The 72,089-nt window shown below is 39.3% G+C and overlaps 2 protein-coding genes across 2 annotated transcripts in view; both read left to right on the forward strand.

Moving 5' to 3' along the window:
• Window positions 1–3,065, forward strand: part of Tslp (thymic stromal lymphopoietin) — a 6,560-nt gene extending 3,495 nt beyond the window's left edge. Inside the window, exons 4-5 of the mRNA XM_085833727.1 lie at window positions 351–485; window positions 2,320–3,065. Of these exons, the coding sequence (XP_085689853.1) occupies window positions 351–485; window positions 2,320–2,427 (243 nt within the window). The 3' untranslated portion in view covers window positions 2,428–3,065. The remainder of the gene's footprint in view (window positions 1–350; window positions 486–2,319) is intronic.
• Window positions 3,066–19,583: 16,518 nt separating this feature from the next.
• Wdr36 (WD repeat domain 36) lies at window positions 19,584–56,331 on the forward strand. Its single transcript, XM_021150216.2, has 23 exons — window positions 19,584–19,871; window positions 21,745–21,772; window positions 23,335–23,435; window positions 24,189–24,306; window positions 26,046–26,178; window positions 28,442–28,496; window positions 29,682–29,814; window positions 29,992–30,167; window positions 30,446–30,566; window positions 31,147–31,212; window positions 31,894–31,980; window positions 33,282–33,430; window positions 41,089–41,203; window positions 41,604–41,769; window positions 41,979–42,087; window positions 43,972–44,051; window positions 48,188–48,295; window positions 49,980–50,077; window positions 50,470–50,615; window positions 51,849–51,968; window positions 52,105–52,186; window positions 53,791–53,978; window positions 54,963–56,331. Exons 1-23 carry the CDS (start codon window positions 19,701–19,703, stop codon window positions 55,110–55,112), a joined length of 2,700 nt encoding a protein of 899 aa, XP_021005875.1. The 5' UTR covers window positions 19,584–19,700; the 3' UTR covers window positions 55,113–56,331.
• The last annotated feature ends 15,758 nt before the right edge of the window (window positions 56,332–72,089 follow it).

Below are 72,089 nucleotides of genomic sequence, written 5' to 3' on the forward strand. Positions count from 1 at the left end.
ACCTGTGGGAAACCCAGAGGAACGAAGTTGAAACACCATGACCCTGGGTCCCAGGGCATCTGCTGTCAGCACGGTCTCTTCACAGCCACCTCAAAGGATGGGCGGAGCTAGCATGGGTGGAAGGAAGCCTTTCCAGTAGGCGCTCTCGGCTACTCTTGCCAGGCACCTCCCTCCTGTGGGTTGATTCCGTTTTCCTCTTCTCAACCGACTCTGGATTCTGATACCAGACACCATCCTGGTGTCTTTCCCTCCTATCCCCATCCCCTTCCCTGTCCCTTTCATTCAATTTTCAATATCTGGCGGGTTTTTTTTTTTTTTTTTTCTCCCTGAACTGCGCCGCTTGTGAGCAGCCAGCTTGTCTCCTGAAAATCGAGAACTATACTCTCAATCCTATCCCTGGCTGCCCTTCACTCCCCGAGAAAATATTTGCCTGGAGAACAAGAGCTGCCCTCATTGGCCACTGCCCAGGCTACCCTGAAACTGAGGTAAGCCCAAAGTATCAAATGCCTGCCTTTGCAATGAATGACTGGGGAGAAAGAAGCCCTGCGTAAAAGTGGGGCTTTAAGTGCGGTGTTGTTTTTGTTTTGTCTTGTTTTGTTTTTCTGATCTTAACGTTTCAGGAGCAAATGAGCCAAGTTGTGATTGTCAGTCGAGCTAACCTTGACAAAGACTCCCAAACACAATCTACCTCCGGAGTTCTATTTTTGTTGTTGTTGTTCTTTGGTCTGAGTTTTGATTGTAAATCTGAGTTGGTGTTTTCAGGTGTGATCAGTGAGCCTCCTATGTTAGCAGATTGTTCTCCTGGCTCCTGAAACATGACAGTTTAAAAGACTCAGTTTCAAGACACACAAACCAGACCTCCAAGATTCCTGGGTTTGGTGCCCCTTACAGGTTCGCTGTTCGTTGGCTGTGTAAACATCGCTTTTTAATAGTGTGCTTTTCCTTAACTTTCACATTCATTGCCCCCATTCCACTTCATTGCTTGTGTGGATGGAATTGCAGTCTCTTTTCATAAGGTATTTGTGTACGCAGTTAGACATGAATACGTGAAGAATTAAAAGTACTCACTCCAGAGTGCCTTACTTTAAACCCTAGTCCTATAATTTCTAGTTTCGGAGATTTAGACAAAGTGCTTAGCCTATGGTGCTTTGGTAAAAATAAGAACGACAGTGCAGCATCCTATGCAGGGCTATTGTGGGAATCAAATGAGTGATAGCGCTTGGAGCCGTGCCTAGCACACAATACTTCCTCAACATTTATTTCACTTGGCAAGCGAAGTAGAATATTTGTCTTCATTATGACATGCTTAAGAAAACAGACATATGTTTGTGTGTGCATGCATGTAAGTATATGTAGATACATGTGTAAAAGTGTTAACTTAGTGAACTTTGTCTAGTATTTCTGTGTAAATGTAGATAAGACTATCATGTTTTGGGGCTTCAAGACTGAACTCCTAGAGTTCAGTCAGCCTGGAAGTGAAAGTCACCCAGGCTGAGCTTACAGGAGAAAAGTAGTAGTAGGCAGCCATATGAGAAACTGGCCGGAGTTTGCCTTCTTTTCATAGAAACCCTAACAGATGTGCAGATAGACACAATATCAAAATAGCCAGGGCTCAGGAGACAAACATGATTAAACTTGTACACTTTGTGTGAAAAGGGGAGAACCTGGAGGAATTTATCTTAGCTCCTTCCCAGACCAAAGATGAAGTCGGAGGAGACTGGAAGATTATTGTTTACCTTGGGAAATTCTATCCCTGGGAGGTCCAGTCTCTCACAACTCTAGGGCAGTCCATTTGAAGAACTGTACCGGAATCCTCTTCAGAGTCGTAGGGTGGGTATGCGAGCCAGAAAACTTCAGTTTCAAAGAACAGACTGGGTTTGCTGAATGATATGTACTGAGGCCCAGAAGACAGCTTGTGCCTCTGGGTACTTATCTTGTCAAGGAGATTAGGAAACTGTAAGTTTATTCTCTCATTTAATTATGCAATAGACATCCAACGTTTCTGATGTAGAAAACGCTGCACTCAGTGTTGTGGGGAATACCCTTGATGCAATGGCAGTGAGAGCCAAGTAAATGACACCTACTTAGAAGTCCTTGCAGAGTTTCAGAAGGAACTATCTGACTCCATAAAGCAGAGGCTTTATGGAGGAGGTGCTGAGAGAGACAGGGCATTTCTCTGAAGAAGCACATGCAATCATACCGTGACCAAGTATCTGGGGAATTTTGGGGGGAAGGGATATGAATAGAAACATAGTGCCACTCAGCCAGCCTTTAAAGATAGAAAAAAACTAATGTTGACTATTTCCCCTTATTCCGCAGAGAAATGACGGTACTCAGGAAATGGCACAAGAAGTCCAAAACATCTGCCTGAATCAAACCTCACAAATTCTAAGATTGTGGTATTCCTTCATGCAATCTCCAGAATAAAATTAGCTTTCAGCTTCTGCTATGAAAATCTCTATCTTGGGTTTAGTGGACATAATACTAAGGGTGTGACACTTAGAAGAACACTGATGTTTATTCTTTAATTACAGAAGGGGTTCTTAACTTATGTTTTTGGCATATTGCTTTCTTCAGTATAGGTGCTTTAAATGGGAAATGAGCAATAGTCCGTGAATGGAAATATCTGTACTGTTAATGACCAGCTTCTGAGAAGTCTTTCTCACCTCCCCTGCACACACCTTACTCTAGGGCAAACCTAACTGTAGTAGGAAGAGAATTGAAAGTAGAAAAAAAAAATTAAAACCAATGACAGCATCTAAACCCTGTTTAAAAGGCAAGGATTTTTCTACCTGTAATGATTCTTTTAACATTCCTATGTTAAGATTTTACCAAAGAAGAAAACGACAGTTCAGGCAGTCACTGCCATGATGAGGTGGTCTGAAAGAAGCTTGTGGAATCTGGGAGAAACTGCTGAGATCATATTGTAAATCCAGCTGTAAAAGGGTTTAGACCCAGGACAGTAGGATTCACAAGCAGATCTCAAGAGCCTTGCACATCTACGAGATATATATTTAAAGTTGTAGATAATGAATTTCTTATTTATTTTGTGAGCACTTTTGGAAATATACATGCTACTTTGTAATGAATACATTTCTGAATAAAGTAATTCTCAAGTTTGTTTTATTTATTTATTTATTTTGGTTTTTCGAGTCAGGGTTTCTCTGTGTAGCCCTGGCTATTCTGGAGCTCACTCTGTAGACAAGGCTGGCCTCGAACTCAGAAATCTGCCTTCCTCTGCCTCCCGAGTGCTGGGATTAAAGGCGTGCGCCACCACATCCGGCTTTCAAGTTCGTTTCTTATGAATGGCGTTTTGAATTTGGTTAAGCAATTTTCATGCGTACTTTTCTAAGGGACATCACGGTTGTCTACATCTTTATTGCCACTCAAGCCGACATCCCATGGGCCACACTTCCTTTTATCTGGTATCAACCCTCCCTGCAGGAGAAAAGGTCTTCATAGGTAGTTGCCTCTTGGACAAATGACTGGAGTGCATTTTTTTCAAATATTTGCACCAGTCACTCCCTCCCACTGTGAATCTTTCTTCACCTCAGAATAGATAACACAGGTGAAAATGAACACTGGGTGTTAAATTCATTCCTGAACACCTCTGGTAAGACACCCTACCTCTTGTCCTCAGAATCTTCTGAGCATTGCTAGCAAAGGCGACCTTGGCTGCAGAGCTCAGGCCAAGTAAGAGTAGATGTAAACAGCTAACCTGCTCCCCCACCCTACACACACTCTAAGAAGAGATGTTCACTTGAATACTGTTTTGAAGGTTAGAACTAACCCATTAATGAAAAGAAAAGTCGAGTGTCCCCAGACCTGTCTTACTTGTTGGAAGCGACCCTGTTTGAATGTTAACTGCCTTGTCAGCCATAAGTGCTTACTTACAAAGTCTTGGCCTTAGTGGAAAAGTACTAGCTTAGTTGAGATTTCTGTGGGAAAAGTTGAAGCCTTTGTAGGAAAGTACTACCCCCAGTTAAGAACAAAAAGCTATAGATCTTGTGGACAGGTACCTAGCAACCCATTCTGTTCTGTTTCTCCTGCTGAACTTTTTACCTGGCCAGTATCCTGCTTTTGGGAACAGGTGCATCCCCCCAGAAACAAAGCGATTCTGCATCGTCCCCCTCAGCATATCCTGCTTCTATGGGTATAAAACTTGCCTGGGAAAAATAAAATTTGTCAGCTTGATCAGAATCTTTGATTTGCTGTTCGTTCTTTGTGTTTCTTGCCCCCCCCCTCTCCACAGGTGGTTCCTTAGACCCTGTTCAACTGTCACCAAAGAGCTACTTATGAGCACCAAGTAAATATTTACAAAGTGCCCACTGTGGGCCAAGTTTCCTGAGGTGAAGTTTGTGTTGAACCCATAGTTACAAAAGTAAGTAAGACAGAGCTCATATCCAGAGAAGCTCAGAGTGGAACTGAATAGGCAGTTGTCTGTAGTCCTTAACAAATTGGCCAGTGAGTGTTCCTTTGATTTGAGTAAAATCAAGACAGGCACACTTTCAAAATTCTTCCTCTAAATTCCTTACCCAGAGCTTTTAAGCACCACCCTAAGAAAACTCCACTGGGTCTAGAAAAGGCAGGAATCATCAATTCTCAGAATAGAAGTGTGGAGGCCTGATATTTTAAATGTATTAACTCTGTCTTACTACAAATTAATTCTCCCTTTTACTAAATCATGATAAAAGGTATTATAGCATTTTTCTTAATCCCTTTAGACCCAATTGCCCTAAAAGTGACTTCTACCCATTTGGTAGAGTTCATAGGACAGAGTACCAAAGGAAAGGAGTGCTCTGAGGAGGAGACCATTAGAAGATAACTCCTGTTGTTGAGGACAGCAATACCAAGCACATGCCTTAAGAAAACTGCACTGGAGAGATTGGGAAACATCTGGACAACAAGAGGGACTAGTGTCCATTGCTCACTGCAAGCCAGGGAAATGAGCTGTCCTCACCAGGCAGAATGGAAAATTCTGTAACCCATCAGGCTATAAGTAGGGTACTGTACTGACTAGTATAATGGCAACTTGACACAAACTAGAAACATCAGAGAGGAGGAAACCTCAGCTGAGAAAATGCCTTTATAATATTCAGGTATATGGCATTTTCTTAATTAGTGATCAATATGGGAAGGGCCAACCCATTATGGGTGGGGCCATCCCTGGGCTGGTTCTAAAAAAGCAGGCTGAGCAAGCCATGGGAAGCAAGCAGCAACCCATCATGGCCTCATATTAGCTCCTGCCTTCAGGTTCCTGCCCTACTTGAGTTTCTGTCCTTACTTTCTTTGATGATGAAGAGTGATGTGAAAATGTAAGCCAAATAAACCCTTTTGTCCTCAACTTGCTTTTTTGTCATGGTATTTCATCCCAACCATAGAAACTCCAAGACAGGTGCTTAAAAACATCTTACCTGTGCATGGAAGTATCGTTAGACCAAGGCTAATGGCTGCAACGATCTAACTTAATGAATTGAAAAAAATAATACTTAAAAGAATCGGTTCCTAAGTAACTTAGCTGTATTGCTATATTCCACAACAAACCACAAGGGTGTTTATGAAGTAAAGAATGTCTCACACACATGCGAATGTATCCACTCAAACACATATATATACATATACATATATACATATGTACATATATATACACATATATATACATATATATGTACACATGTATATACATGTATACACATATATACACATGTATATACATATATATACATTAATAATTAAAATAGATCTTTAAAGAATGAAAGAAAAAAGAAAACAAAAGGGAAGAGAGGGGGAAGGAGTAAGAGAGGATCTTGAGGACAGAAGATCTGTAAGAACTATTGTGTCCTGTTAGGGAAGGTGGCACACCTTTTATCTAGAGTCAGAAGGCAGGCAAATATTTATGAAGACAAACTTCATTTATAAAGTTTCAGGCCAGCCAAGCTATACAGTGAGAGCATGTCTCAAAAATAAGGAGGAAAATATGGTGCTGTAGTATAAAAAGTACCACTAACTCAAAACTAACATAGAAGGTAGAAGGTGAAACATTAAATTAATTATTACAATATTGAGAACAAGCAAAAGAAGCTTATCCTAAGTACTGCCATTTCCTTTTCAGACTCCTTTTAATTGTAGTGAGAAACTAAAATCAAAATCCCAGGCCCTAGGGGAGCTTGGAAATTCCTAACAGCTGAACAGTTTCTATTTTAAGGAAACAGTTGTCCAAGTCCAGATATCTCAGGGACAACTTCTCCATCTTGCTAGTAAGATCAAACTAAGTTCAGGTTTCCAGGCCCAGGAACCTACTCCTATCCTTATTGATAGAAACTCCCTTGTTCAACTTCTTATGTCAAAATATGATTGGACAATGCTATAGTATACCCTGCTCCCCCTCGCTTCACAGTTTTGATTCCATTCTTTAAATAGTGTCCCTTCAGAGTTGCAGCTCAGCTCCCAAGTCTGTTCTTTGGCCCTAACTAGTAGACGCTTAATTACAATAAATTTTTGTCATCTGCATGGTGTTTGAATTATGTTGGATTTAAGCAGACCCCACAACAATAACTCAAGATATTTAGGAAACAGAGAAGATACAAGCTTAGATTCTAGCTATGATAATTATGTGTAAAATAAATACACAGTGAATAGTTTTAACTGGAGGTGTGGCATTAAAATATTTGAACTAGACCAATACCCACCCAAATGCTACAGCCTGGATGCTCCCCAGGAGATCCAAATTGACCAAGGACACAAGTGAGAATTTCACCCAAATACCCATGCCAGCTGGAATATCCACACAGCCCAGCTGACATGGGACCTACACCCCCAACTCTCCACCCTCTATCCCACTCCTCTAAGCTCCACCTTCCTTCTGATCCAATTCCTCACCCAGACCAGGTCAGAGACCTAGCTGATACCTGCCCAAACTCTGCAGCCTGATCTTCCCAGGAGGTCAACAGTAACCAAGGGCACAGGAGGTCCACACTAACCAGAGACAACACTGCCTGCCTCCAAGGAGACCATCTCTAACCCAGGTAACAGAGCTCTACCTGCCTCCAAGGAGTCTGGTTCCAGTCAGAGACACCCAGGCCAGTTAACACCAGAGAGAACCAGATGGTCAGAGGCAAGTGCAAGATCATAAGCAACAGAACCCAATACAATTTGGCAACATGAGAACCCACATCTGCCACCACAGCAAACCCTGGCTACTAGAACACGCATGAAAAGCAAGATAATGACCTATAATCCCATCTCATGAAGATGATAGAGGCTTTAAGGGGAATATAAAGAACTCCCTTAAAGATATATGAGAAAACATAGACAAACAGGTAGAAGCCCTTAAAGAAGAAACAAATAAATCTGTTAAAGAAATACAGGAAAATATAATGAAGCAGGTGAAAGAATTAAACAAAACAGTCTAAGAAGTAAACATAGAAATAGAAACAATTTTAAAAAACATACACACACAAAGGGAAGCAACCCTGGAGATGGACAACTTAGGAAATAGATCAGGAGCTACAGATGCAACAATCACCAACAGAATACAAGAGATAGGAGAGAGAATCTCAAAAGTAGAAGAAACCATAGAAAATATTGACACATTAGTCAAAGAAAATACAAAGTGTAAAAAGCTCCTAACCCAAAACATTGAGAAAATTCAGGATACAATGAAAAGATCAAACATAAGAACAATAGGAATAGAAGCAGATGAAGAATCCCAGCTCAAAGGGTCAAAAGCCATCTTCAGCAAAACCATAGAAGAAAACCTCCCTAACCTAAAGAAAGAGATGGCCATAAATGTTGAAGAAGCCTACAGAACACCAAACAGACTGGACTGGAAAAGAAAATCCTCCAGTCACATAAATAAGCAAAACACTAAATGCACAGGACAAAGAAAGAATTATTAAAAGTTGCAAGGGAAAATGGCCAAGTAAAATATAAAGGCAGTCCTATAAGAATTACATCAGACTTCTCAACAAAGACTCTAGAAACCAGAAGATCATGGGCAGATGTCATCCAGACCCTAAGAGAACACACACAAATGCCACCCCAGGATACTATACCCAGGGAAAATCTCAATCATCATAGATGAAGAAACAAAGATATTTCCTGACAAAACCATATCTAAACAATATCTTTCTACTAATCTAGGCCTATAGAGGATACTAGAAGGAAATCTCCAATACAAGGAGGGTAACTACACCCAATAAAACTCAAGAAACTAAATAGTTCACAACAAACCCAAAAGAAGAAAATCATACACACATAATGCCACCTCCAGCAACAAAAATAACAGGAACTAACAATCATGTCTTTAATATCTCTCAACATCAATGGACTCAATTCCCCAATAAAAAGACACACGCTAATAGACTGGGTATGTAAACAGGTTCCAGCATTTAGATGTATATAAGAAACACACCTCAGTGGCAAAGACAGAGACTACTTCAGAGTAAAGGACTGGAAAAAGTTTTCCAAGAAATTGGTCCAAAGAAGCAAACTGGAATTTCCATTCTAATATCCAATAAAACAGACTTTCAACCTAAAGTTATGAAATGAGATGAGAAAGGACACTTCCTATTCATCAAAGGAAAAATTCACCAAGAGGAAGTCTCAATCCTAATCATCTATGCTCCAAATGCAACGGCACCCATGTTCATAAAAGAAACTTTACTAATGTTCAAAACACACACTGAAACTCACACAATAATAGAGGGAGACTTCAACACCCCACTCTCCCCAATGGACAGATCATTGAAGCAGAAACTAAATGGAGGCACAGTGAAACTAACAAAAGCTATGGACCAAATTATTTTATTATATATATAAAACATTTCACTCCCAAACAAGAAAGTATACTTTCTTCTCAGCACCTCATGAAACCTTCTGCAAAACTGAACATATAATCGGACATAAAACAAGCCTCAACAGATACAGGAAGATTAAATTATCCTGTGCATTCTATCAGATCATCACAGACTAAGGCTAGACTTCAATAACAACAAAAGCAGAAAGCCAACATACTCATGGAAACTGAACAACTCTCTGCTCAATGATTACTTGGTCAGGAGAAAAAGATGTGACGAAATCAATGACTTTATATAATTCAACGAAAATGAAGACACATCATATTCAAACTTATGGGACACAATGAAAGCAGTGCTAAGAGAAAAATCATAGCACTAAATACCTCCATAAAGAAATTGGAGAGATCATTACAAGCAACTTAAGAGCACACTGGAAAGCTCTAGAACAGAAAGAAACATACACGCTCAAGAGGAATAGATGACAGAAGTAGTCAAACTCAGGGCTGAAATCAACCAGTTAGAAACAAAGAGAACAATACAAAGAATCAACAAAAACTAAGAGCTGGTTTTTGAGAAAATTAACAAGACAGATAAACCCTAAGTAAACTAACTAAAGGGCACAGAGACAGTATCCAAATTAACAAAATCAGAAAAGAAAAGAGAGACATAACAATAGAACATGAGGAAATTTTTAAAATCATCAAAACCAACTACAAAAGCCTATACTCTACAAAACTGGAAATTTTAGAAGAAATAGATGATTTTCTAGACTGATACCATGTACCAAAGTTAAATCAAGAGCAGGTAAACTATCTAAACATTTCCATAAGCCTAAAAAAATAGAAGTAGTTATCAAAAATCTTCCAACCAAAATAAATAAATAAATAAATAAATAAATAAATAAATAAATAAAGAATGTCCAGGGCCAGATGGCTCAGGTGCAGAATTCTACCAGACCTTCAAAGAAGAGCTCATATCAATACTCCTCAAACTATTTCACAAAATATCAGAAGGAACACTGCCTAATGCCTTATAGGAAGCCACAATTACTCTGATACCCAAACCACACAAAGACCCACAAAGAAGGAGAACTTCAGACCAATTTTACTTATGAATATCACTGCAAACATACTCAAAATTCTCGTGAACCAAATCCAAGAACACATCAAAACGATCATCCATCATGATCAAGTAGACTTCATCCCAGGGATGCAGGGATGATTTAATATACAAAAATCCATCAATGTAATACACTATATAAACAAATTCAAGGGAACAAACCCACATGACCATCTCATTAGATGCTGAGAAAGCATGTGACAAAATGCAAAACCCCTTAATGTTAAAAGTCCTGGAGAGATCATGAATTCATAGCACACACCTAAACACAATAAAAGCAACATATAGCAAACCAACAGCCAACATCAAATTAAATGGAGAAAACTTGAAGCAATCCCACTAAAACCCAGACAAGACAAGGTTGCCCACTCTCTCCCTATCTATTCAATATAGTACTCAAAGTTCTAGCTAGAGGAACTAGACAACAAAAGGAGTTCAAGGAGAACTCCTGGAACAAACTGGAAAGGAAAAGGTCAAAGTATCACAATTTGCAGATGATATGATAGTATACTTAAGTGACCCCAGAAATTCCACCAGAGAACTACTACAGATGATAAACAACTTCAGCAAAGTGGTAGGATATAAAATTAACTCAAACAAATCAAATTCCTTTACATAAATGATAAACAGGCTGAGAAAGAAACTAGGGAAACAACACCCTTCACAAATAGCTACAAACAGTATAAAATATATTGGTGTAACTCTTATCAAGCAAGTGAAAGATCTGTATGACAAGAACTTCAATTATCTGAAAAAAGAAATATAGAAAGACCTCAGAAGATGGAGAGGTCTCCCATTTCAATGGATTGGTGGGATTAATAAAGTAAAAATAGCAATCTTACGGAAAGCAATCTACAGATTCAATGCAATCCCCATCAAAATCCCAATTCAATTCTTCACAGAGATAGAAAGAGCAACTCTCAATTTCATATGGAAAAACAAAATCCCAGGATAGTGAAAACAATTTTTAACAATAAAAGAACTTCTAGGGGAATCAATAGTGATAAAAACAATCAATCAAACAAACAAACAAAACCGGTATAGTATTGGTATAGAGACAGACAGGTTGATCAATGGAATAGAATTGAAAACCCAGAAGTAAACCCATACACCTATGAACACTTGATCTTTGACAAAAAAAAAAGCCAAAACCATATAGTGGAAAAAAGAAATCATCTTCAATAAACGGTGCTGGTCTAACTAAATGGTAGTCTGTATGTAGGAGAATGAAAATAGATCACCTTGCACAAAGCTCAACTCCAAGTGGATCAAGAACCTCAATATAAAATCAGATATGCTGAATCTAATAGAAGAGAAAGTGGGAAAGAGCCTCAAACTCATTGGCACAGGGGGGGAAATTTCCTGAACAGAACACCAATGGCTCAGGCTCTGAGATCAACAATTAATAAATGGGACCTCATAAAACTGAAAAGCTTCTGTAAGGCAAAGGACACTGTCAATAGGACAAATCCACAACCTACAGTTTGGGGAAAAATCTTCACTAAGCTTACATCTGGCAGACAGCTAATATCCAAAATATATAAAGAACTTAAGAAGTTAACTTCCAAATACCCTAATAACCCAATTTTAAAAAATAGGGCACAGAGCTAGACAGAGAATTCACAACAGAAGAATCGCCAGTGGCTGAGAAGCACTTAAAGAAATGTTCAAAGTCCTTAGTTATCAGAGAAATGCAAATCAAAATGGGCGAGAGATTCCACTTCATGCCGATCAGAATAGCTGAGATCAAAAACTCGAGTGACAGCAGATGCTAGTGAGAATGTGGAGAAAGAGGAACACTCCTCTATTGCTTGTGGGATTACAAACTGATACAGCCACTGTGGAAATCAATCTGGAGGTTCCTCAGAAAATTGGAAATAGTTCTACCTGAAGACCCGGCTATACCACTCTTGGGCATACACCCAAAAGCTGCCCCACCACACCACAAGGACACGTGTTCTACCATGTTCATAGCAGCCTTATTTGTAATAGCCAGAAGTTGGAAACAACCCAGATGTCCCTCAATCAAAGAATGAATACACAAAATATGGTTCATTTACACAATGAAATACTTTCAGCTATTAAAATGAGCACATCATGAATGTTGCAGGCAAATGGATGGAACTAGAAAATATCATCCTGAGTGAGGTAACTCAGACCCAAAAGGACATGCATGGTATGAACTCACTGATAAGTGGATATTAGCCAAAAGGTACAGAATACCTAGGATACAACCTACAGAGCATAAAAAGTGTAACAAGAAGAAATGTCCAAGTGGGGAGGTTTCAATCCCACGTAGAAGTGGGAAGGAAATAATCGGGGAAGGCAGAGGGAGGGAGAGACCTGGGAAGGAGAGGGGAGGGAAAGGGGAAAAGAAGAACAGGGTAAGATATGGGGGGTGTGGGGGAAGGTGACAGAAGAGCAACCCACAGGTTCAAGAGAATCAATGGAAATAAGCAGCCTCGGGGAGTGGGAGGTGGGTACTCTAGAAAGTACCAAAGACCTGGGGAGATGAGACAGTCCTAATATTCATTACCCAAAATACCCAACACTGGGGAAAGGGAACTCAAAGAGTTCACGTCCAGTCCATAGAGCCTCAAGTGGAAGGACAGGGTTACTAACCCACATTCAAAGTTCCTGACCCAGAATTGTCCCTGTCCAAAAGAACTATAAGGACAAAAATGGAAAAGAGACTGAAGAAAAGTCAGTCCAAAGACCAGCCCAACTTGGGATCCACCTCATGGAGAAGCTCCAAAGCCTGACAATAATATGCTATGATGTGCTTGCAGACAGGAGCCTAGCATGGCTGTCCTATCAGGGGCCCTACTAGCAGCTGACTGAGACAGAAGCAGATACTTACAAACAACCATTAGACTGAGGTCAGGGATCCATATGGTTGAATTAGGGGAAGGATTGAAGAAGCTGAAAGGGAGAGTGACCCCATAGGAAGACCAGCAGTCTCAATTAACCCAGACCCCAGGGAGCTCCCAGAGCATGAGCCACACACAGGCTGGTTTGAGGACCCTGGCATGCATACACACACACACACACACACACACACACACACACACACACACACGTTTATGTACACACACACACACACACATATATATATGTATGTGTATGTGTATGTGTATGTGTATGTGTATGTGTATGTGTATGTGTATGTGTATGTGTATATGTATATATAGTCAGAGGTCTACCTGGTCTGGCCTCATTGGGAGAAGATGCACTCGAGAGCCTTGAGGCCCGTGGGAAGGGAGAGTTCTGGGGAGGGGAGCACCCTCTCTGAGGCAGGAGGAGGAGGAATGGGATGAGGAACTGTGGGAGGGGGACTGAGGGGGGCAACAACTGGAATGTAAATAAATAAAATAATTAAATGAAAACAGAATTAAAGACATGTTAAGAAAACTATCTTAAATAAAATACATACGGAAAATAATTAAAAATAAAAACAAAAAGACCATCAGTGAGCAATGAAACCATTAGAAGTGCCTAATCTAGTGTAGTTGGAACGTCTCAATGAATTCAGGGAGAGGTACAGGAAAAATTGGAGCAGAAGGCATTGGTTCTACTTTCCAGCTAGATAAGTCTCTAGCTCTGCAATTCCAAGAAGTTCACTAGAGTCCAGGAACCCAAACCACCATGATGATCAATGCCATCAAATTGCTTAAACCCAGAAAATACTAATAGCAGCAACTAGAATTATAAATGTCTTCAGACTATCCTTCTTGAAACTTTTTCAAAGTCTTCAATTCTACTTCTTTGATCTTCCCCCTGCAGTCTGCTTTCTTCACCAGCCATCGAATGGTAGTATGTCATAAACACAAGTGAGCATTGAGTAACCATAACTACTGGCTTCTGTCTGTTATGTAGCACAGGTGGAGTAATCCCTGTGCTGATTCTGCCGTTTTTAAAATGTTTTGATCTTCAATTCTATTGCCTTTATTTTTACCTTAATTTTTAATTAAAATATAATTCCATTATTTTCTCCTTCATTTTCCTCCCTCAAACTCCTCTTATAGCCCTCCCCTGTCTCTCTTAAATTAATGGACTCTTGTGGGAAGCCGTTTCAGAGTGGCAGTTACAGAGTGGCAGTTGGCTACTGCTGGCCACCACACATACATAGGCAGTAAAGGTTCTTTTGCCAAGATGAGGTTTTGAGAATTAACCAAAGTTAACCAATCAGATGAGAGACAAGTTAACCAATCAGATGAGAGACAAGTTAACCAATCAGATGAGAGAGAACGCCTCTCCTAGGCCTATATAAGCAGCACCAGTTCTGGGCTTGGGGTCTCTTCACCTCTACAATCAAGCTCTCCCAATAAACCTGTGCAGAAGGATCCTGTTGCAGCGTTGTTCTTCCTGGCCAGTTGGGCACGCGCAAGAGACTCTTTTCTTTTATTGTTAATATTGAGTCTGACATATACACACATATACGCACATATATATATATATATATGCATAAATATGTAAATGCAACTTGCTTAGTTCATTTAGTGTTGCTTGTAGGTATGTTATTTCAAGACTGGCTTCTTGAAATAGTTTGTTGGGGATCATCTCTGGAGAATACTATTTCTCTTTCTCTCAGCCTGTAGCCTTTTTCTAGAGGTGCGACCGCATGGGGCTTCCCCTTCCATGTTATCTGTCCATTGGTGCTGCCTTTGTTCAAGTCTTCTTTAGGAATCCCTATTATTGAGGTATCTGCGGGTTGAAGCTTCACTGTCATTTCTAGGAGGCATAATATGAACTAAAGGCTAAGATTATTACTGATAAAACCAGTACTTAAATATCTGTGGCAAACTTGTGACATTTATCCTGACTTTATAGATGTAAGAAAACTATATCATGGATAAAACAGGCATTGCAATATAACTAATACATTAATATCTGGGTCTTGGATTTTCCATTACTTAGGATGGTAGATCTACCAATTTACACATTCCCTAACTAGGAGATGCGATAGTCATATTTTCAGTAAGTTTTATACTTATTCTTCATTATAGACCTGTTCTCCCCTTGATTAGTCAAGGACTTTGACGAGCATACACAAGTCTAGGTGTTCCCTAACTGTTTGCAGAATTGATTGGGTTATAACCACAGATAAATGAAGTTTCCTTGACATGAGTCTTTTTCCAAGTGAGCACATGACCATGTTTTCTTTTATGTTTTGTGGGAACTTTGAAAAAAAGGGGGGATAGAAAATGGAAATTTCCACTCTCTGTGTGCAAAGACATGCATTGATACTCATAGCTGATGTATATCTTAAGATTGGCATTGAGCTCAATTTGTAGACACATAGCTTTAGGGTGGAAAAATGGGAGCTTTTAAAGTATAATTGAACAAGTAGGTTAACCAGCCTTGAAGTAAGTAGTCTTGAGTTTTGATTTATCATTGTGTGAGCTAATTGGATGACTCACTTTGAATTATCTCTGTGTGAGTTTACTGCTTACTGTTGAAAGCTATGAATACCAAGTAGGGTCAAATTAAGCTTGAATAATTGTACATGGAGTTAGGACACTCTCTTGGTTCTTGTCTTCTTGAAAGCACTAAGTAAAGGGACATAGATGATTTAAGCAGAAGTTTGCAGTGTTACAACAGAGATCGAACAAAGGCTGAGATCATTTCTTTGAGATTGGTTAGTTCCCTGTGGTATTATGGCATGTCAGGAAGAACCCACACACTGCTTACATGTCCCCAGGCAGGGGAGTATTAGGTGCTGTTCTTGATCTTCCTAACTGGAATGGTATAAACCTCCTTTATCCACCGCTAACTTTTCTGTTAAGTACTGACCTTGACTATCTGTCCACAAGCCACTAAACTGCAAATAAAGATGGGGTCTAGCAAGAAGCTTCCATCTAGGAGGCTATTCTAGACCATACCACAGACAAGAAGGAAACCTTGAGCTATGGATATATGAGGTAACCAATAATTTGCAAGAAGCTGTATGAGAAGCAAGGATATGTAAAAGAACAATAGCACCTGCTGAGCTCTGATCTTCAAAAGCTTTTCAGGGAGATGGCCATGCTCTTATCACTGGCCCCGAGCCCTACCTTAATCTTATTTATTAACTTGGTTATCTTACACCTAGCTAGAAGACTTATTCTTTACATCTTTCTTGGTGTATCAGACTGTGCCATTGTAACCGTTAACCTTCCTTTCACCACTGCCTCTGTTCTCATTACAATACATGTGAGGAATGTGCATCTTTCACTATCAGCTCCTTCCTCTTACTACTTATAGAAAACTAGCTCCTGTATCACTTGTGTGTTGGAAATACAGACTTGACTTTTTAGGCAAATCTCTTACTTACACCCCAGTTAACAATTCCCCCATATAATGTTTCTTCATAGTGGTACCACTCAGCTAATGATAGATAGATGACAGATAGACATATCCTCCATCACCAGAGAAACAGTGGGACAGCCAGAAAGAAAAGGAACTGATATGTGATATCTGCTTTCTAATTATCTAATTATATATTCTCAGTTCACAGTAGTTCACTCATAAAGGAAGTAAATAAAAACGACCCAGAAACTTAACATTTCTACCGTGTTCAGTTAGTACACTCAAAAGAAGCAAGCATTTATAAATTGGGTTAGCCCAATGAACAGCAAGCGTCCCTAAAACGTTGTGGTCAGCAATAGCAACAAGTATTTATTCGATTATCCAGTTTCAGATTCAATTTTAGGAATGGCATGACCCTCAGTCCTGATTCAGATACCTTCAGTTAAGATACCAAACACTGGTGGTGCATGTCTTTAATGCCAGCACTTGGCAGGCAGATCTCTGTAAGTTCAAAGCCAGTCTACTCTACAGAGTGAGCTCCAGGACAGCTAGGGCTACTCAGAAAAACCCTATCTCAAGAAACAAACAAATATAACAAACAAAAGATATCACTCAAAGCTGCAGTCATTAGAAATCTTTTTTTTTTAAAGATTTATTTATTTATTATATGTAAGTACACTGTAGCTGTCTTCAGACACTCCAGAAGAGGGCGCCAGATCTCGTTACAGATGGTTGTGAGCCACCATGTGGTTGCTGGGATTTGAACTCCTGACCTTCGGAAGAGCAGTCGGGTGCTCTTACCCACTGAGCCATCTCACCAGCCCCTAGAAATCTTAACTGGGGTTGATGGACCAGCTTCTAAGGTGGCTAACTCACAAATCTAAGTGTTAGTAGACAAGAGGCCTTCAGTTCTTTGCTATGTCGAGTGCTCTGTAGGTCTGCCTAAAAATCTAATAACATGGCAATTGACTCCCCTAGGAACTAATGATTCAGAAAAGTTTTTGTGATCCAGCCATGTAACACAGTGTCAACCTTTTGAGATAGGGACTTGGGCAGCAATTTCCTCTGATTTGATACATTTCAGCCCAGGGAAAGGTTCTGTAAAAGTCAAAAAGTAAACAACTGGAAAGTCTCAGGAAGCTCCGGAAACTTATCAGATTGAGCAGATCCTCCCCACAATTATGGAAGCAGGAAAACCTCTCAAACCAGAAGAAACCTCCAAGGATGCTGCTTTATATAGCCTTTGAGGAGGGTGAGGCTAGAATTTTGGTGATGTAGATACTTTTGAATCTTCCTTGCTCCCTTAAGTAACTTCTTAGCCATATATTTTTTAACACCATTAAAAGCATTGGCTGTGAAAATTGGAATATACTAGAATCATTACTTTGGCTCATCATTGCTTCCTTGTATAAGATCAACAAATGTTTCTTTAAATTTCCTCAGGAAATGTTGCATGTGAGAGTATATGAGTGATAAATACCAGGAATCAGGGATGTTAAAGAATATCTTGGGATCTCGATGCCATGATAGACAAAAATTTTTAAAAAATAGTCTTTATTACTGAAGTGCTAAGAAAAAGTAATGTTTAACCTTTAAAGTGCTCATACTGGACTGGTGGCTGTACTTACAATCTCAACACTGAGGCAGGAGATTGAGGGAGCATATCCAAGACTCATGAGGACTCTGTCTCAAGAGGAAAACTCTTAGTTCAAACCTGACTTAGCCATACATTTTCCTGGATATTAGGAAGCCTTAATTCATTGATTCAAACTGAAATTTATCACCTCTCAGCAGGGTATTACTTCTATTATCCCAGACTCTACTTCTTTGTAGTTTGAGCTTGATTCTGCTGTCTTTATGGTATCTCTAAGGAACAATGGTTGCACCTAGTTTCCTTCCTCTCTGATCACATAGTCACAAAACTTACAGGCTCCTGAATAGCAAGTGATCAGGACAGAGTGAACTCTGGCTAACAATACAACTCCCAAGGAGTCCATAACATCCTTTTCAAATGACATAGCACAGCCGTTAACACATGTATCTGTTGCAACCATAATGCTAGATTTTTCATAGTCATTTTGATTTTTAAACTGTGTTTCATTAGTCAGTGGTCAGGAAATTTACCAGGCTCAGGAAGATTAGAAAGTTACAAGTTATGCCGTCCCAGCACTCGGGAGGCAGAGGCAGGCTGATTTCTGAGTTCGAGGCCAGCCTGGTCTACAAAGTGAGTTCCAGGACAGCCAGGGCTATACAGAGAAACCCTGTCTCAAAAAACAAAAACAAAAACAGGCACATATGTCAGAATGGAGGTGGTAGTTAGAAGATAGTTTTCTGGAGTGGGTTCTCTTGTTCCACCATGTGCAATCTGGGGATCAAATTCAGGCTTGCCCACAAGGGTCTCTACATGCTGAGACATCTGGCCCTGCATGGAAAATTTCAGTCTTATACCAAGGCACATATGTATAGATAATAGATGGGGGCAGGGGAGAAAGGGATAAATATAGAAAACTGGAGAGACCACACAGATAGACACTTCACACTATGTAGCCCTGTCTGGCTTAGGACACAGAAATTTGCCTGCCCCTGACTCCTGAATGCTACGATTAAAGGTGTGGACCACCACAAAGGTTGATATGATGAATTCTCACATAATTTTATAGCTTCAACAATTATCAATCTTATTTCAACTGAACATACTTCTCTTTCCTGTTACCCTTGAATAAATTTTTACACATCATATTGTTTTTCCAGGCCTCTCTGTTTAGTACAAGCTGGTGTAGAACCCACTCTACAGCCTAGGCTGTCCTCCTCCTCCTACCTGCTGGTGCTGAGATTACAGAACTGTATTACCGCAGCTGCTACATCATCCGTGTGTACATAGGTCAGTGTGTATGCTCAACCCATAAAGAATTTGACAACCATATTACTATTAGTTAAAATTAATTTCCATTATTTGTTTGCTTGCTTATAGGCAGGGTCTGTGTATGTAGCCTTGGCTGTCTTGGAACTATGTAGACCAGGTAGTTTGGAGATCTGCCTGCCTCTGCCTCCCGGGAGATTAAAGGCGTTCCTACCACGCCCTACACTAACTTCAGTTTCTTAACAAATATCCTGTGATCTCTTGGTTTTACTCCGTTTATAATTCTAGTTCTTGTCTCTTCCGCTTAAGTCATTAAAGTCCTTCCCACGCTGTTGCGTATTTTCCTTCACTTGCAGCTCGACTATGACCTCCCTGAAAATGGGTCACTTCAACCAAGAGGAAACCAACCTCACTGAGAAACCAGCCACGTGAGGAACCAAAGTTCCACTCGCCCGCAGGCTCCGATGGGAGCTCATTTTGTGTTACACCGAAGGCGGTCCGTTCCTGTACCATCGGCCCCGGATCCAGGAAGCACGCCTCGCTCTCCTGCTCCGGCACTGGCTCTTCCTGAGGCGTGCTGCGGCTCTCCTGGCGCGCACTCGCCACCGGGCCGTGAGCTGAGCGGAATCCCGTCTATGGCGGAGATGGAGAGCGCTGTGGAAGGCCGCACGGCCAGCGTGCTGTTCGCGGGGTTCCGGGCCTTGGGGCTGTTCAGCAACGAGGTTCCACACGTGGTGCGGTACAGCGCGCTCAAGCGCCGCTTCTTCGTGACGACTTGCGTGGGCAAGAGCTTCCACACATATGACGTGAGTGATTTCCTCCACCCGCTTCCCGGGAACCAGAGCTGCCCCGGTATAGTCCTACTTTCGCCTCCCACCTACCTAGGGTTTCCCTTTTTGCGCCCTGTCTTATGTAATCCTTCGCTGTCGCGCTCTCCTCACGGCATCCTTGTGCCCTTGCACTTAGTTCACCTGGGGGCGAGTTTCGGAGGAATCTTCTGGCCCAGGAGCAAACTACTGGAGAACGTGTCAGTTTGGGGGCAGTATATCTGTTTACATACCCCTAAGCATGTGAACAAATAAAGCAAGACCCTATCCCTCGGTCATAATTTTTTTTTTCCACAAGACGACGACTTAGACATTACTATTGTATAATTGGCCACAAAAAAATGGGTTGGAGATTCAGACTGAAACAGTAAAAGAAGTGAAGACGGTGAGATAAAGGTTGAGGGACCCCCTTCATATTTGATCGCTATCCAATTTGCCTACGTGTTTGAGTATTATAGCGCGGTTCTTAAATGAAACTGTAGACACTCAAAGGTTGATTGCATTATCTGATAGCAACCTTGAGTAAATTTAGAAGAATTACGTTTCGTGCCAAGGCCTTTCGTCTTAGAAATGGTGTGTAACTTGTAATAGCCTATTCATTCTTGCAGTCATTAAGAAGGACCGCTGGAGGCTGGGAGGCAGATGAATTAGATTGAGGTCAGGTGTGGCTGAAGAGCTGTTGGGTTTCTGAAAGCCTGGTGTGGTAACGTTGAGAAGAGTGGGTTATAATGCGCTTCTTCGCCCTGTAGAAGCAGGTCTTGATCTTGGAGATCTTGCTTGCAAACTTTGGGCTATGTTGAAGTTTCTAGCTGAAGTGTCACTTCTTTTTCTCAGTTAAAAGTTATTGAAATTGTCTTCAGTCAGGTGCTTTCTAGCTACTCTGTTACACAGAAACACTTTCCCACCCATCTGCTTTCCTATTCACCCTGTGATTAGAAAAGTGACACAGCCTTTTGCTTGTCTGTGTATTGAAGTTTAAAGAAAAATCAGTTAAGATCTCTTTTTGTTCTAACTTGTGGTGCGCTTTTATATTTACTCTTACACAACAGCATTACATGTTTGAAGACCCTGTGCTGGTCAAACCAATCGGTGCATTGTTCGAAACTGGAAATAGCTTAAGAGTGAAAACATGAACCTTTTGTGTACAAGTCACTGATATGCTCAGGACATTTGTAAGCTTGCTTGGTCTACCATATCTCTCTCCTGCTTTTACTGTGCCCTCAGACTTCCTACAGATTAGCTTATTATACAAGAACTTAAGACAGAGTTTTGGATAGGACATACTTTGGATAGCTAATATTTATTGGACATTTACTGTATAATTGGCTACATTCTGTTTTACATATGTCTATTCAGAATCTATTTGAATGACCCTATAATGTGCATATGCATTTTAGTCCCCAACCCCACTCCCCCAAGGATTGAATTCAAGGGTGTACAGTAGTTAAGTAAAATTCCAGATGTCACACAGCTGGATTATTACCCATATACTAAGATGCTTGAGTTATAGTGTGCAAACTAGTCACGCCCACTGTTTTTGTATGATCCAGGAATCACAAGTGGTTTTCATGCTTTTATAAAAGTTGGAGGAAGATCAAAATGTTTTATGATATGAAAACTATGTAAAGATTAAACCTTAATGCCCATACAATATTGGAGTCCACCCAGGGCCATTTATGACTTATGACTGATTCACAGGCATGCTGAATAGTAAAGAGTTGGGTCAGTGTCAGAAAGGATAGTGTAGCAAGTTTATGTAGGAGGTAATGACTTAATTTGGGGGTCTTAGGTATTGTAATTGTTTTTGTTAATGAAAATGTGTTTAATTCTTCTTTTTCTTTTGTAAAAACAGGTTCAGAAACTTAGTCTGGTTGCAGTAAGTAAGTGTACTTTCTTGTGAATTTGTCCATGTTTGCTCAATTGATAGTTTTTATTTTGTCATAAATAATAATGATAATGATAAGGGCAGGACAGGGTCATGTCACTCAGGTGTAGTCCATCAGAACTTATTTTTATGATCTACATGACGTTTTAAATGGCTGATTCTTTTTTTTTCTGTGCTGGGAATTAAACCCCTTGGGCCTTGCACACACTAAGTAGATATTATACAACTAAAATTCATCTTCATTGCTTATGACAAATTTAGTTGTTTGTTTATTTTTGCTTGTTTAATAATTTTCACTCAGTACTGTGGACTCAGGCACTTTGTCAGAAGTAACAATGAATGACATGTCCTGTATTGGAGCACTTAAAATTACCATTCCCTGTGTTGCTACGACTTATTCTGTGGTAATGTGCACTTAGAGGCAGATTGTCCCTTTATCCTTTAGAATGTCTCTTTTAGCACTTAATGTGATATTTGCCTAAATGAATTATTAACATGGTAATTTACATGTGCACAGGAGTGTGCCTGCACAAATAAAGAAAATTAAAGAACTGTAGTCACTGTATGATCAGGATAAGGGGAACAAATTATCCCCTGATCCAGGGAGACATCAGGGTGTGGGGCAACTGACCACTCCTTGGGCCAAAGAACCAAGGCAAAGAATCGTGTTGTTGGATCCTGGTGGGGATGGAAGACCTGGAGGATAAAGGAATTTAGTTGTAGAAGGACAGCTACTGTGTTTCTCAATTTAGTTTGTTGCTTGCAGTGAGAAGTATATTTACTTTTCTGAAAGATGTTTAATAGACTAAAGGGCTTGGAAGCTCAGAGAGACTGGCTTTACGTTCAAATACAGTCCTTGTGAGATGCAAGACTTAAGGAGTTCATTGTATATGTCTGAAAAACCCTGTGTGTTTTGTTTTAAGTAAATAAGCAGAAGAGAGTAAACTAAGTTGAGTAAGAAAGTGAATTGGTAGTTCTACAGAAAATACTGTTGTGGAGTGTAAATTCCAAATGGAACACTCAAGACGAAAAGTACTTAAGACTATCCTCTATGTAGTAAACTCTTTAGCCTTAAGAGAGGAGCGAGAAAGAAAGGGCAGTATGATCCTGTTCATGAAAGAGGACTTAGGAAATTGTATCAGTGATCGTGGCTAGAGGTAATAGGCATATTTACTTCGGGAAAGACTTGAGTAGAAACAGTCTTGTTAAGTAATTATTGTAGGGCGAGCATATAGAATACTGTATGGAGTTTCTCAGAGTCCGAGTTACAATTTACTTTTAAATTTTTCTTGTAGTAATAAACTTTATATTGTTTAAGATGTTCACAGTGATATCTACTAGATGTCCAAATGCCAATTTATATATTAAGTGCTGATTTTTTTCCCCAATTTCTCAAAAAGCTTTCTCTTTCTTTTAAATTCTATTATTTCTGTACAAGATACATATTTATGATATTGAAGTCAAAAGTTTTATACTGATTCTCATTTTTATTTAAATATATATTTTTAAATTATAGTTATGAAAGTATTTTAACCTTTCTTTTCTATTTTTCCCTAGGTAACTCTGTTCCACAGGATATCTGTTGCATGGCAGCCGATGGGAGGCTAGTCTTCGCTGCATATGGGAACGTTTTCTCTGCATTTGCCCGGAATAAAGAGGTTTGTATTATGAACTACTTAACTTTCTTTATTTTTCCTATTATGGCAGTTTCTAGAGGAAGATAAGATGGGTTTCATGTGAGAGAGACAGTGTGTTCACAGATGATGAAGAAAACTCAATAAAGTAACTGTGGTCCTTGTATGTTTAGGGTTTAAGGGAACAAATTAGAGTCAGGGGCCATCAGGGGCTATTAGCTGTGGGGAAACTGACTGCCTCTTGAGCCAAAGGACCAAGGTAGAAACTAGAGTTATTGCATCCTAGTGGTGACTAAAGCCCTGGAGGAGAAAGGAATTTAGCTGTGGAAGGACAGCTACTATAAAGAATTTCTTTGTCAAAGCAGAAAGATATAAGGCAAAAATAGTCTGCCCCTATTTTGCCCATATCTACTAGAAACCCCTAATGGAGGTGTCTGGAGGCCAGCCTTCTGAGCATACCGTGTTTAGGGTGCGCAGCATTGTTCTGGTAGCACTGGGGAGATTGGAGGAGGCCTATGTTTCTCACTGCAGCAAAAAACTCTAGCTCTCATTTCTGATGTCTTCCTACTGCATACTTCACTTCCCTATCATTGAGTGGCCTGAGCAAGCAGGTAAACAGGCCTGGTTCCTTACTATGTCATCATTTTAGTCTCAGGCAAGAGCTGGAGTACATTTCTAACATGAGTAGTGTAATTGTTAGTATGCTTTCTGGATAATTGGATAGCATTACATGATGGTCTAAGTAACATGGATCTCTTTTACACTTTGACATTGTAGATAGTACATACTTTTAAGGGCCATAAGGCAGAAATACATCTTTTGCAACCCTTTGGGGATCACGTTATCTCAGTGGATACTGACAGCGTTCTTATTATTTGGCACATTTATTCAGAAGGTAAGACTTTCTTTCTTTACCTTGAGATATTATATGTACTTATGCATGTAGCTAAAAATATTATGAGAACCCTAAGTTCTATACGAGAGTTTTCACATGTACACATTAACACACGGAGACTGTTGAGCATGTCTGGAGAAAGGTTCTGAGTAAGCATTTTACTTAGATTGTGAGCTACTTTCAGTGCATTAAATGTGCTTGTCTCGGCTAATACATCTCCATTGTCCTCTCCCAGCTGGGGATGTGTTAGGATGTGGTTTTCTCTGTGAAGTGTTTGGGATACACATTCACACTTGAGTCACTCTTAGGTAATATAATATCTTCATCTTTAAGTAAAGTAACTTGTGGTACTTTGAAGATCCTGTAATCTGAAAGAAAATATTCATCCTTTTTTAAAGGATGTGACTCACTGCCATTTACCTAATATTCCTTTGCAGGAGCACTGTGTGTACTCTTTGTAGTAGAGTGTGTGTAATTTTCAATGGTTAGGAGTTTATCTACCACCAGGATATCTCTAGCTTTCCTTAATAAGGTATGGTGGCTCCATCCTGAATTGGGTCTATGGAGTTACCTATTTGTGTTTTAAGTTACTGTTCCCTCTCTGTGATCCATGGAACAGTAAGTGTGTTTGTTTTTAGTAACTGTCTTTCTTTAGAGAGTCCCCTTAGAGGAGCACCCTGTCCTCATTGAATTAGTAATCCTTGGTTTTCTCTTGGTTCATGTAAGAGAAAGTATTTCCTATGAAGACAGGTTACAACAGCACAAGGTTCTTCATGGAGCTATTTTTAGTGACTCAGTAAACCTGCTGGTACAGAAAGGCAGGGACCTCTTAAAGTAGTACTCCAAAGTTTGGACACCAACCCGTCTTTCTCCTTTTCCATTTTGTCTTCTTTGATACTAAATTTTTGTGACGTTTACTGAAACATTGTTTTAATCATAAACTAAAATAAAAAACCAAAATAAAGAGGAATTTTGAGTGTAGTAAGCATACAGTTTCTAAGAGGCTTTTGATTGTACAGCAAATGACTGTGGCTGTGCCGCTCTCCCACTGCGCAGGCTTAGCTTGCCGCCTACTGTATGGGGATCCTCTGAGGAAGTGTGTGTTCCTTACTGTTGGGCTTGAGGAAGTTGTGCAGTGGCTGGTAGAGCTGCTCAGAAAGCAGATACTTTGACTCATTTGGAACATCCTATCCTACTTCTTTATAGAGTTACAGAAATCCCCATGTCCAACCCCCAAGGTTATTTTTAATCCTTTCTATAAACTGATTTGGCAGTATAATTTTGAGTAGTAGTATTTACACTAGAATTTGTTGATCATTTTTGATATGCTAAATGACATTTACAAGTTGCCCTATCACTTTTTTTAGAAATATTTATTGGATAAATATTTCTTAGATAAATAGGAAAATGAATATTTATTGGATAAAGGGCTGGTGAGGTGGCTCATCAGATAAAGGCATTTGCTGCCAGACCCAGTGTTCTGCATTAGTCCTGCATGGTGGATTGAGAGAATCAACTCCTGTGGGCTGTCTTCTGACTTCCACATGCACACTGTGTACACGTGTGCCCATCACATATACAAAATAAATAATTCTTAAAAGTGTTATACGTTAATATGTAAGTCTTTTACTTATATTAAGTCTCTGGTGTATTATATTTACTTGCATGTAGTAAATACAAGTATATGAAAATGTGTAACACAATTTCATAAATAATGTTAATAACTTTTACTTTTGTAGAAGAATACCTTCAGCTGACTTTTGATAAGTCAGTTTTTAAAATCTCTACAATTTTGCATCCAAGCACCTACTTGAATAAAATCCTACTGGGCAGTGAGCAGGGAAGCCTACAGTTATGGAATATAAAGTCCAAGTAAGCACTTACACTAAATGCTTTTACTCTCATGTTGTCTTTTACCTACTACTCCCTCAAAGGTTGTGAAGCCTCTGTCCACTGCATTAACCTTCTACTACCTTTGCAGTATGCCCCTGACAGCATATGTGAGAGCTGGCTGGCGTATTATCCTGGGACATGATGGGTGGCATCAGAAATGGCCATTGAACAGTATTTACTCAATAGTTATAGTGAAGGTTTCCATAATGTAATTGGACAGTGACTAGTAGAAATGCTTTTTATACAAATTACTTACTACCAATGTGATGACTACCCACTATTAGTAGAGATGGAAGACTGCCTAAATGATTTTAAATATATATTTATCTGTTATTTGAAAACTTATCCAAAGAGGGAAGGCAGTTCAACCTTTATGTAGTATTTCAAAAAGCAAACAAGGGACTGGAGAGATGGCTCAGTAGTTAAGAGCATTTTCTGCTCTTACAGAGGACCTGGGTTTGGTTCCCAGCACCCACATCAGGTGGCTCACAAGTGCCTGTAACTACAGTTCCAGGGAATGTGTCTCCCTCATCTCAGGTACCAAGTGTAAATGTGGTGTACAAACATACGTGGGGCACTCACATGCTCACATGAAATACTGGAGTCCTCCCCAGTTGTCCTCTCTGAAGCCTTTATACATTTGCAAAGGGAAGGTTTGAGGTTAACTCTAGTTCACAGTTCTCAATCAGTATCCAGTTCAGTTCAGTACCATTGACTGCTGACCCTGTGCTAGGTTCAGAGTTCTTGACCAACATCTGCTTCTGTCCATTGTAAAGTTATTTCCTTAGACTTTTCTTTTTTTTTTTTTTTTTTGGTTTTTTCGAGACAGGGTTTTTCTGTGTAGTCCTGGAACTCACTCTGTAGACCAGGCTGGCCTCGAACTCAGAAATCCGCCTGCCTCTGCCTCCCGAGTGCTGGGATTAAAGGCGTGCGCCACCACGCCCGGCTCCTTAGACTTTTCTTTTGCATTGTTTGCTGTACTTTTAAGTATTATTGCATAATTATTGAATAATCTAAACTCTGCAGATTTCTACTTTGAAATATGTGCTTTAATACTTCAGTGATCATTATGTTTTCAGGTATCTTTGTTTTATGACCTTATTTTATTATTGGTTAGAATTTGAAACCTAGTGCAGCATTAGAATTGCCCTATATAATCATGCAATATACAAATCCTACTCCCATCAGTAGTAATGTTTCTAGAAATAATGAAATTATAATGAAAATGCAATTCTTACCTTATTTTTGTTACTGTGCTGTGAAGTGGCTCTTGCTCATCATGTTATTTCTAAGAGCAATAAGCCCAGCTTATGGGGCTAATATCCATCTGGACTCCATTACTTACTGGATATGCTGCTGCCTTAGCTTCATTAGTGCACTTCTCTTTTGCTTTCTGGAAAATGGTGAATGTTAATAGCATTTATTTTATGTGATTTCATTTTAAATACTAAGTAAATTAGCATATGTTCTGAGAACAGTGAGTGTTGAAACCAGAATTCAATAAATAGCACCTGGGTGCTGGAGAGACGGCACAGGGGTTAAGAGCATTGCCTACTTTTTTTTTCCCCCATATTTTTTTTATTGGGTATTTATTTCAATTACATTTCCAATGCTATCCCAAAAGTCCCCCACATGCTCCCCACCCACTCCCCTACCCCCACACTCCCACTTCTTGGCTCTGGCGTTCCCCTGTACTGAGGCATATAAAGTTTGCACTACCAATGGGCCTCTCTTTCCACTGATGGCCGAGTAGTCCATCTTCTGATTCATATGCAGCTAGAGACACAAGCTCGGGGGGTACTGGTTAGTTCATATTGTTGTTCCACCTATAGGGTTGCAGATCCCTTCAGCTCCTTGGGTACTTTCTCTAGCTCCTCCATTGTGGGCCCTGTGATCCATCCAATAGCTGACTGTGAGCATCCACTTCTGTGTTTGCCAGGCCCCGGTTCCAGAAGCAACCACATGGCAGCTCACAGTCTTTAACTCCAGCTACAGGGTGCTCTTCTGGACTCTAAAGGCACTGCACACATTGGGTACACACACACACACACACACATGTGTGTGATATATATAGCATGCAGGCACAACACCTGCATACATGAGAGTAAAGTATCCTTTAAAAAAAGGATAGTATCCCTTGATCAAAAAAGTAAAAATAATAAAACAGCACCTGTTATTTTTATTAAATACATGGTTGATTTTGTTTTTCTTAAAAATGTTTTCTCTCTTTCTTCTTGTATAGTAAACTTCTATATACATTTCCAGGGTGGAAAGTTGGAGTGACAGCTCTTCAACAGGTTAGTACTTTTTTAATCAAGGAAGAAAGAAGGCTAGAAGGAGACACTCTTACTTTCCTAGAATAACCATGTTTTAGACTTAAATAAGCATTAACACTTAGCTTTGTTTCCCTTTAAACTATTACCCAGAATGAAATAGTGTTCGTTTCAGTTAACTGAAAATACGAAATGCCTTTGCTATAAAGGTTTGTGTCATCTTATGTGCTTGGAATTTCCTAGTGATTTTATTTGTGAGCATGTCATTGAGTGCCTTATGTAGAACAGAAATGAGATAACTATGGTAGAAGTGAGACTGTGGGCCATACAGAGGAATTCATCAGGATATTAAACTTTTCTATTTGAAATAATTGGGACCCAAATTCTGATGTCTATTAGATGGTAGATGTCCATAAACAGCTGTTTTTGTTTCCGTGTTTAGTCAGCCAAGTGTGTGCATGGTGCTATCTGCTGGTATAGCTTTCGTTTTTTAAAATATGCACTGCTTGCCCCAACTCAGTTTATTTGCGTTCCACCATTTAATTTGTTCTGTTCTGATGCTATCCCCTGAAGACTCCAGGAAGGAAGTATCAGGAGGGCAAGGATCCTGTTTGTTTTGTTATCCTTAGTTTCTAGAGTCTAGCGTGTAGTAGGCACTCAATAGACTGTTAAAGACTCATTGCATAGTTATACTGAATATTCATCTGTGTTAAGACCAAAACTTGTAAGTGAAACCTTCTCTGTTAGACCACTATAAAGGTTAGACCATTATAATCATTGGCTGTTAATGTTGGAACAGACTAATTATGAAACATTAGCATGTTTTCTAGGTTTTCCCCATTTTCTTTTGATAAAGCTGGCTACTTAGGTTTCTATGTTTGTGGCAAGGCTTTCCATGTTTTTAAGATTTGACCTTTCTCCCCAACTCTTCTAGTCAGAAACTGTAGTGAATTCACATACAGTCCTCTTTTCTGTGTAATTGTTTTCTAAACCAAGTCAGCCTTGTTTAAGGGGTGGGAAGAGACTGATTAGCAGAATGAAAGCTGGGGAGTAATTTGGAGAACACACTGTTAATACTTGAATGTTAATAACTGGTAATGCCAGAATCATTGGGTTTTCCTTCTCCCTTTTAGAAGGTATGTCATTTCTTTTGATGCATCATTAAGAAGTTATTTAGGGAAATAAGAGGCTGAGTCATTTGATTTTCAGGCACCGGCTGTGGATGTTGTTGCCATTGGTCTTGTGTCTGGTCAAGTTGTCATTCACAACATTAAGTATGATGAAACATTAATGAAGTTCCATCAGGACTGGGGACCCATTACTTCCATTTCATTTCGCACAGGTAACATTTAACTTACTTAATAATTAGAGTTAATACTTAATTAGTCATTAGAAAGATCAGGGTATTTTTTAAAAACATATTTGTACTTTAATAAAAATTATAATACTAAAGAAAAGGACACAGAAATGTGGGCAGTGTCTTGAGATGTTTTTGTTAATGTTTTTGTTTTATTAACAGATGGTCATCCAATAATGGCAGCTGGAAGCCCGTGTGGCCATATTGGACTCTGGGATCTGGAAGACAAAAAATTAATTAATCAAATGAGAAATGCACACTCTACAGCAATATCTGGGCTGACATTTCTCCATAGAGAGCCGTTGCTTGTTACAAATGGCGCTGATAATGCTCTTAGGGTACTGTGACTATTGTTGTCCTCCTCTAAGTACATGTGGCCTATTCGAGCTTGTTTTGGTAGCTCAGCCTTGGATTTATGACTGAGGGAGTGTGGGATGAGATTGGTATAGAGGTAACAGAAGCATAGCAGGGTACATGACTGCCTTGAAGTGGCTAAGAGTTACAGCTTAGCCTTCAATGCAGCACTACCCAGGGTTAGCTAATGTGTTCAGGAGGGTGACTTAGGTACCTGCAATGGCACATGGTTGAAGCAATTTACCACTGTATTTTCTTGTAGATATGGATATTTGATGGCCCCACGGGTGAAGGACGACTGTTGAGAATCAGAATGGGGCATAGTGCTTCTCTTACCAAGATTAGATATTATGGACAAAATGGACAGCAGATTTTAAGTGCAAGTGAGTTTCTGCTTTAATTTTGCATCAACATTAAGAGCTAGGAATTCAGTTGGTTTGGTATTTACAAACTTTTTCTTCTTTTTAAATGGCTCTTTGAAGTGTTTCAAATTGTAGCTTTTCAGAGAACCTAGCTTTCCAACTTCCAGGATTGGTGTTGTTTACCCCTCTACTTGGTGGCCTGAACCTGGGAGAGTGAAGTCCAAAAATGAGACCAACAAAAGTCTCATGCAGTAGACAGATTCACTCAGAGCATCAGGCAACTTATACTCTGAGGATTAAGAAGACTCACATGAGTAAGGTATTTAATCACAAGAACAAGACACATGCAAAAATATTTTCCCATAGTGGCACCTGAATAACATCAGTTGAGCTAAACTCACTCCTGTACCTTGGAGGAGCAGGAAAACACATGCCATGAACAGTCCTTTGTTTTGAAAAAACCGAGTTCACAAGACTCTTGTTTTCTTAGAGTTTTCTCACAAGCACTCAGTTCTCACACGACTTCATTTTGACCTATTTTCTGACAGCATGGTCTGCTGTTTTGATGATCTGACTTTGGGTTTTCTGTTCACGTTAATAGGTCAAGACGGGACTCTACAGTCATTTTCTACAGTTCATGAAAAATTCAACAAGAGCTTGGGTCATGGTAAGTGGTTTACAAGATGGAAAACAAGTTGCTGATCAGAAAACAGAAAGAAAAGAAAACCAAGTTCAAGATTCTGAAGGAAGTTCTGTTAGTTCACCTCTCTTGGATAACACTGTGAAAAGTGGGTGGAGGAGGTGTTACTAGACGGTGCCCGTGCCCTGCCTGTGTTCATATCCACATCTCTTAGGGAGATGGAATGAAGTGGAGAGGGGTCTGGTCTTCAGAGAAGGATTGGAGTTCTCAAGGTGCTGCTATACTTAGTGTTGCTCAGTGGCATATCACAGGCTTTTTTGCTAATATGCATGGCATGAAACATTTTTATCTGATTGCTGCTATAGTGTTGGCCACTTAACTTGGTTCCCTTTGTATTGGTTCTGTAATATCCGAGGAAAACTATGCCGGCACTATTTCTTTTGGTTCATTCGACTTTGACCATAGTATCTTTGAAAAGTAATAGTGTTTTGTATCTTTGAAAAGTAATAGTGTTTTATCTTTACTATTTCATACAAGTGAATTCAAAAATTATTTACTGATAGTGGTAATGTCAGCTGTGATTTGCCTCCAACTTAATTGGGAATATCTTGTTGTAACAAAAATATCTTTATTGTAACAATAAAAATATTTTCTTAACATACTTTTTCATTAAGGAACTTTCCTATTGTCCCTTTCATCCATCCCTAGGATTAGTAAACAAAAAGATAGTTAAACGGAAAGGACTTCAGAACACCATGTCAGTAAGGCTCCCACCTATCACACAGTTTGCTGCTGGTGAGTTCCTAGAAATCCTATTTTAATAAACTTTTCTGTTTATTAAATGTTCAGGTGACCTTAAGTGAATGCTGGCCTTGTATGAACACTGAAAAAGTTACTTTTAGCAAGAATTGTTTTGTGTTAATCTCCTTTTTTAGTAACACCCATTAGTAACATTTGGTGTCATAGTCCCTGTCTTAGTTAGGGGTTCTATTGCTGTGACGAGACACCGTGACCACGGCAAGTCTTATAAAGGCAAACATTTAATTGCAGGTGGCTTACAGTTTCAGAGGTTCAGTCCATTGTTATCATGGTGGGGAACTTGGCAACATCCAGGCACACATGGTGCTGGAGAAGGAGCTGAGAGGTCTACATCTTGATCCATAGGCATCAGGAGACTGTGTCACAATGAGTATAGCTTGAATATATATGAGACCTCAGAGCCCACCCCCACAGTAACACACTTCCTCCAACAAGGCCACACCTCCAGTAGTGCCAGTTCCTATGTGCCAAGCGCTCAAACACATGGGTCTGTGGGGGCCATTCCTATTCAGACCATTACATCTTCTAAATGGGATTATCAAGATCCTTGTATTTTGGCTAGTTTTTTTTTTTCTTCTTCCACCTATTTAAAGAATTACTTTACCTGCTTGCTCTCTTCAGTTTTTCTTAGTCGTTGTTTTTAATGTTTAGAAATGTGAGTTCATTTTTAATGGGTATTCCTGCTTTACCTGCACGTGTGTATGTGTACCACCAATGTGCTGGGTGCCCATGGAAGCCAGAACTAGGTAGAGTTGCAGGTGGTTGTGAGTCACCATGTGGGTGCTGGGAATCAAACCTGGGTCCTCTGCAAAGGCAGCCAGGGCTCTTCACCACTGCTCCATCACTCCAGCCCCTACTTAGTCACTCCTGGGCCCCCTACCTCTAGGGCCTCTATCTTGCCTGCTAATTTCTGTTTACTACCACTCTGAGTAAGCTATTATTTTTATTCTAAAATTTCAGTAAATTCTTCTTGAGTCCCCTTAGAAAACACTGTCATGCTATCATACTTTATTATTATAATTTTTTCTCACCAAAATTTATGGTGAAATGTTTTAACTTCATTTAGCCACTTTATGTTGCTTATATAAAACAGTATAAAAGAATGAGTTTTGCTTGTTTATACTCCATTAGATTGGGAAGCTGACTATTATTAAGGTAGCCTGTTTGTTTTACTATTGTGTCTCGTATGTGCATGTGGGCTCCTTGCCACCTACCTCATGGGTGAATGCATTTCTCCCGAACAAGCATTTTGATTTTTGACTTTACTGTGTTTTAAGAGGAAGCGCGTCAAAGTGACTGGGATGGTATCATTGCTTGCCATCAAGGGAAGCTGTCTTGCTCAACCTGGAATTACCAAAGATCTACAATAGGTGCTTATTTTCTCAAGCCCAGAGGTGTAAAGACAAACAGCAGCATCACTGCAACAGTAAGTGACCTTGTTGATTATGGTATTTTCTCCTTTAAAAAACCCTACAAGAGCTGGGCGTGGTGGCGCCTGCCTTTAATCCCAGCACTCGGGAGGCAGAGGCAGGCGGATTTCTGAGTTTGAGGCCAGCCTGGTCTACAAAGTGAGTTCCAGGACAGCTAGGGCTACACAAAAAATAAATAAAAATATATAAAAAAATAAATAAACCCCAAAACAAAAAGAAAACAAAAAAAGAAAACAAACCACCCTACGCTAGTTTTGTTTTAAGTTTACTAATACTACTAATGGAAAAAACAAAAGCACGAGAACCAGGGTTTGGCGCTATAATGCCTTAACAGTGTCAACTTTTCTAACTTGCAGAGATTTTATCTAATTTGAGATTTGATGTAAAGTACTGTCTCCCTGTGGGTTGATTTACATTTCCTGTAGGACTGGTGAAGTCAAACATGTTTTCATGTGGTCTTGGGCTATCTGTATGAGCTCAGAACAGCCCCTGCCCTGCCTTGCTCTGCCTTGTATGGTTCCTCCAGACCTGCTCTGCTCTGAGGATGAGCGCGGCTCTTTTGTTCCTATGGATTTTACAGAAACAGCAATTAGGATTTTGTCTTTTAAATTTTTGCTATTATAAGTGGAATTGCTTTTAAATATACTGATTACTAATATATCAAGATAGAATTTACATTTGCATATCCATCTTGCGTCTTGCAATCTTGATAAATTTATTCAGTCTAGTGATCCTTAGTGGATATCTCGTGTTTTGAAAATGTTTATTACTGTATAGTTGAGCATTTCACCCTATTTTGTGCAGATTGCTTTATGAGTATATATGTAGTATTTTCCTGTATGAGAAGCAAATCGTAAGCTTTTTATGGATTTCTAGACCTCAGAAATCTTAAGCTTCTTTAGGAAGTTTACCTGGATAATTTTATATAACAGTTCTCATACAAGTAGTAAAAATGTTCCAGCCTCTTTCAGATTATTTTCTCTTTTTTTCTCCTTCCTTCCTTCCTTCCTTTTTTTTCCCCCCTCTTTTTCTTTTCCTGGGTTTTTGAAACAGTGTTTGTCTGTATAGCCCTGGCTATCCTGGAACTCTCTTTTTTTTTTTTTTTTTTTTTTTTTTTTACTGTGGAATTTTTGATTCTGAGTTTCTTTTTTTTTATATATATTTTTATTACATATTTTCCTCAATTACATTTCCAATACTATCCCAAAAGTCCCCCATAGCGCCCCCCACTTCCCTACCCACCCATTCCCATTCTTTTGGCCCTGGCATTCCCCTATATTGGGGCATATAAAGTTTGCAAGTCCAATGGGCCTCTCTTTCCATTGATGGCTGACTAGGCCATCTTTCGATACATATGCAGCTAGAGACAAGAGCTCCGGGGTTCTAGTTTGTACATCATGTTGTTCCAACAATAGGGTTGCAGATCCCTTTAGCTCCTTGGGTACTTACTCTAGCTTCTCCATTGGGAGCCCTGTGATACATCCAATAGCTGACTGTGAACATCCACTCCTGTGTTTGCTAGGCCCCAGCATCGTCTCACAAGAGACAGCTATATTTGGGTCCTTTCAGCAAAATCTTGCTAGTGTATGCAATGGTGTCAGCGTTTAGAAGTTGATTATGGGATGGATCCCTGGATACGGCAGTCTCTAAATGGTCCATCCTTTCATCACAGCTACGAACTTTGTCTCTGTAACTCCTTCCCTGGGTGTTTTGTTCCCAATTCTGAGAAGGTGCACAGTGTCCACACTTTGGTCTTCATTCTTCTTGAGTTTCATGCTTTAGCAAATTGTATCTTAAATCTTGGGTATCCTAAGTTTTGGGCTAATATCCACTTATCAGTGAATACATATTGTGTGAGTTCTTTTGTGATTGTGTTACTTCACTCAAGATGATGCCCTCCAGGTCCATCCATTTGGCTAGGAATTTCATAAATTCATTCTTTTTAATAGCTGAGTAGTACTCCATTGTGTAAATGTACCATAATTTCTGTATCCATTCCTCTGTTGAGGGACATCTGGGTTCTTTCCAGCTTCTGGCTATTATAAATAGGGCTGCTATGAACATAGTGGAACATGTGTCCTTTTTACCGGTTGGGACATCTTCTGGATATATGCCCAGGAGAGGTATTGCTGGATCCTCCGGTAGTACTATGTCCAATTTTCTGAGGAACCGCCAGACTGATTTCCAGAGTGGTTGTACAAGCTTGCAATCCCACCAACAATGGAGGAGTGTTCCTCTTTCTCCACATCCTCGCCAGCAACTGCTGTCACCTGAATTTTTGATCTTAGCCATTCTGACTGGTGTGAGGTGGAATCTCAGGGTTGTTTTGATTTTCATTTCCCTGATGATTAAGGATGTTGAACATTTTTTCAGGTGTTTCTCTGCCATTCGGTATTCCTCAGGCAAGAATTCTTTGTTCAGTTCTGAGCCCCATTTTTTAATGGGGTTATTTGACTTTCTGGAGTCCACCTTCTTGAGTTCTTTATATATATTGGATATTAGTCCCTTATCTGATTTAGGATAGGTGAAGATCCTTTCCCAATCTGTTGGTGGTTTTTTTGTCTTATTGATGGTGTCTTTAGCCTTGCAGAAGCTTTGTAGTTTCATGAGGTCCCACTTGTCAATTCTCGATCTTACAGCACAACTATTCAGGAATTTTTCCCCTGTGCCCATATCTTCAAGGCTTTTCCCCACTTTCTCCTCTATAAGTTTCAGTGTCTCTGGTTTTATGTGAAGTTCCTTGATCCACTTAGACTTGACCTTAGTACAAGGAGATAGGAATGGATCGATTCGCATTCTTCTACATGTTAACAACCAGTTGTGCCAGCACCATTTGTTGAAAATGCTGTCTTTCTTCCACTGGATGTTTTTAGCTCCCTTGTCGAAGATCAAGTGACCATAGGTGTGTGGATTCATTTCTGGGTCTTCAATTCTATTCCATTGGTCTATTTGTCTGTCACTATACCAGTACCATGCAGTTTTTATCACAATTGCTCTGTAGTAGAGCTTTAGGTCCGGCATGGTGATTCCACCAGAGGTTCTTTTATCCTTGAGGAGAGTTTTTGCTATCCTAGGTTTTTTGTTATTCCAGATGAATTTGCAGATTGCACTTTCTAATTCGTTGAAGAATTGATTAGGAATTTTGATGGGGATTGCATTGAATCTGTAGATTGCTTTTGGCAAGATAGCCATTTTTACAATGTTGATCCTGCCAATCCATGAGCATGGGAGATCTTTCCATCTTCTGAGATCTTCTATAATTTCTTTCTTCAGAGACTTGAAGTTTTTATTATACAGATCTTTCACTTCCTTAGTTAGAGTCACGCCAAGATATTTTATATTATTTGTGACTATTGAGAAGGGTGTTGTTTCCCTAATTTCTTTCTCAGCCTGTTTATTCTTTGTGTAGAGAAAGGCCATTGATTTGTTTGAGTTAATTTTATATCCAGCTACTTCACCGAAGCTGTTTATCAGGCTTAGGAGTTCTCTGGTGGAATTTTTAGGGTCACTTATATATACTATCATATCATCTGCAAAAAGTGATATTTTGACTTCATCTTTTCCAATTTGTATCCCTTTGATCTCCTTTTGTTGTCGAATTGCTCTGGCTAGGACTTCAAGTACAATGTTGAATAGGTATGGAGAAAGTGGACAGCCTTGTCTAGTCCCTGATTTTAGAGGGATTGCTTCAAGCTTCTCACCATTTACTTTGATGTTGGCTACTGGTTTGCTGTAGATTGCTTTTATCATGTTTAGGTATGGGCCTTGAATTCCTGATCTTTCCAAGACTTTTATCATGAATGGGTGTTGGATCTTGTCAAATGCTTTTTCCGCATCTAACGAGATGACCATGTGGTTTTTGTCTTTGAGTTTGTTTATATACTGGATTACGTTGATGGATTTCCGTATATTGAACCATCCCTGCATCCCTGGGATGAAACCTACTTGGTCAGGATGGATGATTGTTTTGATGTGTTCTTGGATTCGGTTAGCAAGAATTTTATTGAGGATTTTTGCATCAATATTCATAAGGGATATTGGTCTGAAGTTTTCTATCTTTGTTGGGTCTTTTTGTGGTTTAGGTATCAGAGTAATAGTGGCTTCATAGAATGAGTTGGGTAGAGTACCTTCTGTTTCTATTTTGTGGAATAGTTTGTGAAGAACTGGGATTAGATCTTCTTTGAAGGTCTGATAGAACTCTGCACTAAACCCATCTGGTCCTGGGCTTTTTTTGGTTGGGAGACTATTAATGACTGCTTCTATTTCTTTGGGGGATATAGGGCTGTTTAGATCATTAACCTGATCTTGATTCAACTTTGGTACCTGGTATCTGTCTAGGAACTTCTCCATTTCATCCAGGTTCTCCAGTTTTGTTGAGTATAGCCTTTGGTAGAAGGATCTGATGGTGTTTTGGATGTCTTCAGGATCTGTTGTTATGTCTCCTTTTTCATTTCTGATTTTGTTAATTAGGATGCTTTCCCTGTGCCCTCTAGTGAGTCTGGCTAAGGGTTTATCTATCTTGTTGATTTTCTCAAAGAACCAGCTCCTTGATTGGTTGATTCTTTGAATAGTTTTTCTTGTTTCCACTTGGTTGATTTCATCCCTGAGTTTGATTATTTCCTGCCGTCTACTCCTCTTGGGTGAATTTGCTTCCTTTTGTTCTAGTGCTTTTAGGTGTGTTGTCAAGCTGCTAATGTGTGCTCTTTCTAGTTTCCTTTTGGAGGCACTCAGAGCTATGAGTTTTCCTCTTAGAAATGCTTTCATTGCGTCCCATAAGTTTGGGTATGTTGTGGCTTCATTTTCATTGAACTCTAAAAAGTCCTTAATTTCTTTCTTTATTCCTTCCTTGACCAAGGTATCATTGAGAAGAGTGTTGTTCAGTTTCCACGTGAAGGTTGGCTTTCTATTATTTATTTTGTTATTGAAGATCAGCCTTAGTCCATGGTGATCTGATAGGATGCATGGGACAATTTCAATGTTTTTGTATCTGTTGAGTCCTGTTTTGTGCCCAATTACATGGTCAATTTTGGAGAAGGTACCATGAGGTGCTGAGAAGAAGGTGTATCCTTTTGTTTTAGGGTAAAATGTTCTGTAGATATCTGCCAGATCCATTTGATCCATAACTTCTGTTAGTTTCACTGTGTCCCTGTTTAGTTTCTGTTTCCATGATCTGTCCATTGGTGAAAGTGGTGTGTTGAAGTCTCCCACTATTATTGTATGAGGTGCAATGTGTGCTTTGAGATTTACTAAAGTTTCTTTAATGAATGAGGCTGCCTTTGTATTTGGAGCATAGATATTCAGGATTGATAGTTCCTCTTGGAGGATTTTACCTTTGATGAGTATGAAGTGCCCCTCCCTGTCTTTTTTGATGACTTTGGGTTGGAAGTCAATCTTATCTGATATTAGAATGGCTACTCCAGCTTGTTTCTTCAGACCATTTGCTTGGAAAATTGTTTTCCAGCCTTTCATTCTGAGGTAGTGTCTATCTTTTTCTCTGAGATGAGTTTCTTGTAAGCAGCAAAATGTTGGGTCTTGTTTGTGTAGCCAGTTTGTTAGTCTATGTCTTTTTATCGGGGAGTTGAGTCCATTGATATTAAGAGATATTAAGGAAAAGTAATTGTTGTTTCCTGTTATTTTTGTTGTTAAAGTTGGCATTCTGTTCTTGTGGCTGTCTTCTTTTAGGTTTGTTGAGGGATTACCTTCTTGTTGTTTCTAGGGCGTGGTTCCTGTCCTTGTATTGGTTTTTTTCTGTTATTATCCTTTGAAGGGCTGGATTCGTGGAGAGATAATGTGTGAATTTGGCTTTGTCGTGGAATACTTTGGTTTCTCCATCTATGTTAATTGAGAGTTTGGCTGGGTATAGTAGCTTGGGCTGGAATTTGTGTTCTTTTAGTGTCTGTATAACATCTGTCCAGGATCTTCTAGCTTTCATAGTCTCTGGTGAAAAATCTGGTGTAATTCTGATAGGCTTGCCTTTATATGTTACTTGGCCTTTTTCTCTTACTGCTTTTAGTATTCTATCTTTATTTAGTGCATTTGTTGTTCTGATTATTATGTGTCGGGAGGTATTTCTTTTCTGGTCCAGCCTATTTGGAGTTCTGTAGGCTTCTTGTATGTTCATGGGCATCTCTTTCTTTAGATTTGGGAAGTTTTCTTCTATAATTTTGTTGAAGATGTTTGCTGGTCCTTTGAGTTGAAAATCTTCATTCTCATCCACTCCTATTATCCGTAGGTTTGGTCTTCTCATTGTGTCCTGTATTTCCTGGATGTTTTGAGTTAGGATCTTTTTGCATTTTCCATTTTCCTTGATTGTTGTGCCCATGTTCTCTATGGAATCTTCTGCACCTGAGATTCTCTCTTCCATCTCTTGTATTCTGTTGCTGATGCTTGCATCTATGGTTCCAGATTTCTTTCCTAGGGTTTCTATCTCCAGTGTTGCCTCATTTTGGGTTTTCTTTATTGTGTCTACTTCCCTTTTTAGGTCTAGTATGGTTTTGTTCATTTCCATCATCTGATTGGATGTGTTTTCCTGTTTCTCTTTAAGGACTTCTACCAGTTTGGTTGTGTTTTCCTGTTTTTCTTTAAGGACTTGTAACTCTTTAGCCATGTTCTCCTGTAGTTCTTTAAAGTCCTTCTTGATGTCCTCTACCATCATCATGAGATATGCTTTTAAATCCAGGTCTAGTTTTTCAGGTGTGTTGGGGTGCCCTGGACTGGGCGAAGTGGGAGTGCTGGGTCCTGATGATGGTGAGTGGTCTTGGTTTCTGTTAGTAAGATTCTTACCTTTACCTCTCGCCATCTGGTAATCTCTGGAGTTGTTATAGTTGTCTCTGTTCAGAGGTTGTTCTTCTGGGGATTCTGAGTATCCTCTGTCAGCAGACCTTTACAGACTAAGTTCGGTGGAGTCCCGGAGCCAAGATGGCGCTCCCTGCAGGGCAGGTCACTGTCCTCCGACTGGGAGGGTGCCGGATGTCTGCGGCCCCAAAATGGTGCTGCCTCAGCGGCTCTGTGGCTCCCGCCTGTCCCAGAAGCTGTCTGCCTCTGTGGTCCTCACTCTAACCTGTAGACTAAGTTCGGCGGAGTCCCTGAGCCAAGATGGCGCTCTCTGCAGGGCAGGTCTCTGTCCTCCGGCTGGGAGGGTGCCGGAAGTCTGCGGCCCCAAAAGGGTGCTGCCTCAGCGGCTCTGTGGCTCCTGCCTGTCCCAGAAGCCGTCTGCCCCCGTGGTCCCCACTCTGACCTGTAGAGACTAAGCTCGGTGGAGTCCCGGAGCCAAGATGGCGCTCCCTGCAGGGCAGGTCACTGTCCTCCGACTGGGCGGAACTCTCTTTATAGACCAGGTTGGCCTCAAACTCAGAGACCTGCCTGCCCTCTTCCTGCTGAGTGCTGGAATAAAGTCATGCGCCACCACAACCCAGCCCTCCTTATATAAATTTCTTCATACTAATTTAAAATGGAAATAGAATTGTATACTGTAATATAATACATTACATTTAAGAAAACTAGTAAATCAAGATAAGACAAATAATTGAAAGAACTTTGGAAACCATGATGTATGTATAATAAAAGCAATATTATTTTCTGTGTGATTTTAAACGTACCCCCCTTATTATTCTATTTATTTATTTATGTATTTATTTATTTATTTTGATTAAAGGCAGTAGATATAACTTCCTGTGGGAACTTTGCAATAATTGGCCTCTCCTCAGGAGCTGTAGATGTGTATAACATGCAGTCTGGTATACATCGAGGAAGTTTTGGAGATGATAAAGGTATTGAATTTTTTGTTCTTTTAAATATCAGGTTTAAATGGGTTTCTCCGTGTGACTCATACTGTTTCATATGATTCAAACACCATTTTAAAATATTCAAAGGGGGAAAGTCATGAAGAGATTAGGAAGAGATTAGAGGGAAGTAGATACAAATTATTTTGCTTCTCTGCTTTAGGCAAATATTAACTATTTTATTAAATTCTCTGTCATGGCATCAACTGCTTTTGCCTTCACATCCTAATAGCTAGAGTTGTCTCCCTGCTTTGTAATTCAGTTTAATTTCAAGATTTTAGGTTTTATCAATAATGGGACATCGGGTATTCAGATAAAGGAATCTCTCTTGCTATATTGTTTGGCCAGATACTGACTCCTCTTTTTCTTTCAATGTGTATTTAAAAAGCTCACACTGGCTCTGTTAGAGGTGTTGCGGTGGATGGATTAAACCAGCTGGTGGTTACAGCTGGAAGTGAACGGTTACTCAAATTCTGGAACTTTAAAACCAAAGTTTTGATCCACTCTCTGGGCCTTGATTCATCTCCAAATATGATGCTGCTACACAGGGACAGGTAAACTGCTTCTTATACTAGCAAAGATTGCCATTGTGATGTTAGTGAGAACTTCTAACTAACGCACATTGCCAGGTGGGAAGAAAGCAAGAGCATTTTCGTAAATAACTGTATAGTTTAATTTCATCAGAGATATATTCAATTCACACAATTAACAATGTCACAGTTGTTTGTCTCTGTTTATGAGAACGTGCATGTTGTCTTCCCAGCGGCATCCTGGGCCTTGCTATGGATGACTTCTCCATTGCTGTCCTCGACATAGAGACTAGGAAGATCGTCAGAGAGTTTTCTGGACACCACGGCCAAATAAATGACATGGTAAAACAAACAGCTTTTCAAATCAGCTCACTCATATCCTGTTTAGGAGAAAGATGTTTAAGTAATTGAATCGGTTATTTTTAATATCTTTATTCCCATTGTAAGAAGGTTTTCAGAATGATAATTTGCAGGCTAATTTTCACAGAGATTTTAAGAAAAATTTAGGAAATAGTTTATTTTTTAAAAAAAAATTGGTACTATCAGATTGAAGTATAAATGCCAGAATTTATTTTTGTCTTTAAATAAAGTTAAATATACTTTGTGGAGTGAATGTTTCATTTTGCTTTAAACTAAGCTGAGAGAATTTATATGTCTTTTCTATTTGTAATGGATTTATGATAGCTAACACATAAGCTGGTTCTAAGGTGTATTTTATTTAAATAAATCTAAACACCTTAAAATTGTTAACTGAGGACTCTGTTAAGTATATGGTATCATTTAATACTGATTGTAAGTCCACTATTTGGAAAGAGAAAAAAATAAGAAAACTAATGGATGATAAATCCAGTAGTTTACAACCATCTCCCTTATCAGAAGTAAATGTAGGTGTCAGAATTGACAGCCCCTTACCTCTTCCTTTACAAGTAGGAGAAATTGATCAGGGTTTACACTGTATGACTTGGAGATTGTCGAAATTAGCTTTGGATAGATTTTGTTTTGATGGTATATGGAGGAACCAGGGTGGGGCTGGGGTGTTATGTTGAAGCAACATTTTAAAAAACCATCTGTCCTAGTCAGCTTGCTCTTCCTGTTCCCGCCCTTCATAGCTTTTAATTCTCCACTTGTATCTTTCCTTTGTCCTACTCAGAGGTCTTCACTTCTGTTGAACAGTGTAAAACAAATGTGTTAGCATTTGTAATACAAGCCTATCTCTGAGAGCCAGTTTTCCCATCCTGTGCTGTCTGCAACCCCCCTCCCCCAGTTGAGCTGTCTATACCCTGAAGTTTGAATTTTAGTAATCTTGTTGCAGCCTGGGAATAAATTAGCACTGAATTTACTGCAGTAACATTTGCTAGTAAGTAATCCCTGTGGTGTGTGTGTGTGTGTGTGTGTGTGTGTGTGTGTGTGTGTGTGTGTGTGTGAGTGTGTGTGTGTGTGTGTGTGTGTGTGTGTGTGTATAAATCTTGTGTTATCTGCTGCCATAACCTTACAGTTTTGGGTCTTATGTAAGCTAAGGTTCTCAGCACTATGTGGAAGAGGATTCCTTGTCCAACCTTTTATAGCTAGTAACAGATACTTAAAGTAGCATCAGGAATCCCTTATCTCGGTGTTTGAAAATATTTTTGAATGTTGTTGCATTAAATTAGTTTGGAAATAAAGTTTTCATTAAGGGAGAAAAGGTTATTTTTAAATAAAGCAACAAGTAAAATTAGGATTTCCTTATTAATATTTTTTAACAGAATGTTCATTCCCTATTTTCAGATTGTAGTGATTTAGATAATTTCCCACAGTGTGAGTATAGTAGAAGAGACAGTTTTCAGAGACATAGTATTACCTTCATTTCTATGTAAATTACAGCTAAAATTAGACTGCAGAGTATTGTTAACTATATATTCTCAGAATATATGAATATTTTTAAAATTTATTTTTAATAATGATGTGTAGTCACAGCCTATTCCTTAGGTAAATACACAGTGCTGCAAAAATTGACACAATCTTTTTAATTTCATGAGCTAGTAATTCACTTAAAAACCTAATACTGACGTAAGTCCCAGAGAAGTAATATAGGAAACATATTTTGATTTATATAATTCTTATTTATATTTTGCATAGTCACATTTACCATTTCATGAAGCCTAAAATCTTTTTAAGTTTTGTATGCTTTAGGTGTTCATGTATATACGTGCATCCATATACTAATCCATACTAATACATGTATTACAGACGTTCAGCCCTGATGGCCGTTGGTTGATAAGCGCTGCGATGGATTGCTCTGTTAGGACTTGGGACCTTCCTTCTGGGTGGTGAGTTCACTTTTAAGTCCCACAGATGATTTCTCAGTCATTGTCTGAACATGTGACTTTTACCTGTTATTTATAACTATGAAGTTGGCACTGTTTTGTTTGTGGACTGTTGTTGGTCTCTTAAGTATCAGGCACTAACATGACAAAAAAATAGCAAGGAAAATGCAAATCTCTCTTATTCATTCCTGCAAAATAGAGACCCAGAGGTGGTTTGTGTAAATCTTAAGAAAACCCATCGTGTGGTTTGACACATTAGTAGAGCCCAGACACATTTTAAGGCTTTCTGCTATAGTTCATAGCTCACATAGTTGAATTTAATTACAAGGTTAAAAGTCATGGATTTCCTCAATACTGTTTTTCTCTCTTCTTTCAATAATAGGACAGTGTCAGAAATGTGTTTCAAGATTGAAAGTCACTGTTAATCCCGCTCATTCTCAGGAATTAGTTCACTACACATGTACAAGCAGTCTGACCTTTAAAAAGGAAAAACCCGTATTTCTCAATTCCCAGTAACTTTGCTATAGGCAGAAAGCACACCCACCTTCCAGCATGTGCAACTGATATAAAGTAAGCACAGCTGAAGAACCCAGGAGTGAGCCCAGCCCTAATCACGAGGGACTTTTGTCACAGGTGTGTCACTTTCCACTTAACATGACTGAAGTAAAATGCAGACAGTTTAGCCCTCAACTTCAAAATTTGAAGATATTTAGAAATATTGGCAGTTTATTACCCCTGAATTTTTGTTGTTGCAGCTTTCTAAAAGCTAGTATTACAGAATTGGAATTTAGTGATGTTTTGGGTAGCAAGTTTATCTTTGGAATGGAAAACTAGGATCTGAAAGTAGCATTTAAAGCTTTGAAGTTTTGATTCAGCAGTAACATTTTTGCTGAACTTTTTGTTTCAGTAACTACTTGAGTAGATTTAACTGTGGTAGGTTTTCAACTTTAAGTATGTGGTTTTTAGATGAACACTAAGGTTAATGCAAGAGCAAGACATACTAAGATATCAAGTTGTTACAAGAAAGTGAAATCACCAGTTGAACAAAGTATATTTTTATTAAAAACAAGTAATTCTTTGATTTAAATTTGGAGTGGAGCAAATAACTTGCCAAACAGTATCAAACAGCTGATGGCGTCTCCTCTCCTCCAACCCTCACTGTTACCGTGTACTTCCTTGGTATCCTAATAAGCATGCTATTGTTAGTGGTTCTATTGGACAAGCTAGGGAAACGAACCTTAAAGAGATTTGTCAGTCATTTGTCCAAGTGGATTGTACTGTAAACGCTGAGCATAAGCACAGGAGGAAGAGCCTTCATGTCAGCCCTGGTCCCTTTGTGTTGTGCTGTCTCGGCAGAGCCAGTGTCTTCCTCTAGAAGACAGGTAACAGGGCAGTATTAGTATTTCATTAGAGAACCTTAGGGAACTGTTAAATTGTTTAGGTTCCCCCTTTTAAAATCGTACCTGGAGGTTCCTTGTTGTTCCTTCATTAAGCATTTTCATCATTTATTTACCATGCTCAGTATTTGATGAATGAGAGATGGGTCAGCAGTTGAAGCACCCTCTCTTCTTGTAGAGGACCTCGCTTCAATTCCCAGCACCCACTTGGTGATTTACACTTGTCCATAACTCCAGTTTCAGGGGCCTCAGCAGACAAAACATCCATACATGTAAAGTACCCTCAATTAAAAATTAAAATGAGAGCTGGAGAGATAGCTCAGTGGTACTGACTGCTCTTCCAGAGGTCCTGAGTTCAATTCCCAGCATCCACATGGTCGCTCACAACCATCTGTAATGGGATCTGATGCCCCCTTCTGGTGTGCTTAAAGACAGTGACAGTGTACTCATATACATAAAGTAGATAAATAAAAAATTTAAAAGATATTAAAAAGTTTTTTAAAAATCCAATGAGTAGGTTTATTGTGTAAGCTAAACAGTGAGAGATGTGTGAGTAAGCATGTGAATGTGGTCCCACACAGCTGTACCCATGTGGAGGTTCCTCTTTAAAGCACATATCAGGCTTACCGAGTGCGTGTATAAGTAGGATTCATAATCCCTGAAGTCTTGTCAGCTGGCTAATGCAGACTACTTTGTTTTATTCTGGTTTCCAATCAATTGGAAATTCAGGCTGAACTTCATAGGGGGTGAGAAATACACAAAATTAAATGGTTTTAGTGAAGTTAGCATTTTGTTTTATCTCAATCCTTCCTCAGCTTTAGTCTATGGAACTTTAACATGAGAAACATTGGAAAAGCCAGCACTTATCATTTCTCATAAGTTAGAACCTTTCATTGGTTCTCCTTAGGGAAGATTCTTGTAGAAAGCGGTCCCATCACTTTGGCAATGAACAACATACCCGGGACTCCTAATTTTATAGGATTATCCTAGCTTCACTCTGGGTTAAGCTTGCACATTGAAGCCATATGATTTAGGTGACAGGAAAATATGCTGTATATGTGGAAACTGTCTTCCTCAATTTGGTGCTGTCACAAGTCGAAGGCCAGCCTACCCACACAGCACAGCTGTAGAAATGAAGTTAGAACAAGGAAATTGACAAAATTGGGTTCTTGAGTAGACAAGTTTGCTCAAGCAGTTAATTCTCTGAACAGGTGGATTAGAACATGGTAGGGAGTTTGATCCTACATGCTTAAACCTCTGCTTTGCATCAAGACAAAGGAGAGAAGTTAAAATGAGGAAATTTGTGTTTTACATACTGGGAAGATACTGCCTGCTCTGGGTAGTTTAGATGAAGGGAATTAAACTTTTTGGCAGTTTACTCATCCCTGACTTTGGAGTGGTTCAGCATTTTGCTTCCTTTTCCTCTGTCCCCTAACACAATGTTTCTCATGAGCTTCCCATGCAGACATAAGCAGAAACCAGACAGCTTATTGTTCTTCCTTTCCCACATTCCTGAGACACACTTTGCCATTTGTTCGTTTCCAGAACTCCTAATTGTAATCATTTTTTTTAATCTCATTTTGGATTTTCCACTTAAGGTTTATTTAAGTTGTTAATGAGTCTTTCAGCAAACATGTCACTTACTGTCTTACCTGAAGGAAGAGCTGTCATAGACAGTTGCACTGCTTATAGTGTGTAACTATAAGATAGTATACACTGCCTGCTGTATCTTTAATTCCAGTTATGGTTAAAAGTGCAGTCTTCTTGGGCACTATTCCTGCTTCAGTTGATTTCTATCTTAAGTTTTTAAATCTTACTGAAATTTGGCTTTCTGATCTATATGATAATGATGATTGTATGTCATGGGTTATAAAAATTAAATTAGTCATTTCAAGTGCTTGGATCGGGACAGTTATAAGCATAAAGTACAGGAGCAAAGAAGAGTTAAAAACTGCTATCATTTCTTTGTTAAGTCACTTGTATGAGACTAGAGCCTGAACTTAGATATTTGTTATATGTTCCCATGAAAAATGCATTGTCCTTGACACAGTGACTTTTTTTTTTTAAACAGCTGAGTTTAAAACTAACTAGTCTGCTCTGGGGCTGGAATGCGGCTCAGCTGTTCAGAGCACTGTTGCTATTGCAGAAGACCAGGGCTGGATTCCCAGCACACAGAGTAGCTCACATCACAACCCTCCATAACCTCGGTTCCAAGGTTCCAGCAGGCACACACATGGTGCACATACATGCATGCCTGTAAAACATATGCACAAAGTAACACACAAATACAGAACACAACAAAACCGAGTCTACTTTTTGGTTCTACCGTTATCTGCTCAGAAACCCTCAGTGGCTTACTATCAAGATGTACGTAGATTGTTGGTGTACTTTGTGCAGTGGTCCCTCCCTCCTCTAAGTGTGTGCTATCATTAAAATTGTTCCCAATAAGAATACCAAACTGGGGTGAGAAAAACATTGTTTCCTCTAGTACTCTCCTTACTGTTGAATCCAGGTAATTAGTCTGTTTAATGTATCCACTTTCCCCTTAAGGTAATTGTTTTCACACAGGAGCTGAGTTGACAAAGCAGTGGTTAGTGGTAACTGGTTGTAATTTGTAAAAAAAAAAAAAAAATTCTATTGCTTATTCCTTTTAGTAAAAGATATGTGTATACCACCACCACCCCTTTTCAAAGTATACCTTTATGATGAATAAAGCTTAACTACTTACACCTCTTTTTGTAGCCTTATCGACTGCTTTTTGTTGGACTCAGCACCTCTAAATGTTACTATGTCCCCAACTGGAGACTTTCTAGCAACTTCCCATGTGGATCACCTTGGAATTTATCTATGGTGAGTTCTTCGTACATCTCTTTCATTTGGGGCAAGAGGAGGAAGATGACAGTGGTCAACATTGGTGGTGGTTAAAATGACCACTTGGTGTGTTTTTATACAATGGAACTATCACACAGCCTAATTCATCTACCATGAATCTAGGACTGATACTTGATAATTTAGATAGCTTGGTTCAAGTGCATGCTCTAAATTATATAATTTTTGTCTGCTATTATATTTAACATATTTACATATTTAGGTATAGATTGTATATCTAGAACGTAAGATTGTTGCTAATCACTTCTGAACTTAAGTGTGCTTTGTGAAGGAAGGCACACATGAGCAGAGACCTCAGTAAGATGCATCCTGGTTGCATGGCTTTCCTAACCATTTAAAAATGTGTGTGCTTCTTCAGACTCTGCTGGGTTGAACCTGTAAGACACTGTAGTTAGTGGTAAATAACCTGCACCTAGAGAAATTATATCTCTTTCCTGAGTTTATATATCCAATTCTTTTAGCTGCCTTGAAATCTTTGATTTATCGAATGCTGATCTTAAGTTTGTGATCATCCTGTCTCAGGTTGATGAGTGTTGGGACAATACCATTCTTCCTTAAAGTATCTTCTAGTTTATTTTAAGGGGAAAAAGTAAATTTGATTTATGATTTTGGCCATCTTAAAAAGCAAAATGTGTTGTCATCTAGAGTCAGTGAAGCTTTAGTCCTTAATGGATGACTAAGCAGTTGTAAGGCCTGGATAGAGGAGTGTTGTGCTTCTCTGTAGGTGCTGCTGTTAATATGACTCAGGACCTGAGTTCCCAACTTTCTTTTCCACTGAAATTCATATTAGGAATGTAGGGAAAGTAGTTCCCCTCGTTGGAACAGGTATTTATATCCTGGATACTCACCCATGGCTGCTTTGCAGATGTGTAGCAGAAGTGTGTTTACTTAGCCATTTCAGAAAAGGCCAAGTGATGACTGCTTATTGCCTCCAAGAATATAATTAGGATGTTCACTTTAACTTGCTGTCTCAACCTCTCTTTTTGTTATGCTGGGGTTTTTTTTGTTTTTTGGTTTTTTTGAGTAAAGATTGGTATTTGTCAACACTTTATGAAAATTATTTTATTTATAAAAGTATTATATATGACTAGTTTCTCTTCAAGTTTTTGTACTATGTTAGAAACAAACTCAGGCCTGGTATGGTTGTACAGGCCATAGAGGCAGGTGGATTTCTATAAGTTCAAGACCAGCCTACTCTATACATAATGGATTCCAAGTCAGCCAAGGATGCATGGTGACACCCTGTCTCAAAAAATTGGAAACTCAAGTTATTTTATGCCTGTGTGTTTTGCCTGCATGCATGCAACACCCGCAGAGACCAGAGGCGGGCATTGTATCTGCTAGAACTAGAGTTACAGGCAGTTGTGAAACAACCATATTGGTGCTAGGAATTGATCCCAGTCCTCTTGAAGACCAGTCAGTACTCTTGACTGCTGGACTATTTCTCCAGCCCCATCCATGTTTTTATATAGCCTTTTTTATTTTAGCATTTTTCAGAATCTCTCTTTGAGGTCTTAACTAGTTAATGATTGTTGTCTCTGGCCAAATTCAAGATAGGGACCATTAGCAGGTATTAAAATTTCTCTAATGATAATGCTTCTGCAGTAATGTATTTTTATAAAATACTTGGTTTTTGCTTGCTCAGGTCGAATATTTCCCTCTATTCAGTTGTCTCCCTGCGACCACTTCCTCCAGATTATGTCCCTTCCATAGTGATGCTTCCTGGTACTTGTCAAACCCAAGGTAATCAAAATAACAGGTTTTTTTTTTTTTTTTGAGATGTATTGTAAATCTATTAGGTTATTGCTGCAAAAAAAAAATAATCAAAGTTAATTGGAGTCAATCAAAGTTTTTTAAACTGAGTTAAAATATATTTAGTGGCTTCAATTATAGAACACCATAACTAATGGCATATCTTTAACACATAAAATAATAGACTGTGTGAAGTATTTGAAGTCTACTGATGGGAATTATAAGGAAATCAGAGAAAGGGGAAAAGCAAAGGAAAGGGGTGCGAAGAGTTACAAAGCTGTGCTGGTTGAATATTGTGAGACAGATGAATGGGGGTGGGATCGCTTCTTTCCATGATAAAACTTCTGTTGCCTTCATCCTCGTTCCTGAACATCTGTTTTAAGGTATGGAAGACTTGGAAGAAAAGACTGAGCTAAGTGATGAAATGATAGAGTATGAGTCGCCAGAACAGTTGAGTGAGCAACTGGTGACTCTCTCCCTTCTCCCTGAGTCACGCTGGAAAAACCTTCTGAATCTTGATATTATCAAGGTAATGCACTAGTGTTCTTGACACCATGTGCCCCACGAGCCTATGTCCCACGAGCATTCCCTGCTTCGAGGATATTTGGGAAATGATAGTTAAGATGCTGCTGTTTAATTGAGTGGTGTTTCACGTGGTACTATCACAGAGGTCCAGTCCTGTGTCCATGTAACAGCACTACAGGTGTGTTTGGTTGTACCAGAAACACTGTACTTCAGAGCTTCCAGACTCGGCTGTTTCGGTATCCAGTCTAATTAGTTGTATTTCTAAATTTCAAAACAAAAGAAAGAAAATCTATTATCTATTTGTGCCTTAATGTTAAGAAAATTTTACTAGGTTTTTTGTTTTTTTTAGTGTCACAATTAACCTTTTATTGTTGCATTTTCTTTCTTTTGCTGAGTAGACTTTCAGAGCTTGCTATATCAGGGTTAGCAAGTGAGTTTACTAGGTAGGGCAGAGGTAATGTAATATGAGGCTATAGTGTTGAAAACAAAGTGAGCCCGTTTTTCCTGGGGACAGTACAACTTTTGAGACTAGTGTTCCAGCTGGAGAGATGGCTCCATGGTTATGAGCTGCTTCTGCTTTGCAGAGGACCTGAGTTAGGCCCTCAACACCCACATTGGGTGACTTGATACTAACAGTAGTTCCCGAAGATCTCACAGCCTCTTGTGGCCTCTGTGGTCACTATACTCAAGTGCACAGAGCTACAGACACACAATTTAAAAAATAAAAATAAAATTTTGTATAAAAAATTTAACAGAAATTCCAGTGGAATTTTACTGACATCAAATATTTTATAAATTGACAATAGTATTTTCTTTTTAAATATCTAAGGAAAAGTTAAAATTCAAAAAAAAAATAGAAAGAAATAGGGTCATACTTCTCCAAAATATTAAATTATTTCTAATGGGGGAGTCTGCACTTCTGGATATGAATTTTCTTCTGGAGACGAGCCACTTTAAGTTGTTTCTATCTGTTTTGTTTACGAGATACTGACTGGCGGTTCATTTTGTGAAGCTGAGCATATCTTAGGGCTGCTCCTCTACCTGGCACATTGGGAAGCCTGGGGGAAAGACAGCTACAGCATTGCTCATGTGGACTTTATTTCAGCATTCTAGTATGAAAAGGGTTTATTCCTACAGTCCATTTTGGTGGTGTTTTCGGTTTCATTTGTAATAAAATCTGGAAAGTGTGGGTAGAGTGAGTCCTCACCACTCATTCCCCTTGTTCTCTCTCAATCAGAAAAAGAATAAACCAAAAGAGCCGCCCAAGGTTCCCCAGTCAGCTCCGTTTTTCATCCCAACAGTTCCTGGGCTTGTCCCCAGGTTTGCTGTACCCGAACCCAGCAGTGACCCCCAGCAGGTAAGAACCAGATGAGTCTGAGTCCGTGGGTCTGTTTCTCCCCGTGTTACTGAGTAAATTCATGCTCATTTAAGTTATGGTGTATTTTGAGTGATGCTTATATTTGTTAAGTAACATACATTTGTTTTTATTTAAGTCTAAGGTGGTAAACCTTGGGATTTTGGCTCAAAAATCAAATTTCTACCTGAAACTTGAAGAAGGATTACTAAATAATCAGTGTAAGTTAAATTATAAAATATTTCAACAAGTATCTTCATTTATGGTTTAGTTTATTGAAAGAAAAAATTGCAGAGTTCATAATAGAGAAAAAGAAATATAGTAAAAACTAAAGGTACACCAACTTCACTTTTAAATTACGTTGACTGATAGCAGTGCATTTAGATAATGTTAGTGGTAAACCTCTTCAGACTCTTTCCAGACTTCTGGATGGAGACTTGCATTGTATTTGGAGATGGAGGACGTATGACAACAGTCCCATGTGGCTTGTCAGTTGCTTCATTGACAGAGTTTTGTCCAGCAGGAACCTCAAGCTTCTTGTTTTCATTTGAAAATCTGGCTTGTTACACAGCAGAGACAGGTGTTTTAGGTAATTTTTATATTCCCAAATCATCTTTTAGAAATGCAATTTTTTTTTAAAGATTTATTTATTCATTATATGTAAGTATACTGTAGCTGTCTTCAGACACTTCAGAAGAGGGCGCCAGATCTCGTTACGGATGGTTGTGAGCCACCATGTGGTTGCTGGGATTTGAACTCTGGACCTTCGGAAGAGCAGTCGGGTGCTCTTACCCACTGAGCCATCTCACCAGCCCTAGAAATGCAATTTTAAAAGAAAAGAAAAATTAATTATTATTATTATTTTTTTTTTTTTTTTTTTTGAGACAGGGTTTCTCTGTAGCCCTGGCTGTCCTGGAACTCACTCTGTAGACCAGGCTGGCCTCGAACTCAGAAATCTGCCTGCCTCTGCCTCCCGAGTGTTGGGATTAAAGGCGTGCGCCACCAACGCCCGGCGAAAAATTAATTTTTAATTTAGTTTCATTTAGACTTTTCAGGTTACTGTGTAGCAAATACTAAACATATGCAATTTTTTAAAACTGTTACTCTGTTGAGACATTCTACTGCTTTTGGTTTATGACTGAAATGTACTTATCAGTGTGTCACTTGGTCCATGTGGGCAAAGTCTGCGTGCTTCTTGTTTACTGAGGAATGTAGAGTAAACACATAGTTTAAGATATACTAAAGGACAGAAAAGGAGAGTGATGAGTCTTGCCATGCCTCCAAAGCTAAGATCAGAGCCATTGCCCCTGTAGTGGCAAGGGACCGATTAGCAGCGTTGGTGTGTTTAGTGTGTCTCCCGTAGTGCAGAGCTCTGGGGAGTGTTGGGATTGGTAGAGGAGGGGCTAGAGGCTCCCCACACGCTTCTGTATCCATGAGTCTCAACAACCACAACAGTTCTATTTTTTATAACAATACAAGTGCAGAATAAAAGCTAATTCCCCACCTCATCCTATTCCTGGAGGTAGTCTCATTTAATATATTGTGCAGTGTGTTCCTTGATGAACTAATGGTACAATCTCTTTGTTCTTAATTGAAGTTTAAATTCCTGACAGTGCAAAACTTTAAGAACTTTCAGAACTTTTACTGGTATCAAAATTTTTACTGCTTAGTTTATCTTGGCATTCATTGTGCTATAATGTGAAAAAATAATGCATGTAAAGAAAGTCTAATGCCATTTACATAAATATTGCTTGGTTATAAAGAAATATCATAGCTTCTTAACTAATGTGTAAGAAATAACTAGATTCATTTTACAATAATTTAGATGAAGCTGCTCTTAACCTTCTGAAAGAATTAGGCCCATCCGGGATTGAAACAGAGCTGCGAAACCTGTCTCCAGATGATGGTGGGTCGGTAGAAGTCATGCGGAGCTTTTTAAACATGATTGGGATGATGTTGGACAGAAAGCGTGATTTCGAGTTGGCCCAGGCATACCTGGCGTTGTTTTTGAAGGTGAGTGAGATACGATACTTTCCTTTATATGTGGCAGTGTTATCAAGCAAGTCTGCAAAGATGGGCATGTTTTGCATTTACAGTATTGAATAAGCCAGTGAATACTTGGAATATGGCTAACTATAACTGAACAGTAGCTGCCTGGCCTGGTGTCTACTACCCTGACATGGCTGGGGATTTTGGACTTTCTAGTCTTTATTTTTGTTACTACTCAGTGGCATAATTTTGACTTTATCCCTATTTGTCATCTCTTTGTTACCTGTGCTGAACCTTAACTTTTTAAATTTACATTTTTTTTAAGTTTTCTGTGATCATAAGGGAAACTTGGGTTCTTTGTTTGTTCATTTTTGTCTACTGCTGAAATCAAAGTACTCACCCCTGCCAGCTTCAAGTAACTTGGCACAACTTGCTCTTTTGAGTAACAAAACCAAGATGTTCTGTATAAGTGCACTGCATGGTGTGATGTAATGAAGGCGTGGCTAACGCTAGCTCAGTAGTTAGTGCCTGTTCTCCATCTAGCCCGGGCTGTCTGAAGGAAGTCTTTAAACTTACTGAAAAGCTGGATATTTAGGCCTTACTAAAGAGCTGTTTTTTTGTTTTTGTTTTTTTTATAAAGCCAATTGTTTGTATCGGTTTTCATATGTTTACTAAATGTTAGTCCCTACAAACAAATTTACATAAATGTTTACAAAATAAGTGACTGCCATTCATCATCAGTGGGTTAGAGAAGAAGGGAACCTGGAGGCACAGGAACCTGGTCTGTAGTGTAGAGGAATGAAGGTTACATCAGTTCAATTTAAGCTCATAATTTAAAGAAAACTTGATATAAAATGATTCGGGACAGTGGGAAATCAGAGAACAATAACCTAGCACCGAGGAAAGAAATACTTAGATACTCTTTTTCTTAAGTTCCTCGGTAAGGAAAAAAAAAGTTTAGTATTCTGAAGTAAAATGCCCAGCTTAACCATCGTCTCTCCTCCTCAGTTACACCTCAGAATGCTTCCTTCGGAGCCAGCGCTTCTAGAGGAGCTGGTGAAGTTGTCATCACAGGTAGAAAAAGATTGGACTCACTTACAGTCCCTCTTCAATCAAAGCATGTGTGTCTTAAATTACATCAAAAGTGCTTTCTTGTAAAGAATAAACTTAAGTGATTACAGAAATCAAAGCTATGTGCGAAGTGTGCTGTTTAACTTGTCTCCACACTCAGCTCAGAGTGGGAGTGACCAGCTCGTGTATTTTAAGTTCAAAAGCCTTTGTAGATGTGAAATTGTACCTTCTTTCTAGAAGCTCTGCACACCGAGACAACTTAAAACCACCTGAGATCATCAGACAAGTCACATACATGGGACTTTTTGAATTATTGCCATTTTGTATTTTTATCATGTTATGTGTAAAAGACAGTGCCTATTCTGTGTTTTACTGAATTAAATTGATAATGTCAGATAAAGCATATCTGTAATATACTTATAAAAATACATTTCTGATATTAAAAAAATCAGCGGGTTCATTTTTTCTAGGTAGCTTTTGATGAAACAGAGTGTTGATTCTTGAAGCTGTGTTTTGTGTCTGGTGCCTTTGGTACAGCCCCACCCCCACCCTCCCTGTGTTATAGAGGCGTCAAAGAAAGGTTGGCTGGGATCTGTGGTGTGCCTGGCTTTATAACACAGAGCCTAGAGCTTTCTCAGTTGCTCACTTCATAGATAAGGTTTCATTAGATGGAAATATGACAGGTGCTTGCTCCAGGAAGAAGTGCAGCAGGTGTCTGCACAGGGAGACCCCAGGCTCCAGCAAGGGCTGTTCTTTTCTGACAGTGATTTATTTGGGAAGAGACTGCTAACTACGCTGTCATCATCTTCTTTCTTAATAGCCCAGTGCTTTAGCAAAACAGCAATTAATATTAAACAGTTTGGGCTGGAGAGAGCACAAATCCCATATAAACCAGGCTTGGTGGTCTAAAACCTGCAATTTCAGTACTCCAGAGGTAAAGACTAGAGGACAAAAAAGATGCTGAAAATAATAGCTGGAGGCTAGCCTGAGACCAGGTCTAATAAAAATAATGAAAAACAAGCAATCATTAGGGCCTTGTGCTCCAAAAACTACCCCTCAAGTGTATCTAGGTGTTCTTGCTCAACATTAGCTTAGAGAGTTTTACAGACTCCAGAAAAGAACAGCCTGTACAAAAAGGATTGGTGAAGTGGCTCAGCGATTAAAGGAACTTGCCATCAAGCCTAGAGGCCAGAGTTCAATTCCCAGGACCCATGTGGTGGAGGACTAGAAATAATTCTTTCAAGTTGTCTCTAATTTATACATACATATATACATGTACATACACACACACACATACACATATACATATATATATATATGTGTGTGTATATATATATATATATACTCAAATATAGAAGCAAACTTACTAAGAAGAACCAATGAGAAATTTATTATGGAAGTGATTTTTAATTTACTAGTGTGAGAAGAATTTGTCAGTTATGACAGGAAAATGAAGCCCACCTTTCTATTGACTTTGTACTTGACTGTATATTAGTCAACAGCAGTGACTCATATGTTAGTAATGACTTAAATTCTGATTTTCATAGACAGTAGCTTAAACATGAGTGCATATAATCACCTACTTATAAAAACTGTAAAATTAAAGCAAAATGATAGAAGCTGCCAACTCCTGTTTTTTCTTATTTCTCTGTAATCACAAACTAAGTTTTGTTTTCAAGTGAAAGTACAAAGTTTGTCCTGTTGTCATTTTTATTAGAGATGTCTTTAGACAATAGTACCACATTATTTTGTCAATAACCTTCTAAAATCTTTGATACTACCAAAAAGGAAGAGAAGAAAAATACAAGATACTATTTTGTGTACATATTTTTCTTAACATGTTACCACTCTCTGCATACTTCTCTACTTTCGAATTTTAAATTATATGTGTCATATATGACTACTTTCTACTTATAAAAATATCTGATTTGGTTTTGACAACAGTTTATAATTCTAGTACATAGCCACAGAAAATAAAGTGTAGCATTTTAATTTTTTTGTTTACATAAAGAGAGATAGTCTGTAACTTAAAATGTCTTTACTTGTACATCATGTCTTAAAATCTTCTCTGCCTTATCACCTAAAATTGGAGAATTTTCCATCACCCATTACCCGCCCCCACCCCCCCACACACAGTCACAATCTTGCTAGAGTAAGCATGGTGTTGCTTAGGGCTGCATTAGGGGTTTCTGTTGGCATATGCTAGGCATTTCACTTGGAGGGCCAGAGGATAAGCTTTTTTTTTTTTTCTTTGGTTCGAGACAGGGTTTCTCTGTGTAGCCCTGGCTGTCCTGGAGCTCACTCTGTAGACCAGGCTGGCCTCGAACTCAGAAATCTGCCTGCCTCTGCCTCCCAAGTGCTGGGATTAAAGGCGTGCGCCACCACGCCCGGCTGAGGGTAAGTAAGCATTTTTAATTAAAGACATACTTCCACTTGACTTCCAAAGTGATTGTATCAGTTTGGGGGCTTTTTGTTTTGACTCATAGTTCCACTCAACAAACAGTATCTCATAGTGTGAGGGGTATTTGTTATCGTGTCTTTACCGCTTGTGTGAATAGAATGAAAGCTCTGTTTATCTTCTTGTTTATGTTAGAACTCGTACTTGTTCTATTTATTGACTCATCTGTCTTTTTATTACAGGTTTGTTGAAGACTTTAGTTGTTTTGGTTTTTAAAACAGGATCTCACTGAGTAGCTCTGGCAGGCCTGGAAGTCACTTTATAAACCAAGGTGACCTAGAACTCTAGAAATTTGCCTGCCAGTGCCTCTCAAGTGCTGGGTTTGAAGGTGTGTGCCACCACACCTACTCTTGTTGATATCTAATGTAACCTAAGCATTGATCTTTGTTGCCAGTGTTCCCTCTAATTGGGTGTATATCCCAGCTGTCTGGGATTCCTTTCTAGGCATTTTACATGTTTATACATGTTTATATATGGTCAGGTTCATAATGTTTTATGTCTTATTTTAAGACATGAAGTAAATCCTCCATCCTTTAGGCTATTGATCGTGTGTATGTGTGTGTGTGTGTGTACATGTGTTATATGTGTATGTTCGATTTCTGTGAGTGTGATTAATGACTAAGTCTTCATCTCTAATCAGTGTGATGAAGACAAGGCATAGAACTGCTTTTAGTTGGTCATTTGCTAACAAATCATGAATTGAAGATCCAGTTATTTTGTCATTGAGCAGAAATGCCCATTTTCATTGTATGGTAATTTTTTGAGCTATTCAGTGTTTTAATAACAAGTACAATGTGCTCTGATTATAGTTTGGTGGGATAAGGTGATCATAAGTATTTTTCAAATATTCATTGTCTCCTGTTGAGCATATATCTTCTTTCAATCTGGATTTGGGTGGCTTTAAATTATAGAATTGACTTAGAGAAAAGTACTAAACTGAGTATTTATTTCTCTTCAAGAACAATGATTGATGTTATATAATATTTGTGGGCAAGCTATCTTAGTGTTTTAGTTTCACAGTGTTTGTGGGTGTGTTTGTATAAAGTACATTTTTTGACATTTCTGGGGATTTTTGTGTTGCTTTAGTAAAATCTCTTTGAAAACGTTTTATAAATTATTATTGATGTGGTAAAAAACCACTAATTTTTATGTGCTGGTTTTTCTTGACAATACAGAGCTCATTTAAAAGTGTTAAGATATTCTGGAAATTCCAAGACAAGCTCATCTTTTGACATTGCTAAGGCTTTGTTTCTTACTCAGTGTTCATGTTGTATTTGATTGGTTGGAGTTAGGATTGCTTGATCTGCAGATGACTAGCTATGCCTTGTAGAAGTACCCTGCCTTGTTGCCAGCTTAGGTGCAGACGCCTAAGGGGTCTGTTAGAGGATGCACTAAGTTTCTGCTAGATGTCAACCTTCATTAAAGTGTAAGATGTTATAAGTGCTAGTTTCATTCTTTCCCTACTATTGAAAATAGATTTTTTTTTTTTTTTTTTTTATGCCAGGCAGTGGTGACACACGTTTTTAATCCCAGCACTTGGAAGGCAGAGGCAGGCCGATTTCTGAGTTTGAGGCCAGCCTGGTCTACAGAGTGAGTTCCAGGACAGCCAGGGCTACACAGAAACTCTGTCTCAAAAAACAAACAAACAAACAGAAAAAAGAAAATAGATTTTTTTTCCTCATAAAATATATCCCAATTATAGTTTTCCTTCCCTCTTCCTCCCAGCGTCATTTCTTCTTAGATCCCCTCCCTTCTCATAAGAAAAGAACAGGCTTCTAAGATATAACAACCAATATGACAAAACGTAAAAGAGAAAACAAAACTGTCATATTGAGGCTGGACAAGGCATCCCGACTGAAGGAAAGAGCCCCAAGAGCAGGCACAGGAATCAGGCCCACTGGTTCACACACTCGGGTCCCACACCAGGTGCAAGGCTGAAAGCCCCAGTGTAACTTAGAGGACCAGCTATAGCCCCGCGCTGGTCCTGTGCCTGCAGTTTTGCCCTCTGGGAGTTTACCTGGGCTTTGCTCAGCTGATACAGAGCTCCTAGTTCTGGTGCCCTCTGCTCACATCTGGCTTTTACACTCTTTCCAACCTCTTCTGCTAGGTTCCCTGAGCTCTGAGGAAAGGGATTTGATGGAGAGGTACAGTTTAGAGCAGTGTATTCCAAGGCCTCTGCATACTGTGGCTATGGGTCTCTGCACTTGTTCCCATCTGCTACAGGAGGCAGCTTCTCTGATGATGGCTGAATAAGGCACTGAGCTATGAGTATAGCAGAATACCATTAGGAGTCATTTTACTAATACTTTTTAAATAAATAGAGGCGAGTATAGAATTTTATTAAGGCATTTTTTTGAAACTTAAAGAAAAATGAGGATATCCAATTAGTATAATTTAATAAGTGAATCAAGTATTTCCCATATTGAATAATATTTCATTCCCGAGGTAGAACAGTTTTTAAGATCAAACTGTTCCATATGTTTGATAGAACTGTCTAACTTTGATCTTAAAACATGCAAAAAATTTGGCCTAATAAGCGGGGAGATGTCCAGAGTCGTCGTTGCTTCTTGATTTTCATTTCTTCTGTGGTTTCTTTCTGTTAAGTTTCTTCTTTAGTCAAGATTGGTAAATTATATTTCCTTTAAAAATCATACTTTATCCACATTTTCAAGTAGGTTGGTGTCTAATCAAGATATTAAATGTAGGCTTATACGTTTTTATGGATTGGTTACACAGCACAGAAGCCTAACACTAACAAATGCAGGAATAAAATTGTCTATGATGTGTGGCTTGGCAGGCTCCGTGATAGCTGGCTCCTGAGTCCTCTGACCTCATACCGACTACCCACTCAGCTGTCTTCTCACCCATTGATCGACAAGATTATTTCTTCATTATGACTGAGAATAAATTGGAGATCAAAACTTGAAGCTGCCAACAGTTCTACATTTACATATTTTTTAGTTTGGTTTTGTTTGTACTTTTGTGGGTGGCATATGCATGCGTACATATTCACGAGTATATCATCTTCACATGTGTGTGGGAAGCAGAGTGTTCACATGGTGTTGGGTGTCCTCCTCAACAGTTTCTCCACCTTTTATTTTGAGACAGGATCTTTCACTGATCTTGCAGCTCACTAATTGACTAAACTTGCTGGCGAGCAAACCCCAGGGCTCCATGTCAGCCTCTCAGTGATGAGGTGGCAGGCTAGTATTCCCACCCCTGAGTTTCCCTTGGGCGCTAGGGATCAGAGCTCGGATCCTTGTGCTTGTGCTACATGTACGCTGGATGATTGCCTACATCTTTTAGAGGGATTTTCAGCACCACATACATGTAAATAACAATGTTCACTAAAAAAAAAAAAAAAAAAAAAAAGCAAATACATTAACTCCCTCCTTTCTAGGTAGAATGCCTGACACAAACAACTCTGTGGGAGGAAATTAGCTTGGCTTCCAGGCCTTCAGCAGGGAGCTGGCAAAGAAGCATAGCATACACATGACCACCAGGAGAACAGAGAATGTGCCAGCATGCAGGCCACCTTGGGTGACATCTTCCCCCCATTATTGTCCCATTAGTTATTCCTCTCTGGAAATCACCTCACAGGCAAGCCAATTGTGTGCTTTACAGTCTTATTTTTCTCATGTCAGTGAAGCTGACAAGATGACTGTCACAACATAAATATCAGAACACAATTCTTTTAAAGCAATATGTCTACCACACCTAGTAATGGGCTACCTTTTTATTTGTTCTGCTATCCTTGACTAAATTCCATTTTTTTTTCTGTGTTTGCCTTTAGTTTTCAGTTCCTTATTTTTATACATATTTTCTTTACGTTTCAAATGTTACCATCTTTCCTAGTTTTCACTCAGAAAATCCCATATACTCTCCCCCCTTGCCCTGCTCCCCAACCCACCCACTCTCTTCCTGGCCTTGGCATTCCCCTATACTGGAGCATAGAACCTTCACAGGGCCAAGCGCCTCTCCTCCCATTGATGAGCAACTAGGTCATCCTCAGCTACATAGTTAGCTAGAGCCACGAATTACTCCCTGTGTTTTCTTTGATTGGTGGTTTAGTCCCAGGGAGCTCTTGGGGTACTGGTTAGTTCATATTGTTCCTCCTATGGGGCTGCAAAACCCTTCAGCTCCTTGGGTACTTTCTCTAGCTCCTTCTAGAGAAGGGACCCTGTACTCCATTTAATGGATGACTGTGAGCATCCACTTCTGTATTAGGCACTGGCAGAGCCTCTCAGGAGACTGCTATATCAGGCTCTTATGGGAAAGCTCTTGTTAGCATCTGCCATAGTGTCTGGGTTTGGTTTTTGTTTATGGGATGGGTGCCCAGGTGGGGCAATTTCTGGATGGTCATTCCTTCAGTCTCTGTTCAAAACTTTGTAACTCCTTCCATGGGCATTTTGTTCCCCCTTCTAAGAAGGATCAAAGTGTCCACACTTTGTCTTTCTTCTTCTTGAGTTTCATGTGTTTGGCAAATTGTATCTTGGGTATGCTGAGCTTCTGGGCTAATATCCACTTATCAGTGAGTACATATCATGTGTGTTCTTTTATGATTGGGTTACCTCACTTAGGATGATATCCTCTAGATCCATCCATTTGTCTTAAGAATTTCATGAATTCATTGTTTTTAATAGCTGAGTAGTACTCCATTGTGTAAATGGACCACATTTTCTGTACCCATTCCTCTGTTGAGGGGCATCTGGGTTCTTTCCAGCTTCTTGCTATTATAAATATGGCTGCTATGAACATAGTGGAGCATGTGTCCTTATTACATGTTGGAACATCTTCTGGGTATATGCCCAGGAGAGGTATTGCTGGATCTCCCAGTAGTACTATGTCCAATTTTCTGAGGAACCACCAAACTGATTTCCAGAGTGCTTGTACCAGCTTGCAACCCCACTAGCAATGGAGGAGTGTTCCTCTTCACATCCTTGCCAGCATCTGCTGTCACCTGAGTTTTTGATCTTAGCCATTCTGACTGGTGTTAGGTGGAATCTCAGGGTTGTTTTGATTTGAATTTCCCTGATGATTAAGGATGTTGAACATTTTTTAGGTGCTTCTCAGCCATTTGGTATTCCTCAGTTGAGGATTCTTTGTTTAGCTCCGTACCCCACATTTTAATAGGGTTATTTGGTTTCCTGGAGTCCAACTTCTTGAGTTCTTTATATATATTGGATATTAACCCCCCCAATCAGATATAGGATTGATAAAGATCTCTTCTCAATCTGTTGGTGACCTTTTTGTCTTATTGACAGTGTCCTTTGCCTTTCAGAAGCTTTGCAATTTTATGAGGTTCCATTTGTCAATTCTTGATCTTACAGCACAAGCCATTGCTGTTCTGTTCAGGAACTTTTTCCCTGTACCCATATCTTTGAGGCTTTTCCCCACTTTCTCCTCTATAAGTTTCAGTGTCTGGTTTTATGTGGAGTTCCTTGATCCACTTAGACTTGAGCTTTGTACTAGGACATAAGAATGGATCAATTCGCATTCTTCTACATGATAACAGCCAGTTGAGCCACTACCATTTGTTAAAAATGCTGTCTTTTTTCCACTGAATGGTTTTAGCTCCCTTGTCAAAGATCAAGTGACCATAAGTGTGTGGGTTCATTGCTGGGTCTTCAATTCCATTCCATTGATCTACCTGTCTGTTGCTGTACCAGTACCATGCACTTTTTATCACAAGTGCTCTGTAGTACAGCTTAATGTCAGGCAGGGTGATTCCACCAGAGTTTCTCTTATTGTTGAGAGTAGTTTTTGCTATCCTAGGTTTTTTATTCTTCCAGATGAATTTGCAAATTGCCTTTTCTATCTCAGTGAAGAATTGAGTTGGAATTTTGATGGGGATTGCATTGAATCTCTAGATTGCTTCTGGCAAGATGGCCATTTTTACTATATTGATCCTGCCAATCCATAAGCATGGGAGATCTTTCCATCTTCTGAGATCTTCTTTGATTTCTTTCTTCAGAGACTTGAAGTTCTTATCATACAGATCTTTCACTTCCTTAGTTAAAGTCACACCTAGGTATTTTATATTATTTGTGACTATTTTGAAGGGTGTTGTTTCCCTAATTTCTTTCTCAGCCTGTTTATCCTTTGCATAGAGAAAGGCCACTGATGTGTTTGAGTTAATTTTATATCCAGCTACTTCACTGAAATTGTTTATCAGGTTTGTGAATTCTCTGGTGGAATTTTTGGGTCACTTATATATACTATCATATCATCTGCAAATAGTGATATTTTGACTTCTTCCTTTCCAATTTGTATCCCTTTGATCTTTTGTTGTCTAATTGCTCTGTTTAGGACTTCAAGTACTATATTGAATAGACAGGGAGAGAGTGGGCAGCCTTATCTACTCCCTGATTTTAGTGGGATTGCTTCAAGTTTCTCTCCATTTAGTTTGATGTTGGCTACTGTTTTGCTGTGTATTGCTTTAATTATATTTAGGTATATTTAAATTTTCCAAGACTTTTATCATGAAGGGGTGTTGGATTTTGTCAAATGCTTTCTCAGCATCTAATGAGATGATCATGTGGTTTTTGTCCTTGAGTTTGCTTATATAGTGGATTAAGTTGATGGATTTCCGTATATTGAACCATCCTTGCATCCCTGTGATGAAGCCTACTTGATCATGATGGATCATCGTTTTGATGTGTTCTTGGATTTGGTTTGCAAGAATTTTATTGAGTATTTTTGCATCGATTCATAAGGGAAATTGGTCTAAAGTTCTCTTTCTTTGTTGGATCCTTGTGTGGTTTAGGTATTAGAGTAATTGTGGCATCATAGAACGAATTGGGTAGAGTACCTTCTGTTTCTATTTTGTGGAATAGTTTGAGGAGAATTGGAATTAGGTCTTCTTTGAAGGTCTGATAGAACTTTGCACTAAAACCATCTGGTCCTGGACTTTTTTTGGTTGAGAGACTATTAATGACTGCTTCTATGTCTTTAGGGGATATGGCACTGTTTAGATCATTCATCTGATCCTGATTTAACTTTGGTACCTGGTATCTGTCTAGAAAAGTGTCCATTTCATCCAGGTTTTTCAGTTTTGTTGAGTATAGCCTTTTGTAGAAGGATCTGATGGTGTTTTGGAGTTCTTCAGGATCTGTTGTTATATCTCCCTTTTCATTTCTGATTTTATTAATTAGGATACTGTCCCTGTGCCCTCTAGTTAGTCTGGCTAAGGGTTTATCTATCTTGTTGATTTTCTCAAAGAACCAGCTCCTAGTTTTGTTGATTGTTTGTATAGTTCTTTTTGTTTCTATTTGGTTGATTTCAGCCCTGAGTTTGATTATTTCCTGCCTTCTACTCCTTTTGGGTGAATTTGTTTCCTTTTGTTCTAGAGCTTTTAGGTGTTCTGTCAAGCTGCTATGTCACGCACTGAACTCATTCGTTCCTTGGACCCTCAAGAGAAGTCAGGGTCTTCGTACTCAGGTGGGCAAGGAGTCAGCAAAAAATGACAAAGAGACATGGACACCAGAGAGAGTGCTGTATCTGAATGTAGTTTCTCAAAGTGAGCATCAAACTTGTATTACAGAAGAAAACAAGGAAGTTAGGTGATACATTATGGTCCTCCAAGGTACATTGAAGTAATCTGATGTATAAATAATTAATTATGCTATTCCTCTGGGCTTAGTGAAAACATGTACCAGGGAAGTTCCATTCTGTTAACATTTTTATGAACAATACAGTACTCTAGTTCTTCCTTAAACCACAACCCACCTTCTTTTTACTATTATGTAATGTAGGCTGCCATTCATATCTGTAATGAGAATTCTAAGTATACTTTGTTGAACCAGCCCTGAGATTTCTAGCTCCTATTTGGCAAACTGCAATGCATGATTTCTTACTATCAACACTGGAGGCATTTCGTCTGAATGAGTACCATTTTTATGAAATTCCAAGCCCAGGGTCTGCTCAAGGACTGCCTAAGGATACTGGTGAAAACCAGGAAGCAATGTTTAATCTAACAGCTATTTGTCAAATCATTTCTTGGAGGCACCTATAATAAAACACTACTGAAAGAAAGCACTTTAAACCCTTCAACAACTATAGCAAACACATATGTGGAGCATCCGTGCTAAGGGATGCCAAGGCTCCAGGAGATCAGTTTCTGTGAAACTTTTTGCCTCAGGACTGCAGCCAAGCTTTTGGGCTTGTGTCTCAGACTTTACTGGAGTGGGTGTGACACTGCTAGTGTATGCTCTCTCCAGTTTCTCTTTGGAGGCACTCAGAGCTATGAGTTTTCTTAAGACTGCTTTCATTGTGTCCCATAAGATGGATATATTGTGGCTTCATTTTCATTAAACTCTAAAAAGTCTTTAATTTCTTTCTTTATTTCTTCCTTGACCAAGTTATCATTGAGTATTGTTCAGCTTCCACGTGTATGTGGGTTTTTCTACTATTTATGTTGTTATTGAAGATTAGCCTTAGTCTGTGGTGATCTGATAGGATGCATGAGATTATTTCAGTATTTTTGTATCTGTTGAGGCCTGTTTTGTGATCATAATCATATGATCCGTTTTAGAGAATGTACCATGAGGTGCTGAGAAGAAAGTATATCCTTTTGTTTTAGGATAAAATGTTCTATAGATATCTGTTAAATCCATTTGTTTCACAGTGTCTCTGTTTAGTTTCTGTTTCCAGCATCTGTCCATTGATGAGAGTGGGGTGTTGAAGTCTCCCACTATTATTGTGTGTGGTCCAATGTGTGCTTTAAGCTTTATTAAAGTTTCTTTAACGAATGTGGCTTCCCTTGCATATTTGGAAAATAGATGTTCATAATTGAGAACGCATCTTGGTAAATTCTACCTTTGATGAGTACGAAGTGTCCCTCCTTATCTTTTTTGATAACTTTAGGTTGAAAGTCAATCTTATTCGATATTAGAATGGCTACTCCAGTTTGTTTCTTGGGACCATTTGCTTGGAAAATTGTTTTTCAGCCTTTTACTCTGACTTTGTCACTGAGGTGGGTTTCCTATATGCAGCAAAATGTTGTGTCCTGTTTATGTAGCCAGTCTGTTAGTCTATGTCTTTTTATTGGGGAATTGAGTCCATTGATATTAAGAGATAATTAAGGAAAAGTCATTGTTGCTTCCTGTTATTTTTGTTGTTAGAGTTGGAATTTTGTTCATGTGGCTATCTTCTTTTCGGATTACTTTCTTGCTTTTTCTAGAGCATAGTTTCCCTCCTTGTATTGGAGTTTTCCCTTTATTATCCTTTGAAGGGCTGGATTTGTGGAAAGATATTGTGTAAATTTGGTTTTGTCATGGAATATCTTGGTTTCTCCATCTATAGTAATTGAGAGTTTTGTTGGGTATAGTAGCCTGCGTTGGCATTTGTGTTCTCTTCGTGTCTGTATGACATCTGCCCAGGATCTTCTGGCTTTCATAGTCTCTGGGGAAAAGTCAGGTGTAATTCTGATAGGTCTGCCTATATATGTTTCTTGACCTTTTTCCCTTACTGCTTTTAATATTCTTTCTTTGTTTTGTGCATTTGGTGTTTTGATTATTATGTGATGGGAGAAATTTCTTTTCTGCTCTAAACTATTTGGAGTTCTGTAGGCTTCTTGCATGTTTATGGGTATCTCTTTCTTTAGTTTGGGGGAAGTTTTCTTCTATAATTTTGTTGAAGATATTTACTGGCCCTTTAAGTTGAAAATCTTCCTTCTCATATATACCTATTATCCTTAGGTTGGTCTTCTCATTGTGTCCTGGATTTCCTGGATGTTTTGGGTTAGGATCATTTTGCTTTTTGATTTTTTTTTTTGATTGCTGTGTCAATGTTGTCTATGGTATCTTCTGCCCCTGAGATTCTCTCTTCTATCTCTTGTATTCTGTTGGTTATACTTGCATCAATGGCTCCTGACTTCTTTCCTAGGTTTTCTATCTCCAGAGTTGTCTCCCTTTGTGATTTCTTTATTGTTTCTACTTCCATTTCTAGATCCTGGATTTTTTTTTTTGTTGTTGTTGTTGTTCAATTTTTTCACCTGTTTGGATGTGTTCTCCCGTAATTCTTTAAGGGTTTTTGTGTTTCTTCTTTAAGGATTTGTACCTGTTTACCTGTGTTCTCCTGTAGTTCTTTAAGTGAGTTATTTATGTCCTTCTTGTAGTCCTACATCATGACCATGAGAAGTGACTTTAGATCCATATCTTGCTTTTCTGGTATGATGATGTATCCAGGACTTGCTATGGTGGGAGAGTTGGGTTCTGATGATGTCAAGTAACCTTGGTTTCTGTTGCTTCTGTTCTTAAGCTTGCCTCCCGCCATCTGTTTATCTCAAGTGCTCCCTGCCCTGGATACATCTGATTGGAGCCTGTCCTTCCTGTAATCCCAGTTGAGTCAGAACTTCTCAGAGTCCAGCTTTCTTTGTGATCCTGTGATTCTGGGATCCTGTGATGCTGAGATTCTGGGTGTGTCAGAGTTCTTTGCAGTCAAGCCTCCTCTGAGATTCTGAGATCCTGGTGTGACCAGGCTCCTGAGATCCTAAGATCCTGGGCGTGCTAGGCTGGGGACCGTGGGACTGTCCACAGAGTTCACCCCCAAGGTGGCCTGGTGCTGGCACCAACCAGAAGGAACCTGGGTCACCTAAATTCCATTCTTTACTACTAATTTATCTTGCTTGGTTCTTTGCAAGTCTGGCCTCTGTCCCAGTGTTCTGACCCTTTTATTTCACCCCTGCACACCTGACTTGAAGAAATACTAGGCAAGCCTGCAAGTGAGTGAATAGCAAGTGTGTGAGATATGGAAGGCTAAGTGTTTCCAGAGCTCTCAGCCTCTGTCTAGCAGGCAGGGCCAAGCTGTCCCATACTCTCGAAATGCTGCAAAGCAAAGAGCATATGGCACGCCAGTCACTGCAAAGCTTATGCTTTAGCTCATAGCCATTTTTGTTTGGCTTAGCATTCTGCCTTTCTCGAAGAGCAGCGAAGGAGAAGCTTTCATTATTTTCTTGTTTGAAAGTGTGTGTGTGTGTGTGTGTGTGTGTGTGTGCGCACCCATTCTGGAATCCTCACCAGCCTTAATATGCTTGCGTAGATGCATGAAAAAAGGGTAAAATATCCAAGCACCTGCATGCCATCTTTCTGTTATTGTTTTAACAAGGAGTTTAATGAGGTGGAAATACATAGTGCATCTCATGGCTGCTGCCGTGATACCATGTGAGGTGAAGACATTGTGAGGAAAAGCCATGGAACTCTGCTCCTCTCCACCTCTCTTCCCCTACCTCGACCTTCACTCTGTCACCTGGGATGGAAGGACAGTGTGGCAAGATGGTCAGAATCCCAAAGCAAAAGGGACAAGTCCTTTGATGTGCCTGGTTTCAGAAGGTGAGGAGGATAGGAAGAGCAGTGTATATCCTTCTCCACAAAGACAAGGAGGACCAGAAGTCATATGCCCTGGGCTCTGAGTGAAGGGACTGGCAAGAGAGGAGTGCAGATAGGACATAATAGGAAGGGAATAGGAATGCAGGGTGACCAAATTCAAGCTCACTGTCATTCTCAGGCATGGACAGGTGGATGGTCCCCAACTGGGCTCAGAGGAGATGTGAACTGCATATAGTATACCATGCATCTTAAACAAGACAGGATACAGTATTTATCCAGGTATTACTGTATATTGTTTTAGTACTTTTTAGATTATTCTAACTCTGTTTCGTTTTTCAAATAGAATTTTTCCATCTGTAATAATTTGTATTTATATAATATTGTTCACATATCCTGTTACAAAGATAAATCCGATGCGATTGGTTCTATTCCATTTTCTCCAAGAGAAATACGCTAAGAAGCTGCAGCCATATTTGTTGCTTGAGTCATTGGAGCTTCCCCAAAACTCCAGGCTCCTTCTTCACCTGACCGCAGTCATTTGGATGTAAGTTTCTGGCTCTGGCTCTTTGGGAGAGGTGGGTGGTCTCCAGGTTGGCTCTTGCATGAACAGGAAGGAGACACAGGCAAGTTGCGGTGAGTCACAGGGTGACTGCTGAGCCAGGCAGCTCTCCAGGAAGTGGTGGGAAGTACAGCCCTTGTCAGAGGAGCTCCTCACCCAAAAGTATTCAGCCCCATGTTTCCCAGGAAGTGGGCGAAAGCTGGGTGTAGAGTTTCACTTTCCTTCAGCAATAAACAAAAATAGCTCGCCTGACTGCAGGCAAACAAAATGAACAGGCATTATCTCATATTAGCTTATCTCTGTGACCTTTGTGAGCACTCAGATGAGGAAATCACCACGCCCCTTCCTACTTAGAAGTCACAGTCACTGTGTATGTATACCACACCTTATATTACCTGAACAAATTTTATTTTATTTTTGTTTTTTAAAGATTTATTTATTATATGTAAGTACACTGTAGCTGCCTTCAGACACTCTGGAAGAGGGCATCAGATCTCATTACAGATGGTTATGAGCCACTATGTGGTTGCTGGGATTTGAACTCGGGACCTTTGGAAGAGCAGTCAATGCTCTTAACCACTGAGCCATCTATCTCTCCAGCCCCAACAAATTTTATTTTTAAAATCACTGATCTTGGGCTAAAGGTATAACTCAATGGTAGAGTGCTTTCTTTGTTTCCAAGACACCTGAGTACCCTAAACCCACACAGACGGACAAACTGACATACTTCTCACAATTGTCTTTCAAGGAGAGAAGACTATTTATTATAGCGTTTTACATAGCAAAATTTCTGAAATAGCATTGCCCAAAGACACTGAAAGTAAATCTGGGTGCACCCCGTCATTTCCCCTCATCTTCAGTGTGTCTCAGCCTAGTTGTAGCTGTGGTCTTGTGTTTTGGCCTGCTCTGCCGTCTCATTTGGATGTCAGCCTGCTCCATCTTCTCACCTTGTGTTCACATGATAATCTCATCTCCATTGCTTCACCTTTGCTTCTAGCCTGTCTTAGCTAAATTTTGAAATTTCCTACAGAATTTATGTCAGTGCTTTGTACACAACAGGTATTCAACAAGTACTTAATTTAGTGTTTTGTCAACTTACAGTCCATTGTTCCCTGAGACTCCTGAAACTCTTTTAGGAGGTCAGCAAAATATCATGAAAAACTGTTTTTGTAATCACTATATTATCTGATGATTTTTACCTATAGTAGGTCAAGGACAGCAAATACCAGCAGAATTTCATGGAGCTAAACCAAAGCTTACTAGGGCCCTTGATTTTCAAGACTGAGAGAGTCCTAAGGCAACAGCACAAAGCTGAGGACCACTGCTCTACTTGACCGGTTGAAGGAGTGTATCCTCACCAGAAAATGTTAACATGCACTGTATGAAAACCAAGATTCATCTCCAAAATGCTTTCCATCTTATCCCTACAATATGGAGCATACATTGCTGCTACTAGTAAGCCCTTTGTGAGGACCAGAGGGCCAGGCAGCTTTCATTAAGTACGTTACGTTCAATGGAGTCCATTGAACTTAGATTTAGAAGGTGTCAATGAGTTGAGTTCAGTTGATTCTAGGTGGAAATTCTAGATGAAATAAACAATAAATCCAGAATGTATACCTGTTGATACCGTGTAGTACGTCAGTGCTGATGGTCAGTTTCAGTGTCAGACATTTCAGCCTAGTATCTTTAAAGACTATTAGGTACTCCTCTAAGTCGTTTTTACCTTATGTGGCTGAGAATAACAATCAGATCATCCCAAGGCACTCTGCCACAGCTGATACTGATCTCAGTGTTGGGACCTCAGTCTCTGATGCTTCTGAACATTGCAAGCCATGGCTGCCACCCACCCTGGTCAGGTTCCACACAGCCCTTGCTTCACAACACTCCCAATTCATATTGTTGCCAGCTGAGAAACTGGGGTTTGGGATTCTATGGTGCAAATTCCTGAGGCACAGAAAAGGTATTCACAAGGTATCCAGACCCAAAGCAGAACAGTTCTTTCTCTAGCTGCCCAGCACCCAGCCCTTTTCATTCAATAGAAACTTCTCTTAACAACAGGCAGTTCTACCCTCCATGCTGATAAACATGAGCAAGTCCCAGTGCAAGTGAGTAGGAATCTCTTATGTATCAGGGACTAGGAGGTAGTTTACTCTCTTACTTGGTGACATGATGAAAAACACAGATACAAATGACAAGCCCTTTTGTTTTTCAAAGCTGACATTTTGTGGTCTCAAAATGGCTGTCACAGCTCTAATCATCAGATATGGAAAGGTTTCCCAAGCAACAAACCCAAGGGAAGAGGGTCAAAGCTCTATCAATAGGGAAGCGACCTTCAGGATTCCATTAGAAAGATGAAGCCACAGAACTTGTTGCATTGACTGGCAGTGGCCACTGTCCATGGCTCACTATGTATTGAGGATTTTTAAGTGTAAGTTATGGATAAATCCTGATTTTAAGTAGTGAAATCTTGTATATACATTATCAAAGGTAGACCTACTTAATAGGAAATGAAATTATATGGCTATTACAAGATGAAAAACTGGCCCAAACTGTGCAGTCTTCAGTGGTCTGTGGATGCAGTTCATTCTCTTGAGTATCAATGAGTGAAGAGCAATAGATACTTCTAGAATTGACAGGAATGTGGCTCTTACAGGAGGATTCAGCAGATGATGCTTGTGGCAAAGCCTAACTAGTCTTGCTTTGAGTACATTTGCTCTTAA

The sequence above is a fragment of the Mus caroli genome, unplaced genomic scaffold (assembly GCF_978045245.1).
Source record: "Mus caroli unplaced genomic scaffold, Mus_caroli_1 scaffold_19, whole genome shotgun sequence".
Taxonomy (NCBI): Eukaryota; Metazoa; Chordata; class Mammalia; order Rodentia; family Muridae; genus Mus; species Mus caroli.

What these genes read in the sequence shown, in the direction of transcription:
- Wdr36 (XM_021150216.2), top strand. Translation starts at nt 19,701, where the DNA reads ATGGCGGAGATGGAGAGCGCTGTGGAAGGCCGCACGGCCAGCGTGCTG. An exon ending in TTCCATTTCATTTCGCACAG is followed by an intron (nt 29,815 to 29,991) that starts GTAACATTTAAC and finishes TTTTATTAACAG; the next exon opens with ATGGTCATCCAATAATGGCA. An exon ending in ACAGCAGATTTTAAGTGCAA is followed by an intron (nt 30,567 to 31,146) that starts GTGAGTTTCTGC and finishes TCACGTTAATAG; the next exon opens with GTCAAGACGGGACTCTACAG.